General features: G+C 38.9%; 3 protein-coding genes and 1 pseudogene across 3 annotated transcripts; all 4 read right to left on the reverse strand.

The window, feature by feature from the left end:
- Positions 1-8,425: 8,425 nt before the first annotated feature.
- On the reverse strand, positions 8,426-9,448 carry LOC147914744 (olfactory receptor 8S1-like). The gene has a single exon (XM_087442009.1). The coding sequence runs from the start codon at positions 9,446-9,448 to the stop codon at positions 8,426-8,428; it is 1,023 nt and encodes a 340-aa protein (XP_087298135.1).
- Positions 9,449-12,310: 2,862 nt separating this feature from the next.
- On the reverse strand, positions 12,311-22,792 carry LOC147914745 (olfactory receptor 8S1-like; annotated as a pseudogene).
- Positions 22,792-23,832, reverse strand: LOC101404026 (olfactory receptor 8S1-like). Its single transcript, XM_014786733.2, has one exon. The coding sequence runs from the start codon at positions 23,830-23,832 to the stop codon at positions 22,792-22,794; it is 1,041 nt and encodes a 346-aa protein (XP_014642219.2).
- A 23,600-nt stretch (positions 23,833-47,432) lies between these two features.
- C17H12orf54 (chromosome 17 C12orf54 homolog) lies at positions 47,433-56,499 on the reverse strand. The gene is made up of 6 exons (XM_014786767.2): positions 56,383-56,499; positions 55,850-55,888; positions 52,767-52,799; positions 50,489-50,513; positions 48,719-48,767; positions 47,433-47,574 (listed from the first exon to the last, which is right to left on the reverse strand). Exons 1-6 carry the CDS (start codon positions 56,497-56,499, stop codon positions 47,433-47,435), a joined length of 405 nt encoding a protein of 134 aa, XP_014642253.2.
- Positions 56,500-72,089: the final 15,590 nt, after the last annotated feature.

The raw sequence follows: 72,089 nt of genomic DNA on the forward strand, positions 1-72,089 counted from the left end.
TCATTATCTGTTCTTTTTAGAGGGATTCTCTGTGTTTCTATATTGAGTATGTATTAAAATAAGAAAATAAAAGGTGTCAGAAGAAAAGTAATGCAAGTTTAAGTAAAAGAAAAGCGTAATTAAGAAAATATAAAGTCCTCTTTATTTGCCACATTTAGGGACAAATATTTTGTTATTAAGATATTTTTCCTTTAATTCTGTCCATCTATCTGTCTATCATCTGTCAGTCTATCTAGCTAGCTAGCTAGCTTTCCCTCAAGATTGATACACCCTTGCTCCTCAACTCAAAGTACGGTAATGGGCCAGCATTATTAGCATCACCTGGAAACTCGTTAGAACTACAAACTCTTAGGCCCCCGTTAGCCTGATCAAATTAGGATCTATGTTCAACCACAACTCCAGATAATTCACGTACACATAAAAGTTTGGTAAACAGTGGATTAAATCCAAGTATAATTTAGTATCGTTTTTTGGTAGCATTTTATTTATTTATTTATTTTTTTGTGAGGAAGATCAGCCCTGAGCTAACATCCATGCTAATCCTCCTCTTTTTGCTGAGAAAGACCGGCTCTGAGCTAACATCTATTGCCAATCCTCCTCCTTTTTTCTTTTTTCCCCCAAAGCCCCAGTAGGTAGCTGTGTCATAGTTGCACATCCTTCTAGTTGCTGTATGTGGGACGCGGCCTCAGCATGGCTGGAGAAGCGGTGTGCCAGTGGGCGCCAGGGATCCAAACGCCGGCCGCCAGCAGCGGAGCGTGCGCACTTAACCGCTAAGCCACGGGGCCGGCCCTTTATGTAGCATTTTAATGTGTAGATTTTCTTTACATTAAATACTTTTCTAAATGTGATTTCAAAATATGGATTACAGTATTCAATAGCAAGAGTCTACCCTAATCAAACTACACACTCTCTAATATAACAGAGTTTATGGTTTTCATCACTATCACGAAAAAATTCTCTGATAAACAATCTTATGGCTAAAATTTGATGCAATATCTGATTAAGTCCTTGAACCTAGAAATGCTAGGGAAAAGGACATGAGCTTTGTGAAAGTTCTTCGTGCATATTACCACACAATATCCAGAAATATTGAACCAGTTTACTCTTTGGCCTAAAGTATATGATTATGCTCATCTTGTTAGTTTTTCACCAACATTGAATATTAGTGGTATACTTAATTTTTAACATTTATTGACTAAAAATTATATTTCATTTTATATTCACTAGAGTGAATAACTGGACAATTCTATTTCTCCTACTGTGAAGCGTGTATTTTGCAAACATTTATTGGTATGTCTGTGTTTCTGAATGGTTTGTAAAATTTTTCGCAGTATGAGTCTTTGCTATGTTATTTGCAGGTGACTTTCTTTCAGTTTGTCATTTGCTTTTTTTACATTTTGTGGTCAGTGTCGAGTAGATTCCAACTCCTAGCAACACTGTGTACAGCAGAGCAGAAACTTGCCTGATCTTTTTGCCATGCTCCACCTATTAATAGGATTTTCCTGGCCAATTTTTTGGAAGAGGGTGGCAAGATCTTTCTTCCCAGCCTGACTTAGTCTGGAAGCTCCACTGAAACCCGTCCACCAGGGGTGACCCTGCTGGTATTTGAAATACTGGTGGCATAGCTTTCGGCATCACAGCAACAGCAGATGCCGTAGTGTGACAACCGACAGACTGGTGATATGGTTACCTGGCTGGGAAACAAACCTGGCCCGCGGTGTTGAGAGCGCTGAATCTTAACCCCTCCACCACCAATTTTTACAACAGTGATTATAAATTTTTCTTTTAAAATCAACTTTATTGAGTTATTATTTATATACAATAGTGTTTTTACTATGAATATAATGGGGAGTTATTAGAGTATTTTGAGAGGAAGAGGAACGTGATATTTTAGGGAGACTTTTCTTGCTCCTGTGTGACAAAGTGATAAAGGTTGGATGCATGGAGCCCAGTTAAGAGGCAAGTTCAATACTCCAGGAGAGAAGTGATGGTGGCTTGGAGCAAGTTACAGAAGATAGATATATTCTAAAGGCAAAGCAAGTAGAATTTCCTAACACATTCAATATGGAAGCTTGTATTAGTTTCTTAAGTCTGTTGTAACAAATTATCACAAACTTGGTGGCTTAAAACAACAGAAATCTATTCTCTCACAGGTATGGAGGCCAGAAGTCCAAAATCAAGGTGTCAGCAAAGCTAAACTTCCTCCAAAGGCTCTATAGAGAATCCTTCTTTGCCCATTCCAGCTTCTGGTGGCTCCAAGCATTCCTTGGCTGGTGGCTGCTCAATTCCAGTCTCTACCCCTGTCTTCACACGGCCTTCTCCTCCTGTATGTGTCTGTCTTATCCTCCTCTGTGCTGCCAGCCTTCAGACTGACACTACAACATTGGCTCTCCTGGTTTCTCAGACCCCTGGACTCAGACTGGAACTAAACCATCAGTTCTCCTGTGTCTCCAGCTTGCCGACTCACTCTGCAGATCTTGGGACTTGCCAGCCTCCATAATTATGTGAACCACTTCCTTATAATAAATCTATTTATATATTTATATTTATATCTATATCTATATTTTATTGGTCTGTTTCCCTGGAGAACCCTGACTAATACATTGTTGAAACATATTTTAAGTTACTTATTGTGATTTTATTTTATTTTTGTTTCTTCATGAAGTAAATCTTTATTCTACCATTTATCTGTCAATTGCTGATATATAACTAAGCAATTGATTTTTATATTTACCTTGTGTCCAGATATTTTACTCTATTTTTATTTAGTTAGCAAATTTCACAGTTTATTCTATTGGATTTTCAATGTAAAGAGCATATCATCTGCAAGTATAATGATTTGTCTCCTCATTTAGAAAAGAATTTGTAAAAGATTTTATTTGGGTATAATATTTAATTTCAATGTTCAGAATATCAAAACAGAGACTAGACAAACCTCAAATTCAAAGGCAATTTTCTCCTCTAGGAATATGCTGTATATGGGAGGAGTCCCCATATATGGGAATCTGGAGTTTGGAAAAGAAAGACAAAATGACATCTTCTTCACTCTCATAGACATTTCTAGTGAGACTTGTTAGAGGAAGAGTGCCTTCAACAAACACACAACCAAACTTCTCTCAAGATATTTGCCAAACTTAGAAAGTGAGTTGAGTGAGAGATTAAAGAGATAAGCTCAAAACCTCTGAGGTACAGAATTATCAGGGTTGAGGAAAGAGAGACCTACAAAATTTTCAGTCAAAAGCTAGAAAGAACCACATACAAAAAGTGACCTAGGCTAGCAAAGAGAAATATCAACTAAGAATAGGATGGAATCAATAGAAATAAATAGAATTTGAATAAATACATTAGTTAAATGTTTACTGAAATAGACCACATTTTAAAGGATTGAAACAAAGCAAAATATCTTTTTTAACAATGAATTTGAACTAGAAATCAATACCAGAAAGATAGATAGAAAAATCTCCAAATAGATTTCTGAATGCATATGGGTGTTATGAGAGGTTCGGGGATTCGATCGGAGATGTAAAAGACACTTTCCACTCCAAACAAATGGACTGAAGGTATATTTTGTTATATAGAGGATAGTAAAGGCGATAGTCTGCAAACAGATCCGAATAGGTCAAATATTAAGAGGGAAAAAAACATCAGCCCGACTGGAAAGGGAAAACATCCACATCGGCTGAAGAGAAATGACACAAATCAACCGGAAAGAGAAACACCAGGTTGACCGAAAAGAGAACACATCAAATCAATTACTTCATATCAAATCAATTACTTCACATCAAATCAATTACTCACAATATCCACGCCCCACTGCCGGGAGAGTCCTGTCAATCGACGCGGCTGGGCAAGGATCACACGTCCTGGGCAAGGTGTCCCTTCCACAGGTGGAACTCTCACCAGGTCTCAGTTTCCAGCAGTTTATATAAGTAGTTACAGAGTTTACCGAGCAAGCATCTAGTGTTCCCATGCACAAAATGGTTATCAGTGGCGTACGTGCACTGAGCCCCTTGGCTAACGTCCCAGCCCAGTAGTTGTGTACGTGCATTGTTCTCTTTGGTTATCGTCTTAGCCCGGCACAGATGGCTGGTCCATCCCGCACTACGACGCTCCAAGAGCCTTGAAATGTTACAACTTGCAACTCTCTCCCTGGGAGAAAGGCCAGTTCCCGGGAAAAGGCCAGTTCCCACCACACAGAAAGCAGCTTTGTATTTCTTTGTGTGCTGGTGGCTATAGGTCGATGGAGCGGCCAAACATGGCTGTACTCTTGTACCACTTGTGCCACCTGGCTGGCCCCGGGTTTTTTTCTTTTTTAGATTCCACCTCTAAGTAAGATAATAGAGATAATATGGTATTTGTCTTTCTCTGTCTGACTTATTTCACATAGCAAAATGCCCTCAAGGTCCATCAATGTTGTTGTAAATGGTGAGATTTCCTTCTTTTTATGGCTAAATAATATTCCTATATACATGTATATATATACCACATTTTCTTTATCCATTCATACACTGATGGACGCTTAGGTTGCTTCCATTCTTGGCTATTGTAAATAATGCTGCAATGAGCATGGAGGTGCATATAGCTTTTTGAGTTAGTGCTTTTGTTTCCTTTGGGTAACTACCCAGAAGTGGAATTGTAGGATCGTTTGGTTGTATTCTTAGTTTTTTGAGGAATTTCTATACTGTTTTTCATAGCGGCTGCACAAATTTACATTCCCACCAACAAGGCACAAAGGTTCTCTTTTCTCCACATTCTCCTCAACATTTTTTATTTCTTGTCTTTTTGATAACAGCCATTTTACCAGGTGTGAGGTGATATCTCATTGTGGTTTTGATTTGCATTTCCCTGATGGTTAGTGATGTTGCGCACCTTTTCATATTCCTGTTGGCCATCTGTATGTCTTCCTCGGAAAAATGTCTATTCAGATCTTGTACCCCTTTTTCAATTGGATTGTTTTTTTTTTTTTTGCTATTGAGTTGTACTAGTTTATATATTTTGGATATTAACCCCTTATCAGATATGTGACCTGCAAATATTTTCTTCCACTCAGTAGGTTATCTTTTCATTTTGTTGATGCTTTCTTTTGCTGTGCAGAAGCTTTTTACTTTGATGTAGTCCCACTTGTTTATTTTGCTTTTGTTGCTTTCGCTTTTGGTGTCAAATCGAAAAAATCACCGCTAAGACTGATGTCAAGGAGCTTACTGCCTATTTTCTCCTAAAGACTTTCATGGCTTCTGGTCTTACATTGAAGTCTTTTTTTCCATTTTGAGTTAATTTTTATGTATGGTATAAGATAGTGGTCCAGTTTCATTCTTTTGCATGTGGCTGTCCAGTTTTCCCAGCACCATTTATTGAAGAGACTGTCCTTTCCCCATTGTATATTCTTGGCTCCTTTGTCATAAGTTAATTGATCGTATTTGCATGGGTTTATTTCTGGGCTCTGTATTCTGTTCCATTGATCTATGTGTCTGTGGAAATTTTTGTTCCCTTACTGCCCCCTTTCCCATAATAAGAGTAAATAAGATAATTTTAAATATAAATTAAATATTCAAAGCCACATTAAAATGGATTTGTATCTTTTAGAAAGATACAGGTTCTTGTAGCAAACCTAAGGAATGGCCTTAGAAGCAACAAACACAGCAGCCCTTAAACATTCACCAGTTGACGTTTGACTAAAAAATGCCCACAAAAGTGGTCTCAGGACTCCTTACAGATAAGAACAAAACCAGGTGATTAGTCTGGGGTATAGTTCTTAGCCTGTGTTCTACAGATGAATGCACTCACACCTTTAGAAGAATGGGTGAGAAAATATAAGGGGACAGAAGAGCAAGAAGATTTCCTGGTCAGAAAATAAAGATTATGTGAGAAATTAAAGATTCTAGATTGCAGAGTCTCCTTGTAGCTTCTCAAACTGAAAATTTGGTCACCCATCCATGTAGACCCATGTATGCCCACGCATGCAGGAAGGATGAAGAATTCCCTCTAAATAGAAGTGTGTGTGCATCTGTGTGTGTGTGTCTGCAGAAAGCTGGAGCAAGTTATTATTTACATCAATAAAGGGGATCAATTTCAATTTATTTCAGTTTTTCTGTTTGTGGTGATAGTTAAGAACAAGGTCTCTAGATTCCAAGCTGCCATGTAATATAGGTTGTTGAGCAATTTTTTAACCTGTTTTCACCTCAGTTTTTCATCTACATAATGGAATTGATCAAACTTACCTTATACTTAGTAATAAACAACGTCAGCAATTAATGGAATGGTGAATGTATTTAACTAAGTCCTGAGACGAATTAAAATTTCCAAACAAGTTTGATATTATTACTTGCCTCATATTAATGAAATGATTTTCTAAATTTAGGGAAAATATGATCGTAAAAAAATTTGAGCAAATTTTATTACATAAACGTTAATATTTCTATATTTCAAACAAGAAACCTCATAAATGAGAAGACATTCCAAGAAAGTCTACCAGTTGAAATGAGCTATGATAGACCACGTTTAACATAAGATATGTGTTCATTATATGAGTTAAATGGATAAGAAAATAACCAACAGCAATATATCAATGAGCAAAATAGATGAACAAGCTAGTTAGAAAAAGTAAAAGATAATTACTAAAAAAATATGTAATATTGTACACAATCTGTAGCAGTACCAATTTACCCATCATACAGTAAAATATTTTGAAAACAATATATCTAATACAGGTTACAGTGATCAGTTAGAGGGATTTGCACATATTAGTGGCATCATAGTAAAGTGATAAGCAAAATATTTTGCAAAATAATATGTTGAAGCTTAACACATGTCATATGAGTTGATCTATTAATTCCAATTCTTAGCATAATTAGAAAAAAAAAAGGCTTTTTTATAAGATATTTAATACATTGTTATTTTTAAAATTGTCAGTTTTGTGCTACCTTGAATTGTATTCTAATAAATGTGCAGAAATAAATTTTAGTAGTGTAAGATTGAAATATTTTCAATGATGGGAAATGGCTAAGCACACTTTGAAATATATGCTTAAGAGATTATTAAAACAAAACTGATATTTATAAAAGCTTTGCATTAGCATGAAAAGTACTTAGAATATAAGTAAAAATTACAATCTGGATATAAAATTGTACATGTTGTATGTTTTATTGAGTATAAAGATGCAAAATAATATAAAATATGTCAGTGAGGGGCCCGCCCCGTGGCTTAGCCGTTAAGTGCGCGCGCTCCGCTGCCGGCGGCCCGGGTTCAGATCCCAGGTGCGCGGTTGCGCGCACCGACGCACCGCTTCCCCGGCCATGCTGAGGCCACGTCCCACATACAGCAACTAGAAGAATGTGCAACTATGACATACAACTATCTACTGGGGCTTTGGGGGGAAAAAATAAATAAATAAAAATTATAAATAAATAAATAAATAAATAAATAAAATATGTCAGTGAGATTTTTTCTGCTGAGTTGGAATTAATAATAGGGCTCACAGGGTTATAGAAGCAAAGTTTCTCCATTTTAAATGGAACTGCCAGCAACTGTAGCCAGACACTTTTCTCCTGGGCTTACTAACAGGTGGTAGAATAGATTTGCTACTGGAACCACTGCCCCAACACATACTCGACAGCACATAAAAGAAATTCTGGAGGAGAGGAGAGGATTGGGAAGGATCCACAAAGGAAAGGTAGAGGCCACCGAATATGTCCTATTTTTCAGTTCTGTCCAGAACCTAACCTATATCTACTTATTTGGAAAGAGTATCACACATTCCTTTCCTCCCAAATCCCAATTTTGAGCCTTATGATTGAATTCTGAAGAGAACTTCAGCCCTTCAGCTGCAGACCCAGTTGTCACTGGTCAAGTGATTACCTCAGATACACTGTTAAATTAAGGCACCCAGGGATTCTGCATTGCCCTGGTACTTCTTTTTTTTTGCTCCCATTTTCCTGAAAGTGTCTCCTCCCTGAGACTGTGGGGCCTTCTTAAATCTGGAAAATGGGAACAAGCAGGTCTGCTATGCTACTCTGGGAGTGGAATGCTCCATAGGCCGTAGGGCCCAGCTTAACCTCCCCATAAGAGCAAACGTTTGAGAAGGCTTCAACCCCATTATGGTGACTCACTCATTACTCTTCCTTCAACTCTAACCAGAACTCATTACTGATGCCTCATTACAAGTTTTCTCCTCCAAAGATTCAGGCACTACCTACTTAAAAAAAAAAAAAACTATGACCTTCAGCACTTTTGCAAAATTCAACTACAAATAATGATAGACAATTTACCTCATCAATCTTAGTGAATATACATGAGAAGAAATGAAAATAATGTATTTAACCCATTCATTTGCCTCTGAATGATATTGAACTGAATGATCCACTCTATAATAACTCTGTGCTTCTTTCTAGGCATTCTTTTTTTTTGCCAAATTTGACATCATGAGCAGTCATAAAGTTCTCCTCAATGTCAACTCACTCAACGTCTTGTTACATGCATTTCTTTTCCAATTACCCACCATCCTCTCTCTATTCTGCCACACAAAACATTGTAAATACTTTTCCAGTGTTCTTTTCAGAGCTGTCTTCACCTCCTTGTTCTTCAGACTGTAAATGAGGGGATTCAGCATGGGAGTGACTACTGTATATTGCACAGAGAAGATCAGTTCCATGGGGGAACCTGAATTTGGCATGAGATAGCGGAGAAACCCTGAGCCGTAGTACAGTGTCACTGCAGTGAGGTGGGAGGAGCATGTGGAGAAAGTCTTGCTTCTGCCTGAGGTGGATCTGATGCTCAGGATGGTGGCGATAATGCGGGCATAGGATAAGAAGACCAGAAGGAAGGTTCCCAGCCCATGTAGAAGAGTGGAGCAGAGCAAGACAATGAGGTTTCTGGAAATGTCAGAGCAGGACAGAGGGAGGAGAGAGGGCATCTCACAGCTGTAGTGGGGGATGATTTTGGCCTTGCAGAAGATCATGTTCATAGCTAGGAAGATGTTAATGAGTGCGTCCAGAAAGCCCAGTCCCCATGAGCCCCACACAAGCTGCATATACAGCTGTTTAGTCATGATCTGTCCACAGAGCAGTGGGTGGCAGATAGCGACATAGCGGTCATAGGCCATCACTGAGAGCAGACAGGCTTCAGTCCCTGCAGCAACACACACAAAGAAGGCCTGAGCCAAGCAGCCCTCTACTGATATTGTTTTCCTTTGTGACAGAAGATTCTCCAACATCTTGGGCACAGTGACTGACGAGAAGCAGAGATCAACAAAAGAGAGGTGACTCAGAAAGAAGTACATGGGTGTGTGGAGGTGGGAATCAGCCCTGATCACCAGCAGCAGCATCAGGTTTCCCATTATGGTCAGGAGGTAAATCTCCAGGAACAGCACAAAGAGCAGAGCCTCGACGTGGGGGTCAGTAGACAGCCCGAGGAGGATGAACTCCGTGATGGTGCTGTGGTTCCCCAAGGCCATTTACAAAGGTCTTTCACTGGAAATAATAAAAAAAGGCATGGGATCCAAAGGTCTATTGTCTTCCAAGGAATTTTCTCATTGCATTGATTCTCTTTTCACATCGCTATCATTCAGTAAACATTTTTTGCTTTCTATTATGACCTAGGTTTTGTGTCAACCACTTAAAATAAAAAGATGATTAAGATGTGGTATCTGCTCTTAATACTGTCCATTGAAGTACATGGATATAAAGACAAAATATAACTGTAGTTAATACAATGGGAGCCCAAATTGTGATTTAGTGAGAGTCAATATTGACACTACATTGAGTGAATTTGACAAAATTTTTAAGAAAGTGTGTAATTGCTCTTGGAAATGTGTTTCTGACAAATATTTAGTTTGCATGAACAATGTGTTCAAAGGTTGAGGACTGAGAAAAATCAAGCCATATTTGTTAAAACATGAGTAGTTCTGAAAAGCTGATGCCTAGAAAACATATGGGCATCAGAAATCAGTGGCTGAAAATGTGGGCTCTGCCATCAGACTAAGTTCAAATCCCAGCTCTGTTGGTAATTAGTTATATGACTTTCTATGAGATACATTAACCTCTTTCCCTTAATTTCCTTATGTATAAATGCAGATAATAACATTACCACACAAAGTTTTTAGTATTAAATGTGAGATTATATATAAAGTTCTTCTAAAGCACCTGCACTTAACTATGTATTATTATTATTATTTTATCTGAAATTGTAAGTCTAGGCAAAAATCACCTGAATTCTCACATAGGGTGAAGCACTATCAAAGACCAAATTTGTTGCTGCTAATGCTGCTTTTGTTGTTGTTACTTTATATGCCTTTAGCAAGAGAGGTGTAAGAAAACCATGTTGAAATCATTCACGGTAGCTGCCCTCCTCTGCTCATGATCCAAGCTGGAAGGCAAATTAGAAGTTTAGAATTATGTTGGAGTGGAGCCTGTCTCCACTTCGCTGTTACCTTGGATGCTTTCACTCAGAAAAGAGGGCATGTAATTCTTGCAATAGGTACAGCTACAAGACTGCAGAGATGACAAGCGTGAAAGAAAGTGGTTGGGACTCAATGTAGACCCCTGGGCCTGCCCTGAAGAGCATTACTAGGATGCATGTGTATCCTAGGACAAGCCAGAATCTCTAGAAAAGTAAGCAAGGAGAATACCTGAAAGGCTATTCTCATCCCAGGGAATACTTGAATGGGTATCCTGGCTCTAGCAGCAAGAGAGAAGACTCTGCCCAGTACTACACATTCTGGACCATGTTTCCAGACAGTATAGGAAACAAGTTTGGGAATTCATCCTGTAGGACAGTGAGAGTTTGACACAGAGCTCCCAGTTCCTGTGAGAAGCAGCCACTGCTGCTAATCCCTGCCCCACAGGAGAAGGCTCCACCCACTAACTTTTCTCTGCTCATACTCAGAGGCCTGTTTCAAACAGGAATAGAACATTCAATCCTTTAATGTATTCCTCGGTTGCACGGGTATTTAGATTAACTTTCTGACTTTCACCTTGAGACATCATCCTCAGTCTTCATATCCCAAATTTCCCCTTCATGGCCAGATGGTGCTCATGTCCCTCAACTCTGGTTCTCATAAGTCTTCAGGTCTGGATTATAATATTGCTCCATTTCCTACAAGGCTGGCTGTTTATCAGGACTTCCAGCTTTGGCCTTTTACCCTAAAGTCTGACCTTGGGTCACCCATAGGACCCGTTTTGGTGATTCAGTCAATTTCCTGGTCCTGGCCATTCCTGGTAAGTCCAAAGCCCAGCCAAGGCTGGGTTCTGATTCCTTACTTACTAACTCCTTAGCCATAAACACAGCCTCAAAATTCTTGCCACAGCCCGAACACACATTACCTGTATATCCTGTCCAGTAAGGTAATCTCTGCAATTTGGCTTCAAGATTTCATTTAGATTCATCTACTAAGAAGGACGATGACCTGGAGAAAGTGGCTTCCAAGTCTTTCATCATGGTAGAATTTATAAAATTCTATTGATGATGACATGTTTTACTGAATTCTACATTAATAAATTTAAATAGCCATAGGGCAGTTTCTTTTTTCAAAGGGTCTTTGGTTTTTCTTGTTGTTCTTTGGTTTTCCTTGTTTTTAATATCATGTCTCAGTCACACATAGTATTATTTGGGTTTAACCAGTCCACCAAGATGCTATATTTAGGCAGCTGCAGGTTGGTTTGATTCCTTGTCCTCGGCAGCCCAGGGCATGGTGAGGGCAACAGCTTTTATACTCTATAGTCACAGCCTAAAGTCACATTTAGTAGTAAAGAAAGTTTTTCAACATTGATTTTTATAAGGATGAGAGAGGATCTCTTAGGTGTCGCCTGTGGAACAACTGGGTGATGCAACAACCTATAATCATTAAGTCTAAACTCTTCTGAGTCTAGTGGGAGTTGAAAATAGAGGGAGTTGCCAAAAGGGTATTTGCCTGGCTCCCCAAGCAGGAAAGGAATAGTTTTCAATTGATACTCTAAGGGATACATCTTCTCTCCGAAACTTCTCAGGCAACATCAAATCCAGTTATACTTGCTGTATAGAAATAATTTGTTGATCAAACAAGTAAAAAGCTAAAAAGATCAACAAGCATAGAAATTGCCTAAACTATCTATTGAAATCCATTTCTTTGTAAATCTATTCAGATTTCTGCACAGGACTCTTTTACAGTTTGAGCGCCCCAATTTGGGAGTATTTAGGGAAGCGTTTGTTTAATAAGTTTATTGAAATCTTAAGTACAAATAGATGATGATATAACTCAAAATTTCCATTTATTTATTTGCAATGAGCTATAGGTTTCAGTCAAACCAGACCGTTCCGGCATAATTTTTTTTCATCACTCTTACTTGTCAATTAAATAAGTATAAAAGAAACACAATTGTGTGGATCCATAGAAGAGGGTCACCACAATGATGTGGGAGGAGCAAGTGGCAAAGGCCTCGCTTCCGCCTGTAGTGAAGCTGATGTTCTGGATGGTAGAGACAATGTGGGCATAGGAAGAGATGATTGGGAAGAAGGTCCCAATCGCATGTAGAAGGCTGGGGCAGAGCAGGACTGTGAGGGTGGCAGAGACATGAGAGCAGGACAGAAGGAAGAGAGAGGGCACCTCACAGCTGTAGTGGCTGATGGTATGGTTCTCATAGAGTCCAAGTTGGCAGCTAAGAGGATGTTTATACGTGTGTTCAAAAAACCCAAGCCCCATGAGCCCCACACAAACTGCACACACAGTAGTTTCCTCATCATTTGTCCATAGAGCAGAGGGTGGCGGATGACAGGATCATGGTCATAGGCCATCATGGAGAGCAGAAAGCCCTCAGTCCCTGCAGGGATAAATGCAAAGAAGCCTTATGCCAGACAGCCCCTTCCTGAGATAGATTGTGTCCCAGAAAGAAGGTCTTTCAGCATCTTGGACATGGTGACTGAAGATAAACAAAGATCCAGGAAAGGGAAGTGACTCAGGAAGAAGTATATGGGTGTGTGGAGGTGAAAATCAGCTTTATCACCAGCAGTATCATCAGATTCCCCATTATTATCAAGAGGTAAATATCCAGGAACTACACAAAGAGCCGAGCTTGAAAGGGGGGGTCAGCAGAGAGTCCAAGGAAGGTAAATTCTGTGATGGTGCTGTGTTTCCCCAAGTCCCTTTACAAAGGCCTCTCCCTAGAAATAATATGAGAAGGCATAGCAGCAAAGTTCTACTATCACCAAGAAATTTTCTCATTGCAATGATTCTTTTTTAATATCACTATTATTCAGCAAAGATTTTTGCTTTCTACTAAGGCATAGACTTTGTGTCAGTCACTTGGAACATAGGGATAATTGAGATATGGTCCAAGCTCTTCAAATGCTCCCATGCATGGTGACAGCAGCAACATAATGTTTTAAGACGTTTCTCCTTTTAATCTCCCCACTTTAATCAATGAATTAGACATCCGTGTGCAAACAAGAGCATCTTTGGGGGGGTTTTCAGACTTTTCACCTTCCTCCAGGGGACCCAAAGGAGTCTTACCAGCTAGTGCAGCAGGCAGGAGGTAGGAAAACCTCCATATGGGTTGTGGAATCAGTAGAGACAGGGACACTGCCTGTATGCCTCTTGCTGATCCTGGGCAAGAATTGAGTGAGTGCTGAATTGGGCAGGCACTTACCCATGAGAAAGAACTTGTAGAATTCCATCCCTCCCAAAGGGAGAATCCAGCACACCATTGGAGAAAAAGAGAAGAGAAAAAATGTATGAGTTTGTTCACGGTGGATGTGAGTCTGTTCACAGTGCAGGCAGTAAGAGAAACTTTCTTGGCACTCCCCAAGAAGGCGCTGAAGGGGCTGATTGATATTGCGGAGGTGATGTCTCCCTTGGGCAAAGAGGAGAGCGGTGAAAGGCAGCCCAGCTATTCCAGCTCGGCTGGACGCAGGTGAATGAACCCATTTCTCTCCACCAGCACCTGCAGTACTAAGGCGGAAGCTCTGCAATTAGGGAGAGGGAGGATATAGAGAAAGAGGCAGATAAGAATTTCAAATGGCCTTAAAGAGATTGTGCTCATCAGAAAGCCACCCACCTACCTCTGGGAGTGCTACCCCTGAGATTTCCCTACTGGGTCTGTGGGAGTCACAAATTCACTAAGTGTTAGACCCAAACCTCCCCCCCACTCTGTTGCTGGCTCCTTGGGCATGCTCCCTAGTGTGTCTGCCAGAGTGAGCTCTGGTAGACAAGGAGCACCCTCAGAATATAGGCCATGGTTGGTGAGCAAGGGAGAAACCACACATTTGAGCTATAGCACCACTTTCTGGAATACAAAAGAGAGGTTTCTAATAACCAGCCTGGTGAATTTTAAGAACCATGTCAGATACAAAATCTTGGTTAAGGAGGTGTCTGCTACTTCAAATGTGAAAGCAGAAGCACATAGCTACAAACAGTATGAAAAATCAAGGAAATATGGCATCACAAAAAGAAAATGACAATTCTCCAGCAACTGAACTCAAAGCCATGGAATATTGCAATCTAACTAATAAAGAAAAACTGTCATGAAGGAAGTCAACAAGCTACAAGAAAACTCAAAAAGACAATTCATTGGAATCAGGAATAACATTAATGAACAGAAGGGATTCTTTACTAAAGAGACTGAGATTTTAAAAAAGAACCAAATAGAAATTCTGGAGCTGAGGGCTAAAAATATGAGATGAAGAATGCAGTAGAGAGCATTTATAGCAGTGCAGACCAGAAAGAAGAAAGAATAAGTGACTTGGAATATAGAAATAATATAGTTAGAAGAGGAGAGGGAACTAAGATTTTAAAAGAGTGAAGAGAGCATACAAGAGCTATCAGATCCCACCAGAAAGGAAATATCCAAATAATTGGGGTTCCAGAAGGAGAAGAGAAGGAGAATTGTGCAGAGAGTTTACTTAAAGTAATAAAAGCTGAGAACTTCCCAAACCAAACCTTGGACATACAAGTCCATGAAGCTAATAGAACACTCTATTATCTCAATGCAAAAAGACCTTCTTCAAGACACATTATAATGAAATGGTCAAAAATTAATGACAAAGAAAGAATCTTAAAGGCAGGCAGAGAAAAAAGGAAAGTAACCTACAAAGGAATCCCCATTAGGTTATCAGCAAATTTCTCAGCAGGAATTCTACAGCTCAGGAGAGAGCAGAACAACATATTCAAATTGTTGAAAGATAAAAATTGCCAGTTGAGAATACTTTGTCTGGCAAACTTATCCTTCAGCTATGAAGGAGAAATAAAGGTTTTCTTGACAAACAAAAGCTGAAGGAGTTCACCACCACTACACGTGTCTTGCAAGAAATGCTGAAATGAGTTATTCAAGATGAAATGAAAAGACACTAATTAGGGACATGAAAACATATGAAAGGACATAACACACTGGTAAAGGTGAAAAATAGTCAGAATTAGAAAAAGATAATGCTATATTAGGATGGTGTGTTAATCACACAACTATAGTATAAAAGTTAAAGGAAAAGAATATTAAAAATAATTATGGCTACTATAAATTGCTAATGAATATACGATACAAGAAGAGGTAAATTGTAACATCAATAATATAAAAGGGAGGAGTAAAAGGGTGAAGACTTTATAGGAATTCAACAATAAGTTGCTATCAGCCTAAAATGGACTGTTTTAACTATGTTTTATTTAATTCTCAAGGTAACAAGAAAGCAAAAACCTAGAGCAGATTGACAAAAGACAAAGAAAGGGGGAACACAGTATACTACCATGGAAATTAACCAGAGTTCAAACTTATGCAGAGACAGAGGGAAAAAGAAACAATGGAAATACAAAACAGTCAGAATGCAATTAATAAGATGGCATTATAAAGTCCTTATATATCAATAATGGTGTAAATATAAGTGGATGGAATTCACCAATCAAAAGGCACAGAGTGTCTGGATGGATTAAAAACAACAGACTCAAGCATATGCTGCCTACAGGAGACCCATTTTCAGATTTAAGGACACACGTAGAGTCAAAGTGAAGGGATAGAAAAAGATATTCTACACAAGTGGAAGCCAAAAGAAAGCAGGAGGTAGCTATATTTACATCAGAAAAAATAGACTTTAGGCCAAAAAAAGCAAGAAAAGACAAGAAAGGTCATTGTATAACGATAAGGGGATCAACTCCTCTAGAAAATATAACAATTGTGAATACATACACACTCAACATCGGCTCACCTAAATATATTAAGCAAATACTAACAGATCTGAAGAGAGAAATAGGCAACAATATAATAACAGTAGGGCCTTCAATACCCCACTTTCAACAATGGATAGGTCATCCAGGGAGAAAATCAACAAGGAAATGATGTACTTGAACCATACATTAGACCAAATGCACCTAACAGACATTTATAGAACATTCAATCCCGCAGCGGCACAATACACATTCTTCTGAAATGGACCCAGAACTTTTTCAGGATAGATCATATGATAGGACACAAAAATTGGCTGAAAGAAATCAAAGACGACATAAATAAATGGAAGAACATCCATGTTCATCAATTGAAACAGTTAATATTGTTCAAATGTCTATGCTACCCAAAGCTATCTATAGATTCAATGCAACCCATATCAAAATTCCAATGGCATTTTTCACAGAAATAGAACAAACAGTACTAAACTTTGTATGGAACCACAAAAGACTCTGAATAACCAAAGAAATCCTGAGAATGAAGAACAGCAGCAGAGGCATCACACTTCCTGATTTCAAACTATACTACAAAAGTATAGTAATTAAAACAGTATAGGACTGGCAAAAAATAGACACATAGACCAATGGAATAGAATAGAGAGACTAGAATTAAATGCCCACATAAATGGTCAACTAATATTTGGTAAGGGACTCAGGAACATCCAGCGGAGAAAAGATAGTCTCTTCAACAAATAGTGTTGGGAAACTGGATAACCACATATAGAAGAAAGAAATTGGACCCCTGTCCTACACCACTCACAAAAATTAACTCAAAATGGATCAAAGACTTAAACATAAGACCTGAAACCATAAAAATCCTAGAAGAAAACATAAAGAAGCTCTTGACATTGGCCTTGGAAGTGATTTTTTTATACGACACCAAAAGCACAAGAAGAAAAGAAAAAATCAAAAAGTGGGTCAACATCAAACTTAAAAGCTTCTGCACAGCAAAAGAAACAATCAACAAAATGAAAAGGCAATTGACAACGGAGAAAAATTTTGCAACCATGAATTGGATAGGCGGTTAATATCCAAAATATATAAAGAACTCATACAACTCAATAACAAAAAGGAATCTGATACAAAAATGGGCAACGACCTAAATAGACATTTTTCAAAGAAGACATTCAAATGGCCACCAGGTATGTGAAAAGTTGCTCAATATTGCTTTTGCAGGGAAATGCAAATCAAAACCACAATGAGATATCACCTGACACCTTTAACAATGGCTATCATCCAGAAGACAAGAGATAAACTTTGGCAAGGATGTGGTGAAAAGAGAATGCTTGTGCACTGTTGGTGGGATTGTCAACTGGTTTAGCCACTATGGAGAACAATATAGAGGTTCCTCAAAGAGTTAAAAACAGAACTACCATACCATCCAGCAATTCCACTTCTGGGTATTTATTCAAAGGAAATGAAAACAGGGTATCCAAGAGACATATGCACTCCCTTGTTTATAGTAGGATTATTCACAATAGTCAAGACAGGGAAACAACCTAAGTGTCTATCAATGGATGAATGGATAAAGAAAATGTGGTGTATATATATACAACGGAATACTATTCAACCACTAGAAAAAAGGAAATTCTGCCATTTGCAACAACGTGGATGGACCTTGAGGACATTATGCTAAGTGAGATAAGTCAAACAGAGAAAGACAAATACCATATGATATTTCTTATATGTGGAATCTTAAAAAACCTGAAATTGTAAAAGCAGAAAGTAAAATGGTGCTTACCAGAGGCTGGGGAGCAGCGGAATGGGAGAGATGTTGTTTAAGGTTACATACTTGCAACTAGTAGATAACTAAGTCCTGGAGACATAATACGCAGTACAGTGATTATAGACAACAAAACTGTATTATAAACATCAAACTTGCAAGAAAAGTTCCCACTCCATTGAAGAATGTGGATATGAAGAGAAGGACTTAAAAACAGTGTAATTAGTGCAATGGGAGCACAAATTGTAATTTAACTAGGGTTAGTAATGACATTACATTGAGGAAACTTATGCGAAGCTTTTAAGAAAGTATAAGATTGCTCTTGGACAATATGTTTTTGAGAAACATCTATTTTGCATGAACAATGCATTCAAAGACTCAGGATTGAGAAAAATCAAGCTAAGTTTGTTAAAACACGGGTAGTTCTGAAAAGCTGATGCCTAGGGAATAAGTGGGTGTCATAGAGCAGGGGCTAAACATGTGGGCTCCTGTGTCAGACTCAGTTCAAATCCCAGGTCTACCACTAATTAGCTGTATGACTTTGTACAAGATACATGAAGGTCTGTGTCTCATATCTTTGTGTATAAAATGCAGATAGTAAAAGCACCAAAGAGAATTTTTAAATTAAATATGTAATTATGTATAAATACCTTCAAAAGTGCCTAGTCCTAAATATCTGTTATTATTATTATTATTTGAGATTGTAAGTCTAGAAAATGTCACCTAAATTCTCACATAGGGTGAAGCACTATCAAAGACCAAAGTTGTTGCTGCTAATACTGTCTTTGTTGTTATTATGTTATATGCCTTTAACAAGAGAGGTGTAAGAAAATCACACTGAAATCATTCACAGTAGCTGCCCTCCTCTGTTCACGGTCCAAGTTAGAAGGCAAATTGGATGTTTAGAAATATTTGTAGTGGAGCCTGTCTTCGCTTTGCTGTTACTGTGGGTGCTTTCACTCAGAAAGGAGGGCAGGTAATTCCTGCAATAGGCAGAGCTTCAAGACTGCAGAGATGACAAGGGGGAGAAAGAGTGGTTGGGACTCAGTGTAGACCCTTGGGCCTGCCCTGAAGAGCATTACTAGGATGGATGTGTATCCCAGAACAGGCCAAAATCTCTAGAAAAGTAAGCAAGATGAATGCCTGAAAGAATTTCATGCCGAGGAATACTTGAATGTGTATCCTAGCTGTAACTTCCAGGATTCATTGTGGTGCCCTAGCTTGATTCCCAATCTTAGCTAATTCTTAGTTGCTTGGTACCTGATAATGCAAAGTCCAGCCCAGACTTAAATACCCAGCAAGTGTGACTCCTGAGCCCTTACTTATCAGTTCTATATCCATGATCCCATTCTCAAACACTTTCCCATAACCCAAATCCTGATGACCTGAATAAAGATTATGTGAGAAAATGAAGTTTCTAGATTGCAGAGCCCCCTTGTAGCCTATCAAACTGAAAATGGTCATCCATGCATGTAGAACCATATATGCCCATACATGCATGAAGGATGATGAGTCCGCTCTGAATAGGGGTGTGTGTGTGTGTGTGTCTGCAGAAAGCTGGAGCAAGTTATTATTTACATAAATAAATGGCATTAATTTATTTCGGTTTTTCTGTTTGTGATGATAGTTAAGAATATGGTCAGTAGAATTCAAGCTGCCATTTAATATAGGTTGTTGAGGATTTTTTTAAGGTCTTTTCACCTCAGTTTTTCATCTACATAATGGGATTGATCAAACTTACCTCATACATAGTAATAAACAATGTCAGCAATTAATGGAATGGTGGATGTAAAATATTTAACTAAGTCCTGAGACAAATTAAAATTTCCAAACATGCTTGATATAATTACTTGCCTCATATTAATGAAATGATTTTCTAAATTTAGGGAAAATATGATCTACATAAGAAAATTTCAGCAAATTTGATTACACAAACATTAATATTTCTATATCAAATAAGAAACCTCATAAATGAGAAGAGATTCCAAGAAAGTCTACAAGTTGGAATCATCTATGATAGGACACATTCAATATATTATGTCATTATAGCAGTTAATTTGATAAGAAAACAATCAACTGCAACGTATCAATGGACAAAATAGATGAACAAACTAGTTAGAATAGATCAAAGACAATTAGTAAACAAATATGTAATATTGTTTGCTGTCAGTAGTACCACCTGTAGTAGTACCAATTTACCTATCAGACAAGTAAAATATTTTGAAAGCAGTATATCTAATGTGGGTTATAGTGGTGAGTTAGAGGGATTTGCACATATTAGTGGCATCATAGTAAAGTGATAAGCGAAATGTTTTCCAAAATAATCTGCTGAAATATGTCATGAAACTTAACAAATATCATATGCATTGATCTATTATTTCCAATTCTCACAATAATTATAAATACCAAAAAAACTTTTTTATAAGATATTTAATACATTGTAATTTTAAAAACTCTCAGTTTTGTGCTACCTTGAACTGCATTATTCTAATGTGGAGAAATAAATTATAGTAGTGTAATAATAAAATATATTCAATTGGGAAATTGCTAAGAACACTTTAAAATACATGCTTAAGGGATTATTACAGTAATTAAAACTGATATTTATAAAAGATTTTCATTAACACAAAAAGTACTTAGAATGTAAATAAAAGTAGAAATCTAGATATAAAATTGTACAGGTTGTATGTTTTATTAAGCGTAAAGATGCAAAATAATATAATATAAAATACGTCAATGGGAATTTTCCTGCTGAGTTGGAATTAGTAATAGGGCTCCCAGTGGAAGTGAAGTTAAATTTCCTCACTTTATTTTATTTTATTTTTTTGTGAGGAATATTAGCCCCGAGCTAACATCCGATGCCAATCCTCCTCTTTTTGCTGAGGAAGATTGGCCCTGGGCTAACATCTGTGCCCATCTTCCTCTACTTTATATGGGACGCCGCCACAGCATGGCTTGACAAGCTCTGTGTTGGTGCGTGCCTGGAATCCGAACCTGTGAACCCTGGGCTGCTGAAGCGGAGCGTGCGCACTTAACCGCTACACCACTGGGCCAGCCCAAGTTTCCTCATTTTAAATGCAACTACCAACAACTGTAGCAGGCACTTTTCTTACTAACGGGTGGTAGAATAGATCTGCTACTGGAACCACTGCCCCAACATACACTTAACAACACATAAAAGAAATTCTAGAGGAGTAGAGAGGGGAGAGGGAGTCTTGATGCTTTCTCTCTGTGGGGAAATAGTGGTTTATCCATCTACTTTTGATGGATAAACATTTCCTTGCCTTCTTGTGGGGGAGAGAAGAGTGATACCCCTCCCTGAAGCCAAGTAAAAGGGACACCAAGAAAACTACTTATACATATAGGAATTTGTGAAAGCAGGAAACATGGAAATCGTTTCTCTGTAGGTACACTTTTGATAATTTAAATTCTATTTCTTTAAAAATTAGAAAATGTTGGCTCATGTTAATGATTATGATCTACTTAACCTTTTGTTTTGAATATAGCAAAACATTAACAGGGAACAATAAATGCCTTATTATGTCCATTCCATACTGTCACACTTGCTGTCGATAGAGAAATACCTTACTGTTCAGAAATAAATATTGAGCACGTGCTAATTGATCTATATTTTCCTACTGTGTAATATGTATATGAATGAATATGTATATGAATAATATGAATATGAACAAAAGTAGCAAAAATGGAAGCAATGATTTTCAAAATGTATATTAGATGAACTTTATATTAAAGATGGTCTATCAATATATATATTAAAATTATGATCTCAAGGCAAAAATATTTTTGGACCAATTGACTAATCTTAAATTCCCCAAAGACAAAAGAGAAAAATATCTCCAAATACTGAAGAGTCTCAAATATTGTTCTTTTATACTAATTTGAAATGTTTTTAGCATAGAGTCTAAAAGAATGTATTAATTTACAAATTTGTCTTTAAGATAAGGACATTCAGGAAAATTAGCTTTCAGTAAATTGTTACTACTCATCTGGGTAGCTATGAAAATGCAAGATTCCTGCAGGGAGGAAACGTGGGCTCGGACACTTAGGTGCGAGCAGGGGAATCAAGGATTGGGAAAGATCCACAAAAGAAAGGCAGAGGTCATCGAACATGTCCTATTTTTCAATTCCGTCCAGAACCAAACCTATATCTACTTATTTGGAAAGATTATCACACATTCCTTTCCTCCAAAGTCTCAATTTTAAGCCTTATGGTGGAATTCTGAAGAGAACTTGAGCTCTTCCGCTGTAGATCCAGATTGTCACTGGTCAAGTGATTACCTCAGATCCACTGTTAAATTAGGGCACCCAGCAGTTCTACATTGCCCTGGTACTCCTGTTCTTTCATGTCCTGTTTTCCTAAGAGTGTGCCCCTACCTGAGGCTGGGGGACCTTCTTAAACCCAGAAAATGGGAACAAGCAGGTCTGCTGTGCTTCCCTGTAAGAGCAAACGTTTGGGAAGTCTTCAGCCCCGTTAATGGTGACTTACCCATTTCTCTTCCCACAACTCTGACCAGAACCCATTACTGACGCCTTTGTGAACTCACTACGACTTTTCTCCTCCAAAGATTCAGGTACTTATTTACTTAGAAAGACTAAGATCTTCAGCACTTTTCCAAAATTCAACTACAAATAATGATAATTTACCCCATACCAACCTTAACATATATATATATGAGAAGAAATGAAAATAATATATTTAAACCATTCCTTTGCCTCTGAAGGTATTGAACTGAATGATCCACTCTGTAATAGCTCTGTGCTTCTTTCTAGGCTTTTTTTTTTTTTTTTGCCAAATTTGACTTCATGAGCAGTCAGATCATTCTTAATGTCAACTCCCTCAATGTCTTGCCACACGCATTTCCTTTCCAATTACCCATCATCCGCTTTTTTTATTCTGCCACCAAAAACATTGTAAGTACTTTTCCAGTGTTCTTTTCAGAGCTGCCTTTACCTCTTTGTTCTTCAGACTGTAGATGAGAGGATTCAACATGGGAGTGACCACACTGTACTGCACAGAGAAGATCAACTCCAGGGAGGATCCTGAGGTAGGTATGAGATAGCGGAGAAGACCGGAGCCATAGAACATGATCACTATGGTGAGGTGAGAGGAGCAGGTGGAAAAAGCTTTGCTCTTGCTGGAGGTGGAGGTAATGTTCAGGATGGTGGAGAAAATGCAGGCATAAGAGAAGAAGATTGAGAGGGAAGTTACAAGTCCATGTGGGATGATTGAGCAAAGCATGACAATGAGGTTGGTGGAGACATCAGAGCAAGACAGAGGGAAGAGAGAGGGTAGCTCACAGCTGTAATGTGGGATGGTATGAGAATGACAGAAGTCCATTTTCATTGCCAGAGGGACATTGATGAGTGCATCCAGAAATCCCAGTCCCCATGAGCCCCACACAAGCTGCATACACCGCTGTTTACTTATCATCTGTCCATAGAGCAGAGGGTGGCAGATGGCAGCATAGCGGTCATAGGCCATCACTGAGAGCAGAAAGTCCTCAGTCCCTGCAGTGATGAACATAAAGAAGACCTGAGCCAGGCAGCCCTCTACTGAGATGGTTTTCCTCTGAGACAGGAGGTTCTCCAGCATCTTGGGTACAGTGACTGAAGAGAAGCAGAGATCCAAGAAAGAGAGGTGACTCAGGAAGAAGTACATGGGGGTATGGAGGTGAAAATCAACCCTGATCACCAGCAGCATTGTCAGATTCCCCATGAGGGTCAGGAGGTAAATCCCCAGGAAAAGCACAAAGAGCAGAGTCTCAATGTGGGGGTTGACAGACAGTCGGAGGAGGATGAACTCCGTGATGGTGCTGCGGTTCCCAAAGGTCACTTGAAAAGACTGATCTCTAAAAATGATATAGAAAAACGTGGCAGTGAATTTTCTATTATCCTGCAACCCGTTTTCACATTGCATTGATTCTCTTTTAATATAACAATCATCCAGAAATTATGGGCCAGGTTTTGCGTCAGTCACTTGGAACATAAATATGGATATTATGCCTATAATTTAAAAAGTCATAGCTCAAAGAAGAACACAGAAACAAAGACAAGAAATTAAATCACATGTGAGTAAGCAGAATGGGAGCTCAAAGACTGATTTATACAAAAAGTCACTAACGTCATTATATTGAAGTTATTTGAGCAAAACTTATGATGTTTCTATGGAGTCATGGACCAGAAGCACATTTAGACTGAGGTAGCTGTGTAGCTGGAGGATCAGGATTGAGAAGTAGCAAGGCATGTTTGGTGTAACATGGGCATTTCTTAATAGCTAGAGCTTAGAATATAGGTAGGCAAATGTTGTTGTGACCAAGGATGTAGGCGTTTGCATAAGACATATCACATCCCAGCTCCATCCTGTGCATGTTATGTAACTGTCCTGGACTTCTGCTTCCTTGCTGAAAAATCGGATAACAATATATTATCCTGTTAGGGTTGTTACAAGAATTAAATATGATAAAATATGTAAAGTGCATTTTAAAAATCTGTGCAGTATTACTTAATATAATCATCATCATTATTATCTGAGATTATAATTGTAGCCTAAAACAAATAATATCCTCATGCAGGATAATCCTCTATCAGAGTTAAAGCTGTTCTTTCCCTTACTGTTCCTGTTTCTTACTGAAAGGGTGTAATAAATTCATTTTGAAATCACTAAAGATAGATGCTCTTCTTTTCCCATTTACCAACTGAAAGGCAGTTTGGCATTTGGAATCACATTGAAGCGTCCAAGGATTAAACACTTGAAGTTACTGAAGGAGATGTTTCTCAGAAGGCAAGGGCAGCCAGACTTGAGAAACAACAGGGGAAAGAGAAGGTGGACCCCTGGCCCACCTCCTGAAATGGCTTTCTGGGATGGATGTGTATTCCGTGAAGGGCTACACCTCCAGGCAAATAAGGTAGAGGTGATTTAAAGGAGTACCATGCCAGTGTCCATGGCATGGACCACTCATTCTGGCAGAGTAGGAAAGAGGTAAAGTTGCGGAAGAATTTCAGAAGTCCAGTTCATGAACCTAGAATTTTGAGAGCTTGCCAGGACACCTAAATTATTCTGGAATCACCAGCAGAGGCTGTTTCCTGTCCTACAAGAAGATATCCTTACTAAATAACTTTTCTTTGCTCATTCTAAGAAGGCTTCTTAAAGAGGGAAATAGAGCATTCAGTCCTGTGTATCTCGGTTGTGCATATATTTGGATTTATCCTTTGACCTTCATCCTTAGACACTTTTCTCAACAGTCCAGTACCAAGGTCTTTACGTGTCCCTTGACTTTGGTTTTACCCAAACACTCAGGTCTGATGTATAAAAATACTCTGCCTATTTGAACACTGGATGTTGTCCATCGGTTCTAGCTTTGTTCTGATGAGCTAGAATTGGACCTTGGGGTCACTTGTAGGCTTTATCACAATGGCAGAGTCTATTTCCTGTTTCTGGCCATTCCTTTGCTGCCCTGTTCCCAATAAATTCATAACCTGGCTAAGGGGAGCTTTGAGTCCTTGTTTTTCATCTGATCAGCCATCAACACATCGCTTATTCCCTTCTCGGTACCGAAAAGTATGTTACCTGTACATCCTTTCCAAAAGGCAACACACTCCCCGATGCAGCTGCAGGGCTTGGGCTCGATTCAACTACTAAGAATGAAAATTATATGGAGAAAGTATTTTTTTTTACACCTGGTTTTCTGACTGGGTTATAAAACTCTACTGATAATAAAATGTTTTCTTGTATTCTTTACTATTAAAGTGAAATAGCTACAGGGCAGTTCTTTCTTTCAAATGGCCTAAATCACCGTCAACTTGGCGCTTCTTCATTTGTTCCTCTGTTTGTCTAAATACCTTGTCTCAGCCATATAGAGAATACTTTGGTCTAACTAATTCTCAGAGCAGCTGCGTTTAGGGAGCTTGAGGGTTGATTCTCAGGCATCAGTAGCCCAGAGGATGCCTGAAGCAATGCCAGTTATTCCCTGCACTCAGAACTTGAAGTAAGACTTTGCGGTCAAGAGTACCGGTGGGGTTTCCTTAAGTGTGGCATTTGGAACTTCTGGGTTGAAGCAATGACTACAACAATCAAATGTGAACTCTTGTTAAGGAAGTTTATAGGAGATAGAGAAGGCAATGGGTATTCAACTGTTTTCCTTCTGAAAAAGAAATATTTTTTCAGTTGACACTCTAAGGCAATTTCACCTAGGTAAATTTGCAGTGTACACGTGAGTTGAAGATAAAATGAGTAAAACATTGTAATAAATTTAAAGGAAAGAAATCCAATAACCAGTCATTTGCCTACACTGTCCAGTAAACTTTATCAGGTGTGACAAATCCATATATACTCAAGCCACACAATGGCTATATAACAATTTTTATGCTTAGTGATTAAGATTTCATTTAAAGAAGCATTTAGTTATTGAATGTATCATGTATTGAATCATAATAGGTTATTATGATAAATCATAATTTCCACTTATTTATTTATGATGTGCTGTAATGCTTAATAGTGATTTTAAGCATTTAAGCACAAGCTAGGATGCTTACTGGTGATTTTTGTTTCCCCTCTGTCAATTTCTTAAATAAGCATAAAAAATAGAATTGTAAGGAAATTAGAATACTCAAGTCCATTTTAGAACACTGTCTTTGCAGGAAATCTGTATGGATATTAAAATTATTTTATTTATACTGGTTTTTATCATAAAATTACTGTTAGATATGTGAAATATTTATATTCATACAGATATACAATCATATAATATTTATATCCCAGTCACATGTCCTGGGACCCACTTGAGTTCATGTGGATAGTAATTGAGTCCCAGCTCAAGTACCTGCATCTTTTGTTTCTACAACAAAGGACGGCCTCTAGCATTACAGGATCTTGTTCCAAGCACACATACTCAACCCAGAAGTCTAGGGAGTTAATGATCGTGGGGATCATCCTTAACTAATAGAAAATGGAAACCAGTGGATAAATGCCCTAGCTTCTCTCCCCTCTGGTGGAAGTTTTTGAAGTGTGTTCCAAATAGTTTCTCTGAGGATCCCCACTGGGATTGAGCTCCAGTTTCCCACTATAAAAACATACCCATTAATACATCATTTATTGGTTTTTCTCTTTCTCGTTTCATGCCTCCCATTTCCTTACTTGTGCTACTTTGAATGATCTCCAAAATACTCTTTCAGTACCCAAATCCATGTCTCATTGTCTGCTTTTGGGAGAATGCATAAGAAGGCAGTTGGTACCAGATGTAGTTCTAGAGAATAGTGGGAATCTGGTATTGCAAGCCTTGCCAGTTAAGTGGCAACTGAGATTTTTCTAGGGGTAAGTAGATTGGAGATAACTCCTGTAACATCCAATTACTAAGATTCTTATCTGTGATGGATTTGAATGATGTACATATGGAAGGAAGAGTACTAGTTCATGTTATAGCTGTAGCAATTAAAAAATATATAGATAATAATAATTATAAAGATCATGGAGAGCCAAGCATTTGTTACTTGGCTTAGCAGCCTTGATATAGAGTGTATATTTTCAATTCAGTCAGCTATCAACTTGGGCCACACTGTAAATCCAAAAATATTATATGGAAGCATTAAAGAAACCTTCATCTCCTGTTACGGAAGAGGAGACTGCTGAAAACAAGGCCTAAGATTTGATCTTAAGGTGGCTGAGCCATAAAGAATCTAAATATGCAGCTCTGGAAGGTCTCCTATGCTTAAGTCAAGGCCTTGACAGAGAAGGGATTGAGTCGTGAAGTCAGGAGTATGAATATTTGGGTGGACATGTTTGAGAACCCTGAACCCACAATTACTTATAGCTTCAGGCCTCCAGAAGTGGTCCATGCCTTTTTTTGTGTGTGTGAGGAAGATTAGCCCTGAGCCAAAATCTGTTGCCAATCCTCCTCTTTTGGCCGAGGAAGATTGGCCCTGGGCTAACATCTGTCACCAATCCTCCTCTTTGGCTGAGGAAGATTGGCCCTGGGCTAACATCCATGCCCATCTTCCTCTACTTTATATGGGATGCCACCACAGCATTGCTTGACAAGTGGTGTGTTGGTCTGCTTCTGAGATCGAATGTGTGAACCCCAGGCCACCAAAGCACAGTGCACGAACTTAACCACTACACCACCGGGCCGGCCTGGTGCACGTCTTTAACAAGGGGAAATCATATTAAATCACTGAACGTTGTCTTGGACAAAAATATTTCAAAGTGGGTTCTGTGGGGCCATGGACCTATCCAGCAGTAATTTAATACAGTTGATTAAATGTCTTTAATAAAGGAGAACTCCTTATTAAAGTCCATCACTCTCACATTACCTGGATGAAAAGGCCCTACCTTAAGCACATGCTTCACAAGATGATGTGTGTCTTCTTTAAGATCTTCCCTAACTTCCCCTCGTTGCCTCTAGACCAACAACGTGGATCAGATCTCAAAATTGTCTAAGTAGCAAAGTACGGCACCTCTATAGGAAAAAATAGCTTATTCATTGGAAAAACAGCAGGATACAGTTAATACATACTAGTGGAATATGGGGAACACACGTGGGGATGTATCTTGAAGGTGTCATGTGGGTGAAGGGTAATTTATTTAAATGCACTGTCTCATAATTTAGAATTTTATGGCCTGGCAAGGACATAATGGAAGCATCCACACAATGGAGTAAGTTAGGTGGAGTTGCCAGAACTGCCTTGCAGAGTATTGAGGGAGAGAAAAAGAAGTGTGTATGTTAAGTGCGTTTAGTATTTAAGACTAGGATATCCATCACCTGACTATGTTCCCCAGGAAACCCTCCCTTTGCTAAAGCTCTAAAGAAGTCGTTACTGAGAAAAGTATTAGAACCATTGAGAACCTCAGGAGAGTCTGTCCTTTGTAGACCAGGTTTGATGATAGGAGATGCTGCAAGGGAACTGGGTTCCTTATTGCCAATGGAGATGAGATTCTGGAATAGCAAAAGCCAGATGCCTGCCTTTAACAGTGAAGTGTAAGGTGAACGCAATTACTGGGAGGGGGACCAAGGCCATAGTGGCAACCAAGTGTTTTGACCTGCAAGTATCTCTACTGACGTATAACTGACCACAGTGTTTCTAGGAGGACATTAGATAGGCAGCCAGTGAAGTATTTCTTTACTAATAATGACAACCAAACAAGATCAGGAGCAGATGAGCAGAAGGCTTATGTCAGCAGCCACAAAAAAAAACACACAATCCCATGTTAAGTTTCCAGATGTGAACTGGAATCCATCTATTTAAGTGGAAGCTAGGTGTCCTTGAGGAAGGTCCCATAGTCACATAAAGTATATTTAATAAATATTACCCCAATTCTTCTTCCAAATTGTCCTCTGACAATTTATCAGAGTAACTGTACACTGAAGAAAGCAAAATATCTAGATCTTTTGAGGGCTGTTGTGTACAGGGTCTAAGCTGAACCCTGACACCTGGGACATGAAACACCATCAAGTCCTCATGTCATAATGGGAGTATATGCAGACTAGACAATAAATGTTGTACTGGTCCAAAATATCTCAAAGTGGGTCCTATGGGTCCATGGACCTATCCAGCAGTGATTTCCTTGATCTCTTAAAGAGTAATTGAGAAGGATGTACTCAGGAGCCGGCAAATTTCTCATGTTGCTTCTCTGACCTATGGCATTAAGCTTTTATAGTAGGAATGGCCAAAGAGGGGCTCTTTAACCTGACCTCCTTTCAACTTTAGCTGAGATAGTAAATCAGAACTAACATATCATTCTGCTGGAATTGCAGTGATTAATGCGACACTCAAAGACTCACAGAATACAGAAGGGTGCAAAGATTGTCTCCTTCTTATCTCATTTAATTCACTGGCATTGCCCCTGACACGGTGGCAGTAAACTATATAAACTTAATTAAGGGTTAGCTCTAACTAGAGTTGTTCAACCAACTGGGTGTCTTTACTAAAACCTATTGCCACAGTCTTTGGCACTTAATGTGAGCCTGTTGATCTGGAAAATGTATTTTTTAAACCCCCATCAAAAAAGAAGAACAAAAGCAATTTACATTTTGTAGGAAGGACAGAATTTCACTCCACTCTCCTTGATCCAGGGTGTGCTAACTCTCCCTTTCTCTGTCATAAGAGACCTTGGTCATCTTGACATCCTGTAGGGCATCAAACTGGACTGCTATATTAATGATTTCATGGCAATTGGACCTGGTGAACAGGAAGTGGCATGTTCTCTGGAGAAATATTTTATGTTTGAAAAGTAGCTCCTAGCATACTATTGAACTCTAAGAGAGATTGAGCAATTTATCATTAAACATCAAGTAATTATCCATCTGGAGCTGCCCATTATGTGCTGGATATTTTCCGATCCTACAAGTGAAAAGTGTGGGCAGGTGCAAGCAATAATCTTAAGTATAATGGAAATGGCATGTTCAGAATTGGGCTTGTGCTGCAGGGCACAAGTAAGTTACATGGGCAGGTTGTCTCGTGACAATCACCGCTACTGCACCAATGTCTCACCTTCAGCTCATACCTATGGCTTCATGGGAGGTTCCCTATGACCGGGTAATGGAGGAAGAGAAATCCCAATCTCAATTCATGAATAGGTTTGCTAAGTATGTTAGTACAAGCTGTAAAAGCCTGATGATATGCTACATTTCCACTCAGGGGTAGCCTTGAAAGATAGTGAAGAGAGAGCCTCCCAATGGGCAGAACTCTCAATGGTGCACTTATGACGTATGAACTCTCAGGCAGTGGAAAATGGCTTAGCTGAATGGTCAGAGGCTGAGAAAGAGAGAGATTAGAAGATGGAACAAAGAGGTCTTAGGGAAAGCAAAACGGATGAATGTATAAGTGTTCATTAGATGTGTTGGTCTTGGTTTTTTATATCATTGCCCACCAGAGAGCATCCACTGCTGAACCAGGTGCACAGGAAGGCTCAACAAGTGGATGCCTGCCAGCTTCTGTCCTTCGTCACTTTAGTACTTGTACAATAGGCTGAAGATGCAAATGCAAAAAAAAAAAAAAATATGACAGCAGGGAGGGAGTTATGCTTTGGTCCAATGGCATGGACTCCCTCTCAGCAGTTCTGATATAGCTATTGCTGCTGCTTATCGTCCAACTTGTAAAAAGCAAAGGGCGACACCAATGCCTTGATGTAGTACCATTCCTCAAAGAGAATAGCCAGTCTCTTGGTGGCAAGTTGATTGTATCAGACATTTTTCATTCTGGAGAAACCTGCAATTTCTCCCTACTTGTATTAGTACTTATTCTAGATATTAGTTAACTTTCCCTGCCCACAGTACCTTCTATCTCAGGACAGACACAATGCCTAATTTATGAATTTAGGGATCCTGCATAATATCGCCTTGCACCAAAAGACGCACTTTATGCCAAAGAGCTGAGATAGTGGGCCTATGACCACGGTGTCCATAGTCCTACTCTATGTCACATCACATGGAAGCTTCTGGTCTGGTAGAATGTGAGGATGGCATAAATGGGTGAAATATGAGCTTTATCATCTCACCCTCAGTGTATGTCTTCTGGGGAGCAGACTATATAATGACGTAACGGCTGTTATATGATGCTCTGTCCAATTGGCTAGAATACAGAGGTTCAGGAACTGAGGGGATGAAGTAGGATTGGATCTTCTCACTACCATTCCTAGTGACCCTTTTGGGGAATTTGTGCTTTCCATCCCTGAAACTTTAGACTCTGGGAAATTGGAGATTCTAGGGCCTTGGAATAAGGTAGGGAGAATGAACCACAAAGATACAGGTGAGATACTTGGTCCCAGAGAAGTCAAAACCTCATCTGAAGAGGGCTCTTTCATACCTCTCTGGTCACACAGCCCAAAATAAGCTGCATGAGCCAGCTCAAGAACAGAACCCAAGATAACAGAAACTATGTGCAGGCCACCAATCTGTACGTTTTCTATAAACAATGTTGATAAACTGGCACAGGTTTTACCCTAGTATGCTTTAAACTTAGCAAGAAATACACTAATCACAGGTTAGTCTATTCCTTTCAGGTTTGGCCAAGGGTCAGCTCCTTCACCCCAAGAATCCCTGGAAGTAAGCACAGGGTTGCAACATTCCTGCCATGATTAACTCTGGACTTATACACCACATGTTATTAATAGATTTAAAAATTCTACTACCTCTGAGGTAATTTACATTTGTGGTGGAGAGCAGTCATCAGTGACAGCTCACCATTTTTTAATATCCTCTCTAAATTTTGATAATTTCTTTATCATGAATCCTGTCTTATAGTATAAAAAACTATGTTATCTAACCTCCCTTGAAGCTAGGGTGCAGTGCAAGCATGTGACCTAACTTCCACCATTCAAATACTTCGATTCAGAAATGGAGCTAATGGAAGCTGGGTGCAAGGCATTTCTTTTCTAGCAAAGGTAGTGTGGCAGAAACACCCTAAGGTGACCCCCGGTGAGACACTCCTTTGGGTAACTTCCTCTCCTCGAATGGGAGTAGAATGTGTGTGACGTAGAGTATGGTAAAGGTGATGGATATCACTTCCTTGATTAGGTGGTGCTATAAAGCAGAGGTGAAGTGATTTTGCAGAGATAATTAAGGTCCTAAATCAGCTGATTTTGAGTTAATCAAAAGGGGCTTTGATTAAAAGTATCCCGGGAGGGCCTGACTTAGCCATTAAAAGAGGGACTTGACACTTTTTTGTGTGTGTGTTTGTGAGGATGATCGGCCCTGAGCTAACATCTGCCAATCCTCCTCTTTTTGCTGAGGAAGACTGGCCCTGGGCTAACATTCGTGCTCATTCTCCTCCACTCTACATGGGACGCCACCACAGCAGGGCGTGACAAGTGGTGTGTCAGTGCGCACCCAGGATCCGAACCGGCGAACCCCGGGCCGCTGCAGCGGAGCACGCGCGCCCAACCGCTTGCACCACCCGGCTGGTCCTGAAGCACTTGACACTATTGTGGAGAAAAATGCTCTCCTGCTGGCGTCGAGGAAGTAAAGTGTGGTGGCTGCTTATACAGAGCAACGTGGCGGGGAATTGCAGATGGCCTCCAAGAGCTGAGTGCAGCCTAAAGTTGCTGAGGGTGGCCACTAGCCAGCAGGAAGCCGGGGCCCTCAGTGATAAGGTTGCAAGGAAATGAGTTCTGCCAAAAACCTGAGTGAGCTTGGGAGAGGAATCTTGTCCAGTAGAACCTCCAGATGAGAATGCAGCCCGGACAACATAACAAGTGCAACTTTGTGAGACCCTGAGCATAGGACCAGCTAAGTGTGACCTGACTCTTGACCCACAGAAACTGTGAGACAATAAACGTGTATTGCTTTAAGCAGCTAAATCTGTGGTAATATGTTATGCAGCAATAGAAAACAAAACGGGTGGCAGCAAGAGAGGCAAAGTTCTGGGGTTGGCAGGGGTGATGGCTGCTTTTTGGTTTGGGTAGAATTGCAGTATAGTTCTGGGAGTTGTTTGGAAGCTTAACCCAGTCTTAACCCATTTTATCCAGTCAAGTACCACCTTCTGCGAGCTAGCTAATAAATGTTAATAGACTCAATTTCTGCTTCAACTGACCAGAGAGGATTTTGTAGTTTGTACTAATACTATTAACTGCTACACTTTGCAAGAAAATATGAATGCTCCTCATGACCCAGCTTCAAAACCCCTCAGGGCTTCTAGACCTACAAATAGACTCAGATCCCAGAATGATCTTGGGTTGAGAAGTAGGGCAATTGTAAAGTGAAATATGAAAGAGGGCTTACAGTCAAAGGGAACTGCAAGATTTTCCCAGTTTCTGTTGGCGAAAACTGGAGAGTATATGTGGAAATAGATTCTGGTGGTTCTGGGTCAGGGAGGGAGGGAGATAAGTTAGCATCAGGCTGCATTTATTGATATGGTGCCTTTACCCATGATTCTTTATTAAGAGAAAAAAATTGTTTTTACATGTAAAGCTATATGGTCGTTGAAGACTACTGGCTCTGGCAGTTCTGGGTATAGGCATGGAGAATCTAATTTCTAACCATTTGGGTCTCATCTTTTAGACTTGTCCATGATCACCCCCAATTTAGGACCATCATAACCTACATGTTTTTTAAAATGGAAAACATATTAATTTACCTGGGGATTCTGGTACATGATATCTGTTATATTTGCAAGGAAGTCAGAAAGCAATATTAAGCGACTAAAAGTAAACCTTGGGGTGGTATGCTAATTCTATGGCAGAAGGTACCATGATTGAGTAAAACTGTAGATAGGGAAATGAGAAAGTCAGAGATATTCAGTGGTGGTATCACATTGGCCCAAATGTACATATGGAAGAGAGGTGAGGCATGAGTAGAGGGCTTTGCCATTTCCAGCTTGGAGTCAAATGTTGGGCACGTCCACCTTTTTGCCTGGTTCTAATTACATGCTAAATGGGATCCATTAGCATTGCCTGCATCCTCTTCTATAGTAATTACTAAGCAGTACCTGAGTATAAGAGGACAATGAACCTCAGCCCTTATTAAGAAATCAGTAGAATGAGGAGGACAAATCTCCTCTAACTCTCTCTACAATATTCATATACGGCTTATGAAAAAAAATTGCACAGCTATTGACTGACTATTGAATTTTAAAAGTTCTTCCCTCAGTAGCCTTTGCTATGCTAGACATGAAGAAAACCTTTCAAGAGGTCAGCCTGTTAAAGGTGACTGGTTTGCTAAAGGTCACTGGGCTTCTGTATCTCATTCTGGAAAGCAGGTCAAGTACAGTTCATCTTCATGTGTGATGGACTCCATTAAGCAATTACTGTCCTCCTACAAGGGTACCTGAATTCTCCAGCTAACTCTCACAACCTGATAGGATAAGATTTAGATCGGACCACTTTCAAAAGTAAGTTGATTCATTACATTGATAATATCATGATAATTTCCTCTTTGGAAGAGGAAGCCAAGAGCATTTGTAAATTATAATGTGCAAGAGAAGTCAAGGATGGCTGATTTAGAGCTGAGGCCCTTCAGTCATATATTTGGGAATATCCCAAGTTGACGCCTCTAGGGACATTTCACAAATAGTAAAGAACAAGTTACTAATCCTTCTGGGTCCTACTAATAAGAAAAGGGTACAAAGTCTTGTGGAGCTATACAGATTCTGGTGGACACACATACCACATTTGGGTATCCTGTCATCTCTAATATAGAGTAACTAGAAAAAAAAGACTAAATTTGAATGAACTGGAACAAAGGAAGGCTTTGAGGGTGTGCAAAGGGTAATAGTACAAGCTGCATCTCTGGGACTATATAATCCTAATGGACCAATGATTTTTTATGTGTCTACCACTAAAACTTAGGCAGACTGGAGTTATTAGCAAAAGTCTAGTTCTGCCACCCAACGGCAGCTACGGATATTTTGAATTAGAAAACCGTCGATACTACGACTAAGTACAACCCATTTAAGACACAATTACTAACATGCTCTTAAGCTCTGGTGGAAACAGCCCATATGGCTGAAGGACAACAAATTACCAAGATATATATTTTGATATGAGTGCTATCAGAAAGATATTCAAATAAATAAAGAGCTGTACAACAAAGTTCCTTGATAAAATGTAAATGCTGTATTCAGAAATATGCTGAGATGGAGTGAATACATCATATCCATGAGCAGGTAGATCTTCTCTCTACCTCTAGGATCAATGATAGAACACTCACTCCTGTTTGTAAATGGTCTGAATTTTATGAATCCCTTCCCATTGAAGTGTAACAAGGTATTTGCTTCACCAATGGGAGTTCTTGTATTGCAAAATGACATTTCATATAGAAGTCTGCCATTTTCCCAGCAGATAGTAAATCCCTAGCTGAAAAAGACAAAGGTAAGTTTGCACAATGGGCTGAACTGAAAGCAGTGTATATAGCAGTACAAAAAGAACTTAATTTTGCTCTAGAATAAAGTCCTACTTGAGATAAAATGCTGTATAAAAAAGTCTGGATATCACAGACACTCAGGGCATAGTTAATGGCCCAATTGTCTGGCTAATAAATGTTCGATGGATAGACAATTAAAGAATACTGTGTGTGAAGAAGGTGATTGTGGAGGGCTTACGGAATTTCAGAAAGAAAATTAAAGTAGATCATGTGCATGCTCGCCAAAAGAACCCAATTACTGGCTCAGAAGAGCACTGGAATGCCAAGATGATGCCTTGGTCCACTGTCCGCAGGTAGCCACTTAGATATGTGAGATAAGCAGGCATGGTAGTGTCCACATTGTGCAACAATGAGTATTACAAAAACATATTTCACTGTCGCCCACCAAAGTAACTAATGCGGAAGTTGCTAATGTAATTTATTGAATCTTAACAAGAGAAAAACTACCAGAAATTGGCCTTGGAGAAAAACCCCATGAACAAAGACTGACTCAAAGCTGACATGTGGTTGACATAGGGCCACTGCCAATGTTTCTGAAGGATTCTAAAGGATTTTAACAAAAATACTTATTTCTCCTTGGTCTTTTCTTACTCGTTAAGGGAAGCAGAAGATGAAACACCCATCAAGTTCCTGGAAATAGGCATTTTATGTCAATTTGGAGCCATAACCTACATCTCACTGGATCAAGGAACATGTTTCAACATACTACTGTACAAAAATGGGTCAAAAGGACTCTTAAAAACCTATGGAGCAGTGACTTAATTGAACATTTGGAATGGGAAATCTAAACACTTTTATTAAAGGTGTGATAAGATCATGAAGGGCTTCCTAGCTCAACTGGGTGAATGTGTGCCACACCTGAAAATGAGGAGTGATAAATGTGGAACCCTTTTTAAAGAGATTTCTGGACATTGGAGGGATTTTTTGTTTGTTTGTTTGTTATCAGCTCCAGTGGTTCCAGGCTCAGGACTACGTTTGCATGTTTGAGCTAAAGGGTATGTTGCTTCTCAAAATACTATCTCTGTTTTTTTGAATTAGACTGCACACCACTACAATAGTAGTGCCACTTCACTACAGTAATCTTAGGATGATTTATCTCTCCAACTCTAACATCTCTCCCTGGGAATGGACAAAGAAGAGGCTCTAACAAGGTTCCTATTGCCACCTTACAAACTTTCTTTTTTCTTGTTTACAGGATGTAGCATGTTTCATCCTTTTTTGTCAACCTTACTGACCTGATATTTAAGGTGTGACTCTTTTAAGTAGCATTTACTTGATAATCTCTATCTTTTAGTCAGAGTATTTAGTACATTTACATTTAATGTAATTACTTATATAGTTGGATTTTACTTCCCATCTCACCATTTGTTCTCTATTTGTCACAGCTGCTCTATATTCCTTTTTCTCTCCTTTCTTGCCTTCTTTTGGATTTACCATTTTTGAAAATCATTCCATTCTTTCCTTTCTATCAGGAGGCAGTCTTCTACTCTTATTTTAGTTGTTACTCTGGGTATTACCACATGCATGTTATAAATTAGTATTTTCACTATGTCATGGGCAATGAAAGGATTATTGCATAGTTTTAACACTTTTTACCCTTCTCCAATTTTTTGTGCTATTATTATCATGTATTTTGATTATGTATGTTTGTGTGTATGTATGTATGTGTATATATATGTATATGTGTATACAATGCCTCAAGACATTATTATGTTACTATACAGAACAATATTCATTTGAATTTACCCACATGTTCAAACTTTCAAGTGCTCTTAATTCATTCCTCTATTTCAGTGTTTCTGTTTAGGAACATATTCCCTCTATATAAAGAAATCCTTGACCCAAGGCCATTTCTTGTTCCACCCTTGGGTCTTTCATGAGATTTTGCATGCTTAAATAATTCAGCCCACACAATCAAGCTCCGTGCACACTCCTCAGGCCTGGTCTGCACACTCCTGTTGAAAGAGGGCTGTGAGACCTGGAAGTGGACCTGAGGCTGTTTGGGCAGGGAATTCTGCGGTCTCAGATATTTGAAGCATGATTTATAGAGTGTGCTGGCTGTGAGTGGGTATATCAGCTGGACTCTGCAAGACCCTTACCTTGTGAATAGTGACAGGCAGGAAGGAAGCCAAACTGGAGCCCCTAAAACACAAGCCCAAGCCTGGGGCACAGGTGCCTGTGTCTAAAGGTGGTACTGTTTACAGATAATTTGTCTTTTGTTTCAGGCTGTTTTAAAATTTTTCTCTTTGTCTTTGGTTTTCAGTAGTTTATAATGAAGCACCTAGGTGTGGTTTCTTTTGTATTTTTCCTGCTGGAGGTTCATAGTAGTTATTAAGCTACTCTCTCTTATCGTCAAACCTATCCTTATGCTTTGTGATGTGCAGAATCTGGAAAGTATATTTCCCCTTTGACAACTGACTCCTCTTATGTTCTGGCACTGAAGGGAGACGACTTGCTGTTTCTGTTAGCAACACCCCGGTGATAGCTGGGATTCTACTTTCTAGCTTTTTCTCAGCACTCCCAGAACTAGTCTCCTCACGCCCTCTCAGACATAGCATTGATGCTGGCCCCAGTATCAGTTCCCCTATGTTAAACCCAGCATATATTGGGTTAAAACCAAAAGCACACATTCTCTTTTCCCTGCTCCTCTAAGTTACATTCACATGTAAATATAGTTTTTTTTTTTTTTAACCTTTATATCCCTGAATTTCATGAGGCAAATGGAGGTTACAAATTGTTAAAGCCCAGGTGGCCTCATGCTGGGGCTCACACTGAAGTTTGGTTAGTTAATGGGTCCTTTGAAGTTTTATTACAGGGAAACTGATATCCCGAAAATATCAAGAAGATGAAGCTTCCCAGACCCCAACTCCTCGGCTTCCTGATGCTGAAATCCACCATTCATCACAGAGGCAGACAACCAAGAACACCCACCTGCAGATTACCTTATCTAGGCTGAATGCAAACTGGTGGGAAGGTGCCAATCTGCAAAGCCACAGCTGCCCCTCCCCTATCCAAAACCTTGTAAACTTTGTAATCATTAATTGGTGAAGTTTCCTTCCTCTCCCCAGGGCCCAACATCTGGTGAGGTGGGAAGATTGATTGATGGAGTGCAAAACCTCCTACTACAAATAAATATAATAGCTGGCTCAGCACCAGAACGTCTGAGACCCTCATATAATTGCCCACTAGATATTTACAGACAACACATTCTTTCCCATGGATTCTCCTTTAAAAACCCTAGCTATTAATGCTTCAGGAGGACAGTGGGTTTTGAGGCACCGGCCTATCACATCCTCATTTTGCTAGCAAAATAAAAAATTACTCTGTCTTTTCCTCAATCCCTTGTCGTTGTGTTCATTGATTCTGCTACAGTGACAAGGTCCTAGTTTTTTGGCAACAGCATCAGCAAGAAATCTCCCCTTCCCAGCTCCTCAAACACTTTCTCTGAGCTCCTGAAATAGCGACACAGGTGGCAGCACCCGCCTTCAGAGATCTCAGTCCCAGCTCACGGATAATCTCCTGCAGGCTTCTAGTTGCTGACGATCCAGCCTCTTCTCTTTGTTTCCCTAGCCCTAAGAATTGTAGCTACTTCCTGTAATTACTATCTCTGTATTAACATAATGTTCACTTTTTGCTTTTCCAATTTTTCAACCTCCAACTATGCTTTCATATTAAATTATATTACTCTGTCCCATTCTGTCTGTCCTTTCTTTTTGTGGCTCTAAATACACATATATTGGTTCTTAACATTCTCCACAAGATTTTAATGATTTTATACTGTATTTCCCATTTTTTTTTGTCTTTGTATTTCAGTCAGGGCATTTTCCATTGACCCATGTTCTAGTTTATTAGTCTTCTGTTTCTAATCTACTCATTTTTGGTTATTACATTTTTTAATTCTAGAATTTACTTTTGAATCTATTTTATGGATTCCAGTTCTTTAGAGAAATTCTCCATTTTGCCCTCTATTTCTTGAACACATTAATCAAAGTCATTTAAAAATGCACATCTAAAGAGGTAACAAGTGTTTCCAAGGAGGTGGAGAAAAGCAAACCCTTGTGCACTGTTGGTGGGAATGTAAATTAGTACGGCCATCATAGAAAATAATATGGACAGTCCTCCAAAAATTAAAAATAGAACTGACATATGATCCAGCAATCCCACTTCTGGGTATATTTCCAAAGGAAATGAAATCACTATCTTGAAGAGCTATCTGCTCCCCTATGTTCATTACAGCATCAATTACAATAGCTAAGACATGGAAACAACCTAAGTGTCTGTCAGTGAATTAATGGATAAAGAAAATGTGGTATATGTATATACAATGGAATATTATTCAGCCATAAAAAAGAAGGAAATCCTGCCATTTGTGACAACATGGATGACTCTTGAGGGCATTATGCTAAGTGAAATAAGTCAGACAGAGAGGAAAAATACTGTATGATCTCACTTATATGTGAAATCTAAAAAAGCTGTACTCATAGAAACAGAGACTAGATTAGTGGTTGTTGGGGCTTGGGGGAAATGAGGAGATGTTGGTCAAATGGTACAAACTTCCAATTATAAGAAGAATAAGTTCTTGGGATCTAATGTACAGCATGATGACTATCATTAACAACACTGTATTACATATTTTAACTTTTCTAAGAGAGTAGATCTTAAATGTTCTCACCACATACACACACAAAAAGGTAACTATGGGAGGCGACAGATGTATTAACAAGCCTTCTTGTAATTATTTCACAGTGTATACATATATCGAATCATCCTGTTGTACACTTTGAGCCCACAGAGTTAATCACTACAAAAAATGACTTCAAACGAAATATATCAGGGTAAATATGGTGTGTTTTGGGAATTGTGTTCCAACTTGACAGAAAAGGAAGTACTTCCCTGGGAAAGTGTTATGTGAGATAGACTAGAAAGGCTAAAGAAGAGTCATGCCAAGGTTTGGCAGATTGAGCTGAGATGAGTTCCAAGTGAGGGTAGAGTAACAGAGTAACTATCTATCCATTGTCCCAAAATAAAAAATGTGACCTACTCCAAGAACAGAAAGTAGCCTGGTGTGCCTGCAGTTGGAATAATTTTTGACAGAGTGGTCTGGAAAATTCTGAGGTTAGAAAGTTAGAATGGACCAGATGGTACTCAAGTGTTCTTTATTCCAGGTAAAGGAATTCGGACTTTATTATGTGGGTGCTGGAGCATCACTGAAGTGCTTTAAACTGGGGAGTTATTTAAATATATTTCATTTTGGAAAGATCACTCTGTAGAGTTTTGTTTTGTTTTTCTGTCGTTGTTGGTTTTCTAAGTAAGGCAGAACATTTTGTTATTGAAAAATTCTTTCTAATTTTGAGCCCATATTGGATCCTTTAAGCTTTCCACATTAGTCTCATTTCTACTCTCTCTAATTAACATAGAATGTAATCTAAATGACATAGCTGTCAATTATTTGTAATTTAGATATTATGATAGAATTCATATAATTCTGGGAGGAAAATATTTGTATACCACCAAGATAAGATACAAAAAGATAACCTATGTATCAGTTATGTTTCTTTTTTTCCCTTAGTTTTTCACAACTTGAAATCAACCTTGATTGTTAATTCATTTCAGGCACCTAAATGTATTAACTCTCTTTTGTTTTCTTCAAGATATCCTTGCTTGTTTTTTAAAAAAATATTTTTATTGTAAATTAAAATCTATATTAAATATAAAATTTATATATGTATAAAATATACATATTATATAAATATTATACACATATAAGGATTTTATATATATATGATTATATATTATACATATATATATGACCGAAAAAATGTTTAACATGGTGTCTACCAAGTTTCTTCACTATAAAGTTATTTTTCCCTTTGTAATTAATAATTTGTGGAGAGGTAGTTTGAGACTATGTAAACATCTTGTTTCTTATTAAACTATTACTCCATAGCCCTAGCATCGTTTGATAATTTCCTATCTCCCTCATTCCTTTTTTATTAGTTCACATTATTCTGCAAGTATGGGTTTCAGGAGATGTGTTTCTTCTCCCCCATTTATTTATCTGTTCAGTCATTTACTTATATCACTATGGTCTCATGCATATTTTACATTTTGTGTTATAATCCAATACTACTTTATTTGTTGCTCAAGTTGTTCCAGCTTTGGCCATTGAGACCTCTTTCAGTTGGTTCCTGTGCTCCTTGGACTTACTCCCATCATTGTGTGCGTGTGTGTTTTAGTACTTTCTTACTTTCCGGTCCTATAAGATGCTTCAAGCTCATCTTGTATATTCCCTGCCTATTCCCTGCCCTAGCCCTAGAATACCCATTTCTTCAAGGAGCCCTGGTTCCTTTTATTGGAGAATGATATTAGAAACCAAGATCTGGGTGGTAGATGTGATTGTTATTACTGATGTGTTGCTGCTTCAGGCCCTTTCAATTGATAGTAAGGAAATATATGTGTGCATACTAATCCATGTATATACACATATCTGTAAATATTTCTATATGTAACTATCTGTAGTTACATTTAGCTAAACATGAGTTCATGCTGATGTTTCCAACTCCAATGTATTATCACATGGCTCATTCCAGCCTTCTCCCCTTGCTTATCTGAAAACTTCCATTTCAACAGTGAGAATCCTGGCTCCTACTATCTGCCTTTTATTAAGTATTTAATTCAAGTATACATGAATTGCAGTATCACAATTGTTAACCCGTTCCTCCTGTGGGAAACAAGTTTGTCAGTGAGAGTGCAGTGCTTATGTACAGTTGCTTTTGCCTTTCGTCCTACAGATTCCACTAATTTCCAAAGTTATTTAGATCAGCACCTTTTTTCCCTAACCACTTCAGTGAGGTTGGTTCATGTATTTATAATACAGTTAGATTGCTTTATCACATTCCACAATCCATCCTCAGATTCCCTCAACCTCCTAAATGATATGTTTTTAATTTGTGTACATTAAAGTTCATTCTTTTTTGCTGTAAAGTTCAATAGGACTTGACAGATGCATGGTGTCGTGTATCCACAATTATAACAGTGTATGGATTAGTTGCACTGCCCTGAAAATCCTATGCTTCACCTATTTAGCCCTCCTCCCCTTCCCCCTGAACTAGCAACTACTAATATTCTACTGTCTGTATGGTTTTGCCTTTTCCAAAAGATCATATAAGTGAAATAATCCAGGTTGTAGCATTTTCATACTGGCTTCTTTCACTTACCAATGTGCATTTAAGATTTATCCATATTTTTTCATGGCTTGATTACTTATTTCTTTTTATCACTGAATAACATTCCATTGTATGAATGTACCACAGTTTGTTTATCCATTCGCCTACTGAAGAACATCTTGGTTGCTTCCAGTTTTGGGACAATTACAAACACAGTCAATTCTAATTATTCATGGTACTTATATTCTATAAAGTGACTGTGAACTTTGAATTAGTGAATACAGACCCTTTGCTCCTAGGGAAAATATAGGATTAGGTTCCTGTGGACCTCTGGTCACAACCTTTTCATCAGTTGATCAATCCATAACCTTGTTTTATGGGTGTTTCTGTTTCAAGACATCTCATTTAACATAAATATTTTTTACACGTAGTTAGTTACACAGTTTTTCAATGATTTAAAGCCAGGGACTTTGGAGGCCATTTACATTATATAGGTTCATTTGCCAATGAATGACCTTTCAAAAAAAGCCAGTTTCATCAGTGTTAAAAACCTGTTCTTTCACATAACGCTTTTCCTGTATAACACTTAATAGGTATTTTAAAAATTCTTCCATAGCCTTCTGATCTTCAGAACCTGTATCACTTACAAATTCAACATTTTTCGTGTTGTATTGCCTTTTGAAACATGTGAGCCAGCCAGCTCTAGCCAAGGGGGTTTAGCATTTTCCTCACCCTGGGTAACATGACCATAAATTTCTTTGGTTTTCAGCCTGACAACAATGTGGTCCATTATGCATTTTTTTTTTTTTATGAGGAAGATCCGCCCTTAGCTAACATCTGATGCAAATCCTCCTCTTTTTTTTGCTGAGGAAGGTTGGCCCTGAGCTAACAGCCGTGCCCATCTTCCTCCACTTTATGTGGGATGCCGCTACAGCATGGCTTTGATAAGCAGCACATCGGTGTGTGCCCGGGATCTGAACCTGCCAACCCCAGGCCGCCAAAGCGGAGAGTGTGCACTTAACTGCTTGCACCACTGGGCCTGCCTGCAGTATGCATTTTTAAAAAAATTTTTTTTTATTGATGTTTTAATAGTTTTTAACATTGTGAAATTTTTGGGTTGTACATTTTTGTTTGTCCATCACCATATATATGACTCCCTTTACCCCTTGTGCCCACCCCCCACCCCCATTGCCCCTGGTAACCATAATACAGTTTTCTCTGTCCATGTGTTGGTTTATATTCCACATATAAGTGAGATCATACAGTGTTTGTCTTTCTCCTTCTGGCTTACTTCACTTAACATTTTTTTTAAAAATATTTTTTAGAGCCATTTTAGGTTCAAAGCAAAATTGAGCAGAAAGTACAGCCCATATACTCCTGCTCCTAGATATGCACAGCTTCCCCTACTATCAACATCCCACATTTCAGTGAGAGATCTCACAGTGATCTTTTCACTGTCTCTGTAAGTTTTTCATGTTATGTTCTTGGAATCATACAGTATGAAACCTTTTCAGATTGGTTTATTTCACTTCATAATACGCATTTAGGTTTCCTTCATGCTTTTCGTGAGTTGATAGCTCACTGCTTTTTAGTGCTGAATAATACTCCATTGTCTGAATGTAGTACAGTTTATTTTTACATTAACCTACTCAAGGACATCTTGTTTGCTTCCAAGTTTGGGGAATTATGAATAAAGGTGCTATAAACATCCATGTGCTTATTTTTGTGTGAATATAAATTTTCAACTCACTTGGGGAAATACCAAGGAGCATGATGGCTGGATTGTGTGGTAATAGTATGTTTAGTTTTGTAAGCAACTGCCAAAATTGTCTTCCAAAGTGGCCGTACCATTTTGCATTCTCACCAGCAGTGAATGAGAGTTCCTGTGACTCCACATCCTCACCAACACTTGGTGTTGTCAGTGTTTTGGATTTTGGCCATTCTAATAGATGTGTAGTAGTATCTCATTTTTATTTTAATTTACAGTTACCTAATGACATTAATATTGAATGTCTTTTCGTATGCTTATTTGCTATCTGTATACCTTCTTTAGTGAGGAATCTGTTCTTTTGCCAATTTTTTAATTGGGTTGTTCATTTTCTTATTGTTGAGTTTTAAGAGTTCTTTGTATATTTTGGTTTATCCAGTGTGTCTTTTGCAAATATTTTCTCCCAATCTGTGACTTGTCTTCTTATTCTCTTGACTTTGAGAAGTAAAATTTTGACGGTAACTCCATCAATACCTTTTTTTGTGTGGAAGTTTTGCCTATTCTTCTAGATGAATTTTGCTATCTGTTTGTCAACTTCTATAAAATGTCTTAAGGAGATTTTATATTATATTTAACTGTTTTGGGAACTGGAAGACCACTGTAAACATTTTTAACACTGTTGAATTAGCATATGTAGTTTCCATTTTCAATACAACTCAAAAATTATGGGGTCTCTTCATCATATGAAAAAAATCTCCATACTTTTGTAAAGTCTTAATTAAAAAAATGAACATTTGTATTTTAACAAATGCCAAGTCAACATCTAAAAAAGTGATGATTTTTTAAAACTTATTTTGTTGCTATATGCATTCTGTTTATTGTTTTACTGGTGCTGTGACAAATTCTCATTCCAGGGGCTAAATTCTATGTTGTATAATTTTTAATGTTATGGTCATTTGTTTAGATTTGTTTAGAAAAGAAAGAATTAAACACTCTACCTTCCCTGTCATGTAATATGTGCATTTATATGTGCAAAGGTCATCATCTTTGACAAATATCGTATACAGTCCTTTCTTGTGGAAAATATTTTTGGACTAGTTGGCTTTTTCACAATCTGGGGAATAGCTATGCTGGAATCATAGACTGTGAGACCATCTGGATCACAGGATATTAGAAATGACAGGAGCCTTTAGCATTTTCCAATTATGCCTTCTTATTTACAGTGGAGGAAACAGAGGCCCACAAAGCAGAATAACTTGGGGAAAAACAAAATGAGTTTGTGATATTATAATCCAGATCTTCTCCTAATCTACAGTGCTGTTCTCTGAACTAATGCAATACTATACTTGGATATTTGATAACTACATTGCACTATCCAATAAGAACCAACAGGGAAAATGTCTTTTACATCACGCTTCTTTTATCAGTTGTTTGCTTGCTGGTTTCTTTGCTTGGCAATTGTGATGTGCTTTGGTCTCACTCCATTTCCAAGTTCCCAGTTGCAACCATAGACCCTGGCGTCTCTGCCCATGAGTATCACGCCCTCTTCTGGGTCAGTGATGGTGTCTGCCTTATAACTTCTCTTTTCAGGCAACCAAAGCTGTGCCCTAGATGTCACAGTGATATGGATGGGAATAAAAGAAATTTACCTTACTAGGCAGATGGCACTGACAGTAAAAGCAGTCCTCATGGTGATGCTTCTACCCTCATGACCCTATCCCAACATTTCCAACACAAACTAAGGAAAGGGATCCACTGGTTGTATACCGTCTTCTTTCTATGCAGTGTCTACTCTTTGCTATCCTATACCTGCTGCCTATGTTGTACTGAAGAGAAAGGAAGCTTCCTGCCTTAATTTCTGAACCAAAACTAAGTTTTGAATGATGACAGAGGTTTTGTGAGTGTATGCATTCTTTCAGAAAAGATGTAATCTCATTGCCAAAATATTGGGACATTTTGTGTGTTTTGCTGATATATGGGGGAAAGGGGATAAAAATATTTGAAAGGGGACTATTCAAGGAAGCACACAGAGTCACTGAACACAGGCAGATGAGCCCAATTTTCTCCATCACCCATCATTCAGACTCTGCCTTAAAAGGAATTCCCAATAAGCTCTAGACAGGGCCGTATAGAGAGTGTGGCTAGCATAGTCTATGCCACAGGTGAGCATCTGAGAGTCGTCTTCTCCATATGGGATTAGATGTCAGATGAAACTAGGGAGTAGGGAAGTTAAAAACGTTGAGGAAATAGCCTGTCACTTAATCAGTGCCTTTGAGGGCAACACATTCAAGTACTTTATTAATGATAATCCTGACTATGGAGTCTATTATGAACCTACTGTGTTTGACTCTTGATTCTGAATTAAGCCCCAAAGGTAGTGTAAGTTTCCAGAGCACTTTCCAGAAGGGACTAACGGGCCTCACATTTCTTAATGTGTTTTTAGATTTTCTACCTTTTCATCTCTGTCCCATAATTGTCTCTCCCCGTTTCCTGAACAGTCCCCCCTACACAAAACTATCCACATCTGATAAACCCTGTTTAGCTCTTTATCTTGATCACAGAGACCAAAAGATCCTGACTTGGCCCTGTCCTGAGCCTTCCATCCTCTCACCCCATTTTCCCTTGTATTGGACCACACCTGCTTGGTGGGGTGCTGCTCTGCCATGGTGAGTGAGGACCCATGAGGCCTGGGTTCCCGCCTATAACAGGATGGGCAGGGTGGAGCTCAGGGGAAAGGCCATTTGGGTGAAACACCTTGCAGAAGCAGAGGAGGCTTTCTTCCTTGATTGTAGAGTTAGGGTCCAGGGTAGCAAGTTGATTGATCAGAGAGCTGGTTTCTCAGGTTGGGGACTAGGGCCCCTGATGACTGCTCTCCAGTGCTTGGCAGCAATCTTCCCAACTTTAGGGTCATCCCAGAATCCCGAAGACTCATGCTTCTGTACCAAAAAAGAGGAGGTTGTGAATGTATGAGGGAGAGAGATCCCATCCCTGGGGCCCCACCTGGCTGGCCCCCATTGTCCTTAGGGATTTTGTTATTACACTCCACCAGGAATGGGTATCACTGGCTCTGGGATTTGCAATCCCTTGATGATTGTGTGGCCCACAGGAAAGACCCCTTGCTGGGCGTTAGGAGACATAGTGTCATAACTTATCAGAGCCTATGTTTTCATCAGGAAAGTCAGGAAAATTCCTCATGCTTGCCTCAGAGGACTATTAAAACTAAATAAAATCATAGATCTGATATGGTTTTGACCAAAAGTGCTCCTCATATGTAAATATTTATAATAATTACATTTAAAATTTATGTAAATATGAGATCACCTGTACAATGATCTATTTCTCTAAGAGGAATGTTTTTTATTTCACTAGGGCCAACTCTCTGATATAGGATCAAATTTGGTTCAAACAGGCATCTAGGGAGTTCACCATTTCCTAGTTCAAGCAGGATCATATCTGAAACATGTCAAAATGATTTTTGAAAAAGTATTTCTGAAGTCCTCTGTGGAACATGATGCCGCTGTCTTTCTTGATTACTCTGTCCTCTGTTTCTCAATTGTCACTATTGGGAAGTCATTATGAATGTCTGAATTAAATCTCTGGTGTTGTAGCTTCATCTTTTTTTCTCCTAGTCTTTTTCTTATGGGAAAGAAATTGACATCTCCTGATGTTAGGGCATAAGATTCTCAAACTTTTATTAATTTTCTTCTTCTAAGTCCTTCTCCTTCTAAGTCTCTGATTTTTTCATGGCTTCCCTTTCTTATCTGTCATTCTTTATGTTCCCTTAGTCCCTCAAATGAATGTAGAGAATCTCTCAAAATCTAGGATGGTGAGATCCAGGACTAATCCTGAGATTCCAGGGATTTCTGATGGGGCTGAGAATAGAGGAGGAAGCCCTGGCTCTGTATGTCACCACTAGTTGAGAGTGGTGGGGGGCCACCTCCTGCCCCTTTAGAAGAGACTTATATTGGAGTACAGGCTTCCGAAGGCTCAAGGCTCAGACCCAGCTATACTTCTATCTACTACGCCCATTTCTGGGTGGATGCCATCTCCTTTGGGGACTACCAAAATAGGGCCACTTACCCAGTCCTGGATGCAGATGATATGGGTGTTTTGGAGCAGTTGCTCATTCCTAAAGGGGACATAGGAAGGAGTCCTTCTGTTACAGGAGTCTGGAAATGTTTCTGTAAGAGTCCTAAGCCCTGCTCACGTCCTTAGTTTGGAGTATAGCCAGTCAAAACGGGAGAGGCCAGACTTTATGGGGAAGCCAAAGACCTACAGGCCTGTCAGAGAGGCAGTTGCAGAACGTGGCACCAGACATCTGGTTACTTGCAAAGCATACTGAATCACAACCACCAGACCTCTGTTTAACCAGTGCTGGGCATTAGGAGTTAGCCAAATGCCTCAGTCCCAAGGCACTGCCACTGGAGCAAGTCCTTGGTTTCTCACTTCTTGTCTCCTTTTTTTATATAGAAAATGGATACAATGAGACTTGAATTCTCCTCACCTGATTCTGAATCCCTCCCCTCTCTCTGCCCCCCCCCCACACTTTTTAGGAAGCAGAAAAGCAATAGCAGTAGTTAGGATCCTAAATCCACATTTTTACATCCTGGGTCATTAGGAGGTGTGTCCAGGGGCCTGCAGTGATCTCTTTGGAAATCAGCCTTCCTTGGATGAAGGAGAGCATCCTTCAAGCTGAGGTAAGCTTGGCTCTTTTGACCTGCTGACCCTTGGCGATCAGCAGCCAAGAAAACTTTCCTCTGTGTCTCACAATGGATTCTGCCTGGCTGTATTTCCTTATCATTCTGGAGTGGAGTTGATTGACCAGGCTTGGAGAAAGATTAGAGGGGGTTCTCTTTGGACTGGCTGTATTTAAAGATCCCCAAGAAGATTTGGACTCTCATAAGCTTTGTTTTGTGGAGGGGCTAGAAATGCATACAGTAGTTCCAATTTCCAGAGAGACCCCTAGACCCCAGAATCTCCTTTTGATTTCCTCCTCCCTCTGATTCCTGCACCCACATCTGAAGTCTCCTCAATCTTTCCATAGGACTTGAAAGTTCCTGAATTAAATTTTATTTCATTCTGATATTAGAGGATATTTTATTGGGCTCAATCATTTGTATTCTTGATACTCAAAGTCTGATCCATGAACCAGCAGCTTCAGCATCACATGAGACCCTGCTAGAAATATAGACTCTCAGGCCCACTCTAGACCTACTGAACCAGAATCTGCCTTTTAACAAGTTACCCAGATGATTTGTATACATGCAAAAGTTTGAAAAGCCCTGATTTATAAGTTCCTTCTTGGATGGGTGGGGGAAGGAGTTCCAAATATGGCTTTTATGCTGTAATTCTAGGCTCCTGGGTGTTTTGAGTATTTTCCTGAAACACTAGAATTTGCATCTGGGCATTTGAGAACTATAACTTGACTACTGTGAAAAATCATTCTGTTCTGACCTTCCCACTATTCAATCCCTATGCCAGCCCTGCTAAGTCTTTACAGCAGAGCTGGGAAGCTGCTCACCTCTGTGCTTAGTGTCTCTCCTTTACTGAAAAGAGCCATGTCTAATTGAGGGCTGAGAGTGTCCTCAGGCCCTCAACAGCCATCCCAAGGGAGAAAGGGATCCTGCTGTCCCTATCCAAATAACTGTCCCGGACAGAGGAGAGACTAGCAGTGCTCATGGAATTTCAAGGAAAGCCAATGCCTAGCTTGGCTGAAGGGGAAAGGAAAAGAGGACCTGGACTTCAGTTCTTAGCCAAATGGAAGATCCCACAATGAGACTGGGATGAACTCCTCCTTATTTCCTGCCACCACTCATGGCTTATCCAAACCTTGGAATATTGCTCTTTTACCTCGAATCCGAGCATCATCCTGCAGCTGAAAAATAACGAAAATTCAGAGTGTCAGAGATTCAGGAGCCAGTCTCCTCTGGACTCTCAGTGGTCAAATATAATGATGTCTATGTGGGAAATATGGGCTTCTTAGGAATGGAATTAAATTCTAAGTTTTATGAAAGCAGAATTTGTGTTGTTTTGGTATCCTTCCCACCAAACCACTTAACAAAATGTCCTGCATACAGCATATGCTCACCAAATGTTTGTTGAATAATGAATAAATACACAGGACAAGCTGTGGCCTATTTAGGGATGGGAGACGCACAGTTCATTACTTACAGTCATAATTATTCATTATAAGAGGAGTGACCTCGCCTTTTTTATTCTTTCTGGCCTTTCTGCCCTCCCTTTTCTGGCTCCTTTCACCTTCCTCATTGAGTCTCCAGTGGGAGGTAAACATTTAAATCTCTGTGAAAGACCTTTAAAAAAATCCTTCTTAATCATCCTGGAGTAAATAGCCACTGATGATACACTTTGGGCCCCCTGAGCTCACAGGATCTGGCCACATGGTCTTTCTACATAACAATACTCTAGGGCTAGGTCTTAACATTTGCCTAATCAGAAAAAAGTACATTCTAATTCTACCTCTCCCTGCTATTTTCTGCTTGGCTTTCTTCTCTCAGTATTTAAGTACAAAAATTGCCCTTATGAGTCTGTGACTAGGGTGTCTGTTTTGTCTGTACCAGCCTGGAGGATCTTTGGGGGCAGGGATTGTGTCTGATGGACTCCATGAAGAAGCAGCAGAAGAGAGCTTCGGCACAGAGGACGTCAGATGGGACTGTAACTTTGTGTATAGGCCCTGAGAGGATGGAAATCAACATACGCAAGTTCCACTTATGGACAGGTTTTCTCCTCTCACTAGCTCAAGTCCTGCATGAAGGAGACTCAGGCCTCAGGGGACTAAAGTTTGGGGTAGGATGGAGGCACTCTGACCCCCAAGGCAAAACTTGGGTGAAAATATCAAGTTTCTGCTCTCTACCCAATGCCCCCTTTTACTGCAGCCAGATGGAGGCAAAGACTGCTATAAGTTTCCCTAGAGTAAGTCCCAGACACAGCAGCAAGATAAAATGAAATGGCTTCTTGAACAATAGAAAGGGGCTCAGTTCTAAGGTCAAGAGTGGTCCAGATAGTGAAATAGAGGAAGTTTATTTTCAATGCCTTCTCAATCCCTTTACCCATCACTTCTCCCCAACAAAGAAGAGAGGGCTATGGTTTGGAAGTCCATGGGAGGCTCATACTATATTTAGATTCTAATTTTAATGAAACTATATTCAGTGGAACAAAAGTTAAGAAATCTGTACAGAAGTTTTCCATTTGGCCCAGTTTTAAAATATTAGTACTTGTCCTAAAGTATGTGTTTGCTTATGTAAATAGTCTGTTGCATAAGTAATTTTGTAGATAGTGCTTGTTGCTTTCCACTGTAACAGACAGCAGAAAAATAAGGTGGGACAGTGGGCTTGGTAGGACTGAGACATATCAACACCTTGAGCAAGCTACTATAATAACTGTGTCTGGGGCAGGCCAATAATATAGTGCATGTTTGATTGTATTTTTAAATATTTGGTCAGTGTTTATACAGAAAAAAGACTGAAACATGCACAGAGGAGAACAGAGGAGGAAGATTTTTTCCATTTAGCAAAGAAGTGTGGCTCTGGCCTCTAATTTGCACTTCTCTGCAGTTAACAGACATACTCGCCTAATACGGCAATTTACCATGTCACTTGGGGACTCCTCCTAACTCAGTGACTTAGTGTTTCAATAACCACAAAGGGATAATTAGGTACATGTGTGTGGTGATGGGTTGTAATTAGTATTTTGGTGGTGAACATGATGTAATCTATGCAGAAATAGAAGTACAATGATGTACACCTGAAATTTTTACAATGTTATAAACCAATGTTACTGCAATAAACAAAAAATTAAAAAAAAATAAAAAAATAAAAACCAAAAAAAAAAAAAAAAAAAACCACATAGAATGTTCTTCCTGAGAGAAGTTCTGGGAGATACAATTTTTTCTCTATACTGTCATATTTCCACAAGGGAATTGTCAGGCATCTTCTCACTTTAGCTTCCTGGACTGACAAGTCAGCGCTACTCTATAAAGGGAGAAATCACTAGATAAAAAAATGAAACTAAAACCTTGATCAGAGTCAACATCACGGTAGGGTATGGAAAAAACAGGAACAAGGGAAAGTGATGTGGCCAGGGAATTTAGAGAATTGAAATTTAATCTCACCTCCTTTTGTATATCCCTAAAAGCTGTTAGCACCTGACAGAAGACAAAAAAATTATGGAAAAATTAATGTTATAGATTTTATTACAAGAGGATTTTATGTATAGAATCTCCCAGTCATTAGGCTGTATAATGTGAATGCCAAGATACTATGGCTTCCTAGCTCTAGCAATAAAACCCATTGACTTCACTCTACATGTATTTCTGGGCCACCATTTCTCCATATGGTAAATGGGTGAAATACAGGAAATTATTTAAAGAGGGCTGAGTAGTGAAAGGAACGTAAATGAAACCCACTATTATATTTCATTTATGTTTAATTGGTTCTTGTTCTGAAGCTAAGCATAGCTGTTAAAATCAACACATATTTGTTTTTAGATTATAATACACAGGAGGTCACCACCAAATGTTGGTGAGGATATAGAGCAGCTGGAAATCCCATACATTCTTGGAAGGAGTGTAGAATTGTATGACCACTTTGGAAAAAGCTCTGACAGTTTCTTGTAAAAGTAAATATGTACCTATGCGCTCACCCAGCCATAGATGGATATGATGATGGAAATCTGAGCTGCCTCGTTTCGAGGAAAGGATGAAGACTTCAAAACAGATAGTTGTTTCTTGTTTGGTGGAAATATAGAGTTGTTTTTGTTGATATTCAGGAGTTTCAACATGTGTATAAGGGTGCATATGGAAGCTGAATAGTCAATGGGGTGGACTGTGCCAGTTATCAATTAATTGCCTCTCAGCAACCTTTTGTTCACTCTTTGTTATGTCATATTCACCCTTTATTATATCAATTATATCATAATCCAATTATGTACTGGTTCCCAACAGGACGGTTTTCTGACTGTTACCATAAGCAACTTACTCTTTAGCTAATACGGTAATTGTAAGAACACTAAATAGTTATTCTAATATAACATTTTAATTAAGAGGATTATTTCCTTTTGTAGAATTTTTGAAAGTCACAGAGAATAAAAAAGTTGATCACATTACTCATTTCATATAATATTGTTCAATGGGGGCCTGCAGGAGAGGCTGTGGAGACTTGCACTCACTTTTAATAAAAATTCCATAGTCATTGATTTAGTAAACAGTGTTTTCCTTCTTGCCTCCTTATGGAAAGTTGATATTCTAGGTTCAAAAGGAATAAATTGTCCTCTAATTCTTGTCCGTATCCAAAAGTTTAAATGTACATGCAATCGAATGTCAAGATTGGGAAGTTGAAGTAGCTGATATTTTTGGGAAGCCCTCAGCAACTCCAAGTAAATGTCTGTGTCCTATGAAAGTTCACAGTAGTTGGCTCTGGCTATCTTATGGGCATAACTAGCTTCTACACTGATACACCATTCAAATATAAAGTGAAATTTGGCATTTTCATGTTTGAGAATTGGCCACCTTTATTGTCATTTTCATATAGCTGGGAAACCAAGAACATTCTATCAAAGTGAAAAAAATATCAGTTTTTACAGAATTAAAAGAAGCTACTCTCAAATTCATTAAATTTAAGTCTATTTTAAAACAATTTCAAAAAGCAGTGCTTAATAATGTAGATTCTGAGACTGACTGCTCATGGCTTTTCTTCGGTTAGAAGACTAAAGGCAATAAATTCCCATTGGTGACCTAATGAGCCTATTTATCATTTTCAACTTATAGTTTTCAGATCCCAAAGCACTCTCTTGTTAGGATTCAATGATTTCATTCATTATTGAACATCTGATTTAATTATCTTCTACAAAGGAAAACATTTTTTAGACTAGATCTCTTTAAACCAATTTAGATGATTTAATCTAATTTCCTTGAAATGAAGTTAAAGTACTGTCTTTTTCCTAACCATAGAAAGGGCAGTTCTTTTTCACATCCAAAGTACAGACTCATATTCTTTTACTTTCTTCTCAACACTTTACATCTCTCCAACAAATAGCAGGTCTGAGTTTCTCGAATATACTAAATTAAAGAACAAGAAAACTCCAGGCATCCTTTTCTACCGTTAGTCATTATTCTCATTTTAAATTATTGTCAATAAATTTGGGAATCTTGAGGACATTTTGAAGCATTTAAATAATTTTGTTGGCAATCTCTGGTACCACGGAGCGAATCTGGCATTCATGCGCCTTCAGGATCTGTGTTAAAATACTCTTTTGAAATTCAGAACAAGTAGAAATGCCTTAGTAACAAAGGAGTTTACCACAATAAATAATGCAAAGCATAATGGTGTCACAACTATTGAGGTTACACTGAAATTGTATCTGAATGACTTAATCCAATTTTTGTGTCTTATAATGTCTTGATATAGACCTCCAGCCATAGCCAATGGGAGAAAACAATCCTCCTCTGTGCTGATGACAAAATCCCAATCATGTTCCAGGCAAGAGTTCCGGAAACAATGGGACCACTTGGCATGTTACTCTTGGAAACAACAGCTCACTAGCAATTATGCAAAAATTAATCATTTTTATGAACTTAATTTGCCATTCAAATGGATAAAACTGAACACTTCTACTCTTCAAGTTGATTCATTTATTTTTTGAGTAGTATATTTTAAAGTTAACTCATTCTGGAGGAGCCAAATCTTTCAGAAAATTATGTTTTATGATGTAGGAATCAAGGGCCACAGTCAAGTATTTGTCAGATTGAGTGGCTCCAGAGGTAAAATAACTTATTTCTGATCAGAAATGGAGTTAGGATCTTTAATTTTCATAACAAAATGATAATTTTGCCTTCTTGAGAGTTAAAGTATATGGCTTTCTCTGTACTTGCCCTAAGGTGCTAGCTAGAGAATGAGATTTAAGTTATTCATTATATAGTTCCTATTAAAAGGCTGGCAGAGAAAATATATTTGAAAGGGCTTATCTAATGGATAGGTGGATGTGGAGAAGGGGCACTGAGATGCTCAGACAGGAGGAGTCTCTAAGGATTTGGGACTGGATGAGTAATAGAACAAAATGAGAAGGAGCATGGTAATCCTTCACCATCAATCACCCAAGTTACTCAAAGGAAAATTAAGAAACTTACTTCTTTCTTAAACCCTCTCTCCCTTCTCCCACCTCTTACCATGCCGTCAAAGATGACCCCTCTGTACTCACCTGGTCCCACAGGGCTTCAGTGATTGTTAACTGTACTTCCTGTTGAAGTAAGAGACAAATCTTGGAAACATTACCGTAACTCTCCCAAAATTTGAATTGACACATCATGAAACTGATAGATTATAAGATATTTTTTGGAATTGAGACGAAAACTTGTCATCCCATTTGTCAAGCAGCCCAAAGTCTTCTTCAGCCCTTCTGAGTCATTTTCAGCTCATATCTCCTGTCATCTCTTGTTCTAGCTGGTGGGTGACAGGTATAAACAGACTCATGTGTTTATCCATTTTATCAATACCCACATAACCTGTCTGCTCTTGGAGTCATTTAGTGCAGTAGTGGCAATGAAGGTGTACCTACTCTTGGTAGACAATGACCCACCAGCTGGTCAAGAGCATCCCCAGCTACAATGCCTGAGTCCTCCAAGATATGGTCCTTGTTAGGCAGCTTTCCTGCCTCCTGGCCACAGACACTTCTCTGCTTTCCCCAAGATCCAGAAGCCCAAAAGAACCAGTGTATTTGGAAGTTTTACCCACCGTTGGTCTCATTGTATCTTCAATGGATTTTCTAGAAAGAAAAGATGATATAAATCTGATGAGGCACTGGGTGAATGATGTCAGCAATATGGCAGAATAGGAGATTCCAGCCCACATACCCCCCACAGAAACATCAATTTTGACAACCACTCATGGACGAGAATACCTCTGTGGGAAACCAGGAGTCAAATGGAGAAATTCCAGCACCTCATTCAAAGAAAAATCCATGAATACATGCATTGAAAAGGATAAGAAAAACATTTTAATTTTACCTATGTCACCTCTCCCCAAAGGCAGCTTAGCTTAGTGCCAAGAGAGACCCTCTCAGCCTGTGATTTCTCCCATGGTGGAAAGCAAGAGAGAAATGAGCATCCTCCTTCTCTAGCCTCGTGAGACATTGCCCAAGAAGCACACTTCTGCCTCACCCCATCCAGATCACTAAAGTGATCAGCACAGGCAAATAGCCTGAGGGGAGCTGGGAACAGAGAAAAGGGTGGGTACTCACAGCAGCTACCACATGGAACTCAAAAACCACCTGCAGATCCTACTAGCTGGTTTGTAGACTCCATCAAGTGGCCCACCCATGAACTCCATGGGACTCCCCACCTGCAGGTCCCTCCTCTCAACTGACTGACACATGCCCCCAGCTCTGTACACACACCCCAAGATGGTGCATGCAAACCTCTGCAAATGGCAAGTGCAAACCTCTGCAGACAGTATGTAGATATCAGCAGCTGGCTCAACTAAGTGGGAATGGGAGAAGGCATACAATCTTGAAAGCTCCGGGGCACCACCCTGGGGAAAATAAACAAGAGGCTCTCGGCACCCAGATTGACTTTATAGGATCAAGAGAAGACACAAATCCTAAGCCATCCTCAAGAGGAAACAAGAAGATAGGGGTAAATTCACCCGCAGAAAAGGCCTGAGAGACCCCTAAAACCTTTATTTGGGCTAATTGGTGAGGGTCTTTCACTCTCAAAGCCAGTCAATAAAAACTGAAAAAGGAGACTGCTTCTTCAAATGCAAAGACAGCAACACAAGAATTCAGGGAACATGAATAATCAATGAAACATAACACCACCAAAGGAACAAAATAAAGCTCAAGTGATGGGCCCCAAAGAAACGGAAGTCTATGAATTGCCTGACAAACAATTCAAAATAATCATATTAAAGAAGCTCAGTGAACCATAAGGGAACATAGACAACAATGGAAATAAGGAAATCAATACATGAACAAAATGAGAAGTTCATCAAAGAGATAGAAACCATAAAAAAAAACCAAACAGAAGTTCTGGAGCTGAATAATACAATGACTACACTGAAAAATGCAATAAAGAGCTTCAACAACAGACTCGATCAAGTAGAAGAGAGAATCATTAAACTCAAAGACAGAAAATTTGAAATATAGACCAAGGAACAAAAAGAAAAAAGAGAGCAAAAGAGTGAAGAAAGCCTATGTGACTTAGGGGATACCATCAAATGACACAATGTAGGCATTTTTGGGAGCCCCAGAAGGAGTAGAGAAAGAGAAAGGGGCAGAAAGCTTATTTAAAGAAATAATGAAAAAAACTTCCCAAATCTGGGGAAGGAAATGAACATTCAGATCCATGATGCTCAAAAATCTTAAAGAGGCTGAACATCGAGAGATCTACACTGAGACATTATAATCAAATTTTCTAAAGGCAAAGACAAAGAGAATTTGGAAAGGAGCAAGAAAAAGTGAATTGCCACATACAAGAGAACTCCCAAAAGACTATCAGTTGACTTTTCAGAAGATACCTTATAGGCCAGGAGGGAGTAAGATGATATAGTCAAAATATTAAAAGAAAAAACCGCTAATCAAGAATAATTTACCTGGTGAAGCTATCCTTCAGAAATGAAGGAGAGAGAAAGACTTTCCCAGACAAACAAAAGCTGAGGGAGTTCATCACAACTAGACCTGGCATACAACAAATGCTAAAGGGAGTTCTTCAAGTTAAATGAAAGAATGTTAAGCAGCAGAATGAAAACATGAAAGTATAAATCTCACTGGAAAAGGTAAGTATGCAGTCTAATTCAGAATACGTTATATAGTCTGATACAGAATACTATAATGGTGGTGCTTAAATCACTTTTAATGCTAGTATAAAAGTTAAAACACAAAAGTATTAAAAATAACTATAGCTACAATAATTTCTTAATGGATACATATTATAAAAAGATTGAAATAGTGACATCAATAACATAAAATGTAGGTGATGGGTGAAAAAAATGTAGAGTTTTTGTATGCAATTGAAGCTGTTCTTAAAATAGACTTATACTATAAGGTGTTTCATGTAAGCCTCATGGTAACCACAAAGAAAAAACCTCTAGTATATACACAAAAGATAATGAGAAAGGAATCAAAGCATATTACTACAAAAATTCAGCAAATCACAAAGGATGAAGCAAGAGAGGAAGAAAGGAACAAAGGAACTACAAAATGGTCAGAATACAACAATATGGCAATAGTGGTTATTGATAATTACATATCAATAATTATTTTAAATGTAAATGGATTAAATTTTCCAATAAAGTAACATAGTGGCTAAATGGATTAAAAAAAAACAAGATCAAACTATATGCTGCCTATAAAAGACTCACTTTAGCTTTAAGGACACACACAGGCTGAAAGTGAAGGGATGGAAAAAGGTATTCTGTGCAAATGGTAAACAAAAGAGAGCAAGAGTAGCTATACTTACATCAGACAAAACAGATTTTCAGTCAAAAACTGTCACAAAAGAAAAAGTTGTTATATAACGAAAAGAATCAACTCATCGAGATGATATGACAATTATAAATATGTTTGCACCTAACATTGGAGCACCTAAATGCATATAGCATATATAAGTAGAATTGAAGGGAAAAATAAACAGCAATAATAATAATGAACTTCAATACCCCACTTTCAACAATGGATAGATCAAGCAGACAGACTATCAATAATGAGCTAGCAGACTTGAATAACACTATAGACAAAATAGATATAACAGACATACACAAAACATCCCATCCAACAGCAGCAAGATACGCATTCTGCTCAAGTGCACACAGAACATTCTCCAGGAAAGATCATATGTAGAGCTACAAAGCAAGTCTTAACAAATTAAAGATTGATAGCATATCATGTATCTTTTCTGACCACAATGGTATTAAACTAGAAATCAATAACAGGAGGAAATTTAGATACAATATATGGAAATTAAATGACACACTCCTGAACAACTAATATGTGAAAGAAAAAGTCAAAAGAATCAAATAAATAAAAATATAAATGAAAGAGAAGACATCACAACTGATACCACAGAAATACAAAGATCATAAGAGACTACTATGAAAAATTATATGTCAACAAATTGGATATTCTAAAAGAAATGGATAAATTCCTAGAAACATACAACCTTCTATGACTGAATTATGAAGAAATAGAAAATCTGAACAAACCAATAACAAGTAAGGAGATTTAATCAGTAATCAAAAACCTCTCAACAAAGAAAAGCTGAGGACCAGATGGCTTCATAGGTGAATTCTATCGAACATTTAAAGAATTAATGCCTATCCTTGTCAAACTCTTCCAAAAAATTGAAAAGCAGGGAACACTTCCAAACTCATTTTACAAGGCCAACATTGCTCTCATACGAAAGCCAAATAAGGATACTACAAGAAAAGAAATTATAGGCCAATATTCCTGATGAACATAGATGCAAAAATCTTCAACTAAATACTAGCAAACTGAATTCAACAGCACATTAAATGGATCATACACCATGATCAAGTGGTATTTATCCCTCAGATACAAAGATGATTCTATATACACAAATCAATAAATGTGATACACCACATTAACAAAATGAAGGATAAAAATCATATAATACTCTAAATAGATGCGTAAAAATAATGTGATAAAATTTAACATCCATTCATGATAAAAACTCTCAGAAAATTAGATACAGAAGAAATTTACCTCAACGTAATTAAGGCCATTATGACAAGCCCACAGCCAACATCCTACTCAATGGTGAAAAGTTAAAGCTTTTCCTTTAAAATCAGGAGCAAGATAAGGGGGTCCACTCTCACCACTCCTATTCAACATAGTACTGGAAGTCGTAACCAGAACAATTAGACAAGAAAAAGAAATAAAAGGCATCCAAACCCGAAAGGAAGAAGTAAAACTGTCTCTGCAGATGACGTGATCTTACATATAGAAAACCCTAAAGACTCCACCAAAAAATTGTTAGAACTAATCAACAAATTTAGTAAAGTAGCAGAATACAAAATCAACATTAAAAAATCAGTTGTGTTTCTAATAATGAACATATTGAAAATGAAATTATGAAAACAATCCCATTTACAATAGTATCAAAAAGAATAAAATAATTAAGAATAAATGTAACCAAGGATGTGAAAGATATGTACATTGAAAACTATAAGACATTGATGAGAGAAATTGAAGAAGACACAAATAAATGGAAAGATATCCTATATTCATGGATTGGAAGAATTAATATTGTTAAAATGTCTATACTACCCAAAGCAATCTGCAGATTCAATGCAATCTCTACCAAAATTCCAATGGCATTTTTCACAGAAATAGAATAAACAATCCTAAAAAACAAATCCATTTCCTTTTGTATGGACCCATAAAAGACCCTGAATAGCTAAAGGAATCCTGAGAAAGAAGAACAAAGCTGGAGGCATCACATTTCCTGATTTCAAACTATACTAAAAAGCTAAGGCAATTAAAACAGTATGATACCAGCATAAAAATAGACACATAGACCAATGGAACAGAATATACAGTCCAGATTTAACCCCTGCATATCTGGTAACCTGATATTTGACAAAGGAACCAAGAACACTCAGTGGGGAAAGGATAGTCTCTTCAACAAATGGTGTTGGGAAAACTGGATAAACACATGCAAAAGAATGAAATTGGGCCTTTATTTTGCAACATGCACAAAAATAAAACATGGATTAAAGATTTAAACATAAGACATGAAACTGTAAAGCTCCTAGAAGAAAACAAAAAGAAAAACTCTTTAATATTATTCTTGGCGATGATGTTTTAGATATGACACCAAAAGCCCAGGCATCAAAAGCAAAATTAAACAAATGGGACTACGTGAAACTAAAAAGTTTCTGGACAATGAAGGAAACAATCAACAAAATGAAGAGGCAACCTATGAAATGGGAGAAAATATTTGCAAACCATATATCTGACAAGGGGTTAGATCCAAAGCATATAAGGAACTCATACAACTCAACAGTGAAAAAACAACCCAATTGAACAACGGATGAAGGACCTGAACAGACACTGCTTCAAAGAAGATATACAAATGGCCAACAGGTATACAAAAAATGCTCAACTTCACTAATCAAACCACAATTAAAACCACACTGAGATATCACCTCACACTTGTTAAAATGGTTATTATCAAAAAGACAAGAAATAACAAGTGATGGTTGCTATTGAGAAAGATATTACCAAATGATCTCACTTATCTGTGAAACTAAAAAAAAAAAAAAAAAAAACAACTGAGCTCATTGATACAGAGAAAAGATTGGTGGTTGCCAGAGGTGAGAGATGGTGGGGCTGGGTGAAATGAGTGAAGGAGTCAAAAGGTACAAACTTCCAGTTATAAAATAAATAAGTCATGTGGATGTAATGTACAGCATAGTGACTGTAGTTAATAATTAATAATAGTCAATACTACTGTATTGAATATTTGGAAATTGCTAAGTGAGTAGATCTTAAAAGTTCTCATCACAAGAAAACATTTTTTGTAGCTATGTATGGTGACACGTTAACTCAACTGACTGTGGCTCTTATCACAAGAAAAAAAATTTTGTAACTATGTATAGTGACAGATGTTAACTGGTCTTAGTGTGGTGATCATTTCACAATATATACAAATATCCAATCATTATGTTGTACACCTGAAACTAATACATTATTATATGTAGGTTATACTTCAATTAAAAAAAAGCTATCAAGTGTTGGCAAGGATACAGAGAAAAGGGAACACTGGTACGCTGTTGGTGGAAATGTAAATTGGTAGAGCCACTATGGATAATGGTATGGAGGTTTCTCAAAAAAATTTAAAAGAGAACTACCATATGATCCAGCAATCCCACTTCTGGGTATACATCCAACGGAATTGAAATTTTGTTCTTTAACAGATACCTGCACTTCTATGTTCATTGCAGCATTATTCACAATAGCCAAGATATGGAAACAACCTAATGTCCATGATGGATGAGTGGTTAAAGAAAATGTGGCATATACATACAATGGACTATTATTCAGCCTTAAAAAAAAACAACAACAAGGAAATCCTGTCGTTTATGACCACATGGATGGGCCTGGAGGACATTAGGCTAAGTGAAGTAAGCCAGACACAGAAAGGCAAGTACTGTATGATTTACATTATATGTGGAATCTAAAATTGTCAAACTCATAGAAGCAGAGGGTAGATAGTGGTTGTCAGGCACTGGAGTGAGAGGGAAATGAGAAGATGTTGGTCAAGGGGTACAAAGTTTCAGTTATGCAAGATGAATAAGTTCTGGAGATCTAATGTATAGCATGTTGACTACAAATAGCAATACTATACTGTATACTTGAAATCTCCTAAGAGGGTAGATCCTGAGTGTTCTCACCACCAAAAAAAAAAACTATGTGAGGTGATGGATATGTTATTTATCTTGATTGTGGTGATTATTTTACAATATATACATATATCAAATCCTCAAACTGTATACCTTAAATATATACAATAAAAAATTAAAATAGGGGCTGGCCCTGTGGTCTAGTGGTTAAGTGTGCATGCTCCACTTTGGTGGCCCGGGTTTGCAGGTTAGATCCCAGGCACGGACCTACACCACTAGTCAACCATGCTGTGGTGGCGACCCACATACAAAATAGAGGAAGATTGGTGTGGATGTTAGCTCAGGGTGACTCTTCCTCAGCAAAAAAATAAATAAATAAAAATAAAATAAATAAATAAAAATAAAATAAATCTGATGAGATGCTGGGATAATAAGCCAAAGGTTTCTGCTAAACTCTATCCTACAACTCCTGGTGAGAATTCTTGATGCTTCTATACTAAAAATGCAAGAAGGATAGCCAGGGTCCCACATCCCGCCTCTCGTATCTCCTCTGGGACTTGTGGCCTTATCGTCCCGGTATCCTGGCTATTGAGACAGCACATTGAGAACTCTAAAACATAGAGCAGTGAAAGTGAGAGTGATAGTCACTGCCATTAAACTTTACCAATCTCCTGCCTGCCTAATTGTGTCCACTCCACTCCCTGCACCCTACCTAACTTGTTGAACAGCCCAGGTCCATCTAGAGAAAATACATCCAATTATCAAACTGCTTCCTTTTTTGTCCCCCGCAAATGTATTCTTTTCTTCATTACTTCTGATGGAGTGGGGGTGGGGATTTAAGGCTGAGGAAGAAGTTGAAAGATTTTTCTTAATCTTGGCAGCACAGCTGAAGCTCTTGTTACTGAAGACCAATAGAATTGATGCCAAGATCCCCTGGGAGAGGGAGTAGCTGTATATAAGGTTAGAGGGGTAACTGGTAGGAAGGAGAGATGTGAAAACTGGGCAACCAGTCTGATCTACCATGCTAGTGGATCCTGAGCAAACCCAACCTGGATCTTCTGACCCAGTGTAGACCTGTGTAGAGGTGACAGGTCAAAGGAAGTCAGGGGGTTTGTAACAACCTGGAGGGAGGAAGGGTTGGTCATTACCTCCTAGAACTGTTTCAAGAACCGTAGGGAGGAACCCTCAGAAGAGATTGGAAAAAAGGGAAAAGTGGAGGGGAAGGCATGTTTCAGAACTCAAGGATCCTACATCTCTGGCCTAGGATTCCTGCTGCCATATAAGGAAGCAATATGTCTTTCCAAACAAGGGTAGGGAGGCCAATAACAATGGGGTATCTGGCGGACACAAAAAAGAGCAAATACTGAGCCCAGGAGGACGTTGAGCCGGATAGATCTCCTGTTAAGAGGGGACTCTTGATGAACATAGATTCAGGATAGCACAGAACAAGGTGAAAATCTCCTTGGAGCCATCATATATGATGGCTCATGCACAGAATTCTGCCAGTGAGAGTGCTATTTCTCTATGGAATCTGGGGACAGCCGTTCCTCTCCCCAAATCCAAGCCAAGCCCCTTATCTTGAAAACCCCCTTACTTTTAAGATTCTTCTCCCCAAGGATTCCATCTACCTATTCTAGGGAGGGGAGGGGAGACAAAATAAGACAGAACTGGGTTCACCTTGAGTTTTATCCTCCAGGCTGAGTTTTAATCCAAATCCTTATAAACAAAGGTAGTGAATAATTGACACACTGGGTAAAGGACATTGAAGGAAAGGGTTAGGAAGTGTGTGTGTTAACATGCATGAGTGTGTGTGTGTGTGTGTGTGTGTGTGTGGTGTGATATGGAGAGAGAGAATGACGTTTATTATATATATATTATATATATATATACAATATAATATGTATATACATAGAGAGAGACAGAGAGGAGGGGGGAGGAGGGGGAGAGAGAGGAAAGAGGAGAAGAGAGAAGAGATGCACCCACAGTAGAATTCTAGCGATTTATTACTGGAAATTGGGGCTGAAGAAGGTTGAGGCTCTATGAGCCAGGCACTGAGGTAGGTGCTTTGGTCCACACATCTTATCCTCAAACAGTCCTGCGGGGGAGGTGTGGGTGGAGACACCTACATGCACGGAGACTCTTACAGGCTAAGGCATACGAGTGAAAAAGCTGAGATTCCATCTCAGGTCTGTTTGATTCCATTCTTTGTTATGACTTCTCTGAAAAAGCATAAGTTATTGTGTCCTCCTCATTTTATAGCTGAGTTATTGGAAGCCTAATTACATTATAGTAGGAAGAATTTGGGATTTGGAGACAGAGTTTGTTTGAATTCCAGCTTCACCATGTTCCAGTTCCAGGACATTTGGCAAGTCTCTTACCCTATATGGATCTGTTTCCTCACCTAAAAAACAGGATGAATGATCTTTACTTCAGTGAGTTTGGGGGATGGATTACATGAAAGCCTTTGTAACTGTAAAGTTCACTTCCTATATTATTGTTATATTGTTATTGCTATTTTTACAATGTCTTGCCCACTTCCGCTGCCAAAACATCTGTTCATCAGCAGAGAAGTCAGGTCTCTGTATGCGCTTTCCCACATAGAACCCTCAGAGACTCTACTATTGACTCACTATTTTCTCCCCAGAGTCCTGAGGCTGTCCGGAAAAGAATTTGTACTGTTAGAACAGGTTTCCACGTTCCTCCAAGTTTCAGGCTTCTCAATTCCTCACTGGTTCTCAGACTTGAAGCTCAGTTAACCATTCTGAGCACTTTAATGAGATAGGCAGCCTAGAAACCTAGAAAATACTTTTAACTCTCTTTCTTCCTGAATTCCTACAAACCCTTATCTCAAAACGCCTCCTGCCTACTTCAAAAGCTCAAGCCAAGTTCCATTTCCTTTTTGAAGCTTTCCTGACCCATAAGCTCACAGCAAGCCTCCTTTCTTCTGACTTTATGGATAACAACGCCTGGGTCTCAAGCAGCAGCTTCTGGCCCTCCTATTCACCCTAGTCCAAGGGAAGCATGGTTTTGGATGGATGGCTTGATTTACGCTATAGAGGACACAAGGACATCTTAGAGAAAAGTCGACCCTGAGATAAATAAGTTCCTAGGTTGTATACCCAATTAACTCCTAGAAGAATTTCAGATTGATGCCATCCTCTAAATTAGGATGACAAAGATTTGCTATTGTCCCTTCCATTGAGGAGATGGCGAGAGAGCGGACACATGAAAGTCCCCACCTTCCCCAACCAGGAAATAAGTACAGCCAGAAGAGGGATGGGAGACAGAGGACTCTAGTTCTCCCACAGAGCGTATCCAATCTAAGGACTTTTGAAGATCATCATTAACCCCATTTACCTTTTCTGCTGCCTGGAGGTCCTTCCTGCCTTTTGTTCTTGATCCTGGAAGACATGCTGTGCCATTTGTCCCTGAAAAGAAATCAGAGACTCTGGAGCTAAAGATGGAGATAGCTCTAGGCCCTGGGGAGGCATAAATCAATAGGGGGAGAGAGCAGGTGTATAGTGAGAAGTAAAGCGCTTACCCACTGTAGAACTATCAGGACAGGTGTCTCAGTAGTTCAGGAAGCATATGTGTTTTGAAAGGGTCAGTGTGTATGTCTGCGTGTTTGTGTATGTTCATATGTGTAAAGAAAGATAAGGGGGAAAGGAAGGAAGCATTTGCCCCAGGCAAAGTCTCCCTGACCTCTTTTTCAGTAAGAACAGAAAATCCAGTGAGAAGGTGGGTGAAAAAAAAAAAACAGAAATAATCTAAGTAAAAAGTAATAGTTGGCTGAGATTGGCGCTAGGGAGTTGGCCAGAGGCTCCTTGAGGTGAAGGTGGGCTCTAAGGCAAGGATAGGAAGTAGTGTATAATGAATATAAGACTGGCAAATTCGCCTCCCCTCCCACCTCACAGTCAGAGTCTTTGAGGGTAACTGATGGTAGCACTACAGGCTGGAGGTTGTCAGGTCCAGCCCTCAAGTGCTTTGTAGGGAAGGAGGGAAACCCTATACTGATACTATCAGAAACACATGGGGCTGAGAAGCCAAAGCAGTGAGCCAGACAAGAGTTAAACCCTCCTTTGAGAAGTTTCCCCACTTCCAAACCCCAACAAGAACTAGGCTGATTATGCCCCAAAACTTACCCAGGTGGGCTCCCCAAACACACTTCACCCCACCCCTTCCCCCTAGAATTTCTTATCTTTTAGCGCCATCTCACAACAGCCCCATCTCATCTGCTCCCCTATCAACTTTACCCTTTTCAACTCTTCTGTGACCTCAGTTGTGACCTCATAGATCTGAGACAACTGGCTTTCCCCTCCCACCCTCAGCCCAGGCTCCATTCAATCCAAATGATAATGATAAAATGATGAGATAATATTGTGAAATTTTAATTTTAATTTCTGGGAAATTTTGCTGCTTCACTGACCTCTACCCGTTGCGTGAGACATCCGGTGCTTCTGAGAGAGAGTAGGAATGAGCCCAGAAGAATTCATTTTTTACTCTGATTTTCAAAACAGAGTCTGAAAAATTTGGCTTTCAATTTCATGAGCTAGGTCCTTGAGAGAAATAGTTTTGTTTTGAATTCTCAAAGTCTTTGACTTGGAAGATTACCAAAGATCGGTAAATGATCACGGCTGTAAAGCCTCAGAGGGGATGAAAACAGTTTTCCTGCAGGAAAAAAAAAAAAAAAAGACAAGTGCTGAAAAGAAGGTAGGAAGTAAATATTACATAAGTTAGACATAGGCGTGCAACTCTGAGAGGGAGCTGCTTCTTTTTGGTGGTGGCACATGAAAAATCCCCCAATATGTTTAACAATCTGAGAAGAGAAGGGACCAAGGACCCACTTCCCTGCAACTAGAACCCTAGGAGGAACAGCCTCAGGGAGGTTGCTGTGCCAACGTGGGGAGGTTGTGATAAAATGGGAATTGTGGTGTGGTATGTTTAGGCAGACAGGGAGTAAGATGGCACCTTGAAGTGCCCCACAGCCTGCCCAGGTGATGGTGGGAAAGATCCAAGTGATCCCTCATGCAGAAGTAGAGTGGAGGAGAGGTCTGAAATCTGAAAAGGACTCACATGTGCTCCCTGTGGCAAAAGGCCATGGTAGGTTCATGGACAAAGGTGTGGACATTTGCTTGTCTCTCTACCTATCTTCGGCAGGATTTAAGGGAAGGCACACTATCCATCCTTGGTTTTGAAGGGAGATTTTAGGGCTCCAGGTGCTACTAATGAGACCACCTTGGTCCTTCCCTAAACATCACCTTTTTACTATTATGAACTGCTTAAAAAGTCAGTCACCAGAAGGGGCTCTGATTAGAGATGACCCTCTCCCTCCCTCTAAAAGACCATTAGGGCCATTCCCGTCATGACCTACCTCCCTATTTGTCTTAGTTTTCACAAGAAGTCTAAACTACTCCCTCCATCATACCTCATCACAGGGACTTTTATCCTTTTATGGCCAGACATATCCCATAATCTAACTCGTTACTACCTCTCTCTAACCACCCTAAATCTTTCACTTGCCAAAACCGAATTCTTGATTCCACCCTCCTTGAAAACTTGTTCCTTCTCATCACGTTAAATGATGCCACCATTTGTCCACTTGGTTAGCCTAAAAACCTTGGAATCATCATTGAGTCCTCTCTTTTTCTGTCTTACATCAGAAAATCCTATTGGCTGTACCTTCAATGTGTCTCCTGAATCTGATCACTTCTCATCCAGGCCAAGCCATGTCATTTATCTCCTGGATTACTGCTGAAGCTCCTAATCGGTCCATTCTTATCTTCCTGCAGCAGCCAAAAGGATCATTTTAAGATGCACAAAGGTCACGTCACTTCCTTCCTCAAAACCCTGTGTTCCCTTTGCATCATGCTTAGAACAAAGTACACAGTCCTTCCACATCCAGGCCTGCCCTTCAGATATCCTTTCCTACCCACCTCTGTCCTGCTCATTCTGCTGCAGTCACACTAGTTGCCTTGCTTTTCCTCAAGTGAGCCAAAAATGCTGCTGTCTCATGGTTTTCATACCTGCTGTCCCTTCGTCCCAGAACACTCTTCTCCCAAACATTTGTTTGGCAGCCTCAGTCACTTCAGGTCTCTGCTCAAATGACACTTCCTCAGCGAGGTCTTCCAGCAGCTGCCATCACTGACTAGTCCTTTATTTTGATTTGCCTTTCTTTTAATCATCACTGGACATTATAATATAAATACCTATTAGTTGTGTTTGTCTGTCTGTTTCATCTCATAGAATGTAAACACCATGCTGGATTTTGTCTTATTTATTATTGATTGTATTTACAGTGCCAAGGACTATGTCTGGAATATAGAAAGAACTCAAATGTATGTCGAATGAATAAGCCAATCAACAGTACAGACACTTCCCCAAAAGGCACGGGTGGGAAGCCATTGCCTTGCTATTCCAGGCCAGTGATGAGGATGTAAAGGGAATCCCACAGAGGAGAGGCACCCTTTCTCTGCAAACAGAAGTCACCTAGAGGAAAGAGGAGAAAAACATCTAAGTTGTCAGTGTGTAACACACAAAGACTAAATTCAGACTCAATTTTTGAGAAGGTTTTTGAGGTACAATTGACATACAATAAATAGCACATATTTGATAATTTGGGGCATGTATATACACCCTCATCAATAAAAATAAGGCAATGAATATATCCATGACTCAAAAACTTCCTTGCACCCCTTTGTAATCCTTTATCTAGCCCTTCTCTGCCATTTTCACCTCTCCATCCTCAAGCAACCACTGATATGCTTTCTGTCATTCTACTATGCATTTTATAGAATTTTATATAAATAAAATTATACAACATGTACTTTTTTGTATGAAATTTTTTGCTCAGAATTTTATTTTGAGATTCATTCATGTTACTGTGTATTTTAATAGTTCAATCCTTATTCAGACATAGAAAGGAAGGGAAACCTGCCATTTGTGACGACATGGATGACTCTTGAGAGCATTATGCTGAATGAAATAAGTCATACAGATACTGTATGATTTCACTTATATGTGGACTCTAAAAAAGCCAAACTCACAGAAACAGAGAGTAGAATGGTGGTTGTCAGGGGCTGGGGTGGGCGTGGGGGATGAGGAGATGTTAGTCAAAGAGTACAAACTTCCAGTTAGAAGATGAATAAGTTCTGGGGATCTAATGTACCGCATGGTAACTATAGTTAACAATACCGTATTGTATACCTGAAAGTTTCTAAGAGGGTAGATCTTAAATGTCACCACCACAAACAGAAAAAAAGGTAACTATGTAAGGTGAAGGATGTGTTAACTAATCTTATTGTGGTAATTATTTCACACATATATGTATATCAAATCATCACATTGTACACTTTATACTTATACAACGTTATATATGAATTTTATCTCAATAAACCTGGAAAAAAAAAGTTCATTTTTATTGTTGTGTAGTATTCTGTTGTATGGTGTATTAGTTTCTTAGGGCTGCTGTAACAAATTACCACAAACTTGACGGCTTCAAACAACAGAAATTTATTCTCTCACAGTTCTGGAGCCCAAAAGTCTGACATCAAAGTTTTGGCAATGTCGGGAGAGAGGGAGAAATCTCCCTCTGCCCTTTACCTTAAGGTTCTTATGGCTGGCCAAATAATTAACAAGACAGGTTAGCAGGAGAAAATAGTACCAAGTTTAATAACATGTATACATGGGAGAAACTCAGAAATGAGCAACTCGTCCCTCTGTCTAAGCTGCCCCCTTAAGTATTGTAGCTAAAGGCGAGGAAGGTGTTGGGGGTGGGTAGTGGTCTGGGACTTCAGAGGGCAAGAAGACAACTCACATGGAGATAGAAATGCAAATGTTTGCCTGACAACTCTTCTCAGGGTCATCTATAGATAATGTGGTCAGGGAGAGATAGAGTTTTTGATAAAAGGGGCTTGGTGCCTTTCCTATTGTAACCTCTATCCTACATTATCTTTACAGCCATCATGATAATAACTCCTTCCTGAAACAGATCTTTTGTTTTAAATTCTTTAGGCAGTTTGGGAGGGGAAACTCAAATATTCTTCCTGAGTTCTCTGAGTCCTTATTGTCTTCAGCTCGAAATAATCCACATACCAGAGTGGTGCCATCTGGGGTAGCTTGCCCTGAGCACCATCAGCAGGGTTGATCCCTTCTAGAGGCTCTGAGGGAGAATTGGGTTCATGCCTCTCTCTTAGCTTTGGGTGGCTTCCAGCAATACTTGGAGTTCCCTGGCTTGCAGATGTATCACTCCTATCTTGGTCTTCGTCTTCACATCACCTTCTCCTCTGATGTGTCTGTTTCTCCCCTTCTCTTTTCTTATAAAGACACTTGCCATTGGATTTAGGGCCCACCCTAATCTAGGATGATCTCATCTCAAGATCCTTAATTACACCTACAAAGACCCGTTTTCCAAATAAAGTCACACTTACCGGTTCCAAGTGGACATATCTTTAAGGGGGCCACCATTCAACCCACTAATATAGATATACCACAGTTTGTTTATCCATTTACTAGTTGACGGACATTTGAGTTGTTTTCAGTTTGGTTTCATTGACTTCCCTTTGTTTGTCTGTTTTCTGTTTCAGTGATGTCCACTGTAATCTTTATTATTCCTTTCTCCTACTTACTTCGGATTTTATTTGCTCTTCTTTTTCTAGCTTCTTAAGGTCATTAATATTAGACCTTTTTCCTTTTTTCTATAGACAGTTAATGCTATAAATTTCCACCTAATTACTGATTTAATTGTATCCCACATATTTTGAAATATTGTTTTCATTTTTATCTAGTTCAAAATACTTTTTAATTTCCTGTTTTGATTTCATCTTCAACCCTTGGGTTATCAGGTTGTGTGTTAGTTAGTTTCCAAATTTTGGATATGTTTCAGATATCTTTTTGCCATTGATTTCTACCTTAATTCCATTGTAGTCAGACAGAATACTTTTATGACTTGAATTTTTTGTTTGTTTTTCAGTTTTATTGAGATATGATTGGCATGCATCACTGTATAAGTTTAAAGTGTATAGTATAATGGTTTGACTTACATATACTGTGAAGTGATTACCACTGTAAGTTTAGTTAGCATCCCT

Source organism: Ceratotherium simum, chromosome 17 (assembly GCF_057802395.1).
Source record: "Ceratotherium simum simum isolate JZ-2026a chromosome 17, ASM5780239v1, whole genome shotgun sequence".
In the NCBI taxonomy this organism is placed as follows: domain Eukaryota; kingdom Metazoa; phylum Chordata; class Mammalia; order Perissodactyla; family Rhinocerotidae; genus Ceratotherium; species Ceratotherium simum.

Coding starts and splice junctions, on each gene's coding strand:
- C17H12orf54 (XM_014786767.2), bottom strand. CDS start 56,499: ATGTGGGCTGGAATCTCCTATTCTGCCATATTGCTGACATCATTCACC. Junction 55,889..56,382: donor AAGATACAATGAGACCAACG/GTGGGTAAAACT, acceptor TTACTTCAACAG/GAAGTACAGTTAACAATCAC. Junction 52,800..55,849: donor CTGAAGCCCTGTGGGACCAG/GTGAGTACAGAG, acceptor GTCTTCTGTCAG/GTGCTAACAGCTTTTAGGGA.
- LOC147914744 (XM_087442009.1), bottom strand. CDS start 9,448: ATGGCCTTGGGGAACCACAGCACCATCACGGAGTTCATCCTCCTCGGG.
- LOC101404026 (XM_014786733.2), bottom strand. CDS start 23,832: ATGCAATGTGAAAACGGGTTGCAGGATAATAGAAAATTCACTGCCACG.